Source organism: Schistocerca cancellata, unplaced genomic scaffold (genome assembly GCF_023864275.1).
Source record: "Schistocerca cancellata isolate TAMUIC-IGC-003103 unplaced genomic scaffold, iqSchCanc2.1 HiC_scaffold_1101, whole genome shotgun sequence".
NCBI classification, from domain to species: Eukaryota; Metazoa; Arthropoda; class Insecta; order Orthoptera; family Acrididae; genus Schistocerca; species Schistocerca cancellata.
The window spans coordinates 2,260,075-2,332,163 of record NW_026047100.1 but is presented as its reverse complement, the minus strand read 5'-3'; the positions used below and the strand labels follow the sequence as shown (position 1 = coordinate 2,332,163).

At 41.6% G+C, this 72,089-nt stretch overlaps 1 protein-coding gene across 1 annotated transcript; it reads left to right on the top strand.

Annotated features, from left to right (window-relative positions):
* Nucleotides 1–21,836: 21,836 nt before the first annotated feature.
* On the top strand, nucleotides 21,837–63,380 carry LOC126155890 (poly [ADP-ribose] polymerase tankyrase-1-like). Its single transcript, XM_049916261.1, has 3 exons — nucleotides 21,837–21,985; nucleotides 49,196–49,333; nucleotides 62,999–63,380. Exons 1-3 carry the CDS (start codon nucleotides 21,837–21,839, stop codon nucleotides 63,378–63,380), a joined length of 669 nt encoding a protein of 222 aa, XP_049772218.1.
* Nucleotides 63,381–72,089: the final 8,709 nt, after the last annotated feature.

Genomic DNA, 72,089 nt, shown 5'->3' with positions numbered 1-72,089 from the left:
CCTTTTGTCTGGACTGAGAGCAAGTGTTGTGGCGAGCTGACGTGCTGCAACAGAAAGTGAATACGTCAGTGATAAGTCGTCTGTAGTAACTGGACCACGATTCTCGTGTTTGCCTTGTGCCTGTTGCGAATGTGTGGATAGTCCTTCAGAAGTGCAGGCCTTAGTGAGCCGCACCCATGTATGCATGTTGGTTCACCAGCTAGCTCACAGTGGGCCTCTCTCTGTATCTGCAGCGCACCAGCCGCTACACACTTGAGGCCCACCACCACTGCCACCACCACCACCACCACCACCACTGCAACCACCACCATCACCGTCGCCGCCTCCACCTCTGCTGGCCCACACAGCCAGAGACCTGCAGCAGCTGTAGCGCCCAAGACTCCTCCACCTAGCAGGCGGTGAGTCCGCTAACTACATACACACATACACACACACACGTATTATCATTAAGTTGTAGAGAAGGTAGAAAAACTGAGAAAGGAAATGTAAAGACTCAGTCTACATTCAATGACAGTCATCGGGGTCAAATGGAAAGAAAAGTCAGATGTACAATGGAGCGGTATTCACATGATGAGTAAGATGTACCATGAGAAGAAAATAAAGTGAAAATTGTTTTGTAGGGAAAACAGAAATCTATTGTGAACATTTTAGTGATTTATTCCCGTCAGAATCAGTAAACCTATCGAACGATAATTCAGGCGCGTAACCTTATGGCACACACAGAAAATGTAGTCACAGAGAGGGGGAGCACTGCATGTGTAACACTGTATTTAAAAGATATAAACAGCTAAAGATAATGACTTATTGGAATTCTGTAGCAGGGGGCGAGTAACCACATGTTTACGAGAGAATTAGGGTTCAAATCCCAGTGAAGTAACAAAATCCTTTGCCTCAGCATTTCAGTTTTTCATCTAGCTACTGATGAAATATTTGGATTCTAATGTATTATGGTGCGTAGTTAACAATTTTATTAAGTGCCCGTTTCACCATTTAAACAAGCGCACACTTGTTTACCTGAGGCTGAAACGATATATAAGATCTTTCGAATTTAGTTAACAGAGACAATAGTTCCTCGGTTGGATTCCAGGATAACTTTTCGTCACGTAATTTTAATTTGGAGCTCCTTTTTGGAAATGTCATTTACTGCAATAAACTTTAGCTTGCAAACGCTGGAGACTGTCATATAATAATAAGGTTGCGTGATATTTAAATTTTGATGATCTTAGTTTGATTGTGGTCTGACAGTGTTATAGATCAGTTTCCTCATGTGGTCTCTTGTAGTTCCAATTTGTACAGTGAAACGCTCACAGCAGAGGATATGCAAGATAGTAACATTATGTTGGTGCATACACATCAGGAGTAGATGCGTTCAGCCCGTTCACATAGTTTTGAGGATAATGGTACGTGAGGTGACCTGTCTAGTAATTGTGTTGCTAAGGTTTATACAAGTGTTGGGCGTAGGATGTACCTCTTGCCTATACTTGGTTTGAACTACTTGCTCAATGATGTGGAGAGCAAGTGTAGTGGGGAACTCAGTTGCTGCTACTGAATGTGATTATGTCAGTGATAAGACATTTGCATTAACCACAGCACTATCCTCATGTTCAGCATGTATCATCTGCCGATTGCCAGAGTGTGGACAATCCCTCAGAAGTGCTGGCTGTAGCGAGCCGCACCCATGTTTGGAATTGGACGCACCAGTCAGCTATCAGTGTGCCTCTCTCTCTATGTGCAGTGCACCAGCCGCTACACACATGAGGCCCACGAACACCGCCAGCACCACCACAACCACTGCAACCACCGCAACCACCGCCATCGCCACCGCTGCGTCCACGTCTGCTGGCACACACCTCCAGTGTCCTGCCACAGCTGTACTGCCTAAGACACCTCCACCTACCAGGCGGTGAGTTCCGTCTCTACACACACTCATATACACGCACATATTGCCATTATCTTACAGAAAAGGTAGAGAAACTTGAAAAGGAAATGTAAAGGTTCAGTCTACGTTCACTGAGGGTCACCAGAAAAAATGGTAAGAAAATGACCACATATAGTGAAATAAATGATGGGAGGTATCGTCAGAATGAGAAGTTTTATCATGAGAGCAAAGTTAGTGGAAAATTGGTAGCTAGAGAAAACAGTGATCTATTGCGAACGTTTTAGTGATTTATTCCCATCAGATTCAGTAACTAATCGATCACTAATTCAGTCATGAACCTGACGTCACACACAGAAAATATAGTCACAGAAAGGGAATATGACAGCGCTGTATGTGTAACACTGCATTTAAAATACATAAACACCTAAAGATAATGTGTTATTGGAATTTTGTAGCAGGATGCGAGTAAACACATGTTTACGAGAGAATTTAGGGTCTTTGGTAGAAATTACAAAGAAGAAAGAATCCTAGAATTCTGGATTAAATTTGTGCTGGTAGCAAGAATTACGCTGTCCGTGAATCAAAACGAAGTCAATAGCCAGCGGTGAGGCTCGGATATGCCTACGCTTCTCGGCGTGTGGACCATCTTGTCGGCACCACTGTACTTTGACGTAACAGGCCGTCTCGTAACAGGTCGTCTCGATAACCACACATATGGAAAGCAGAAGCTCTGCATACTATAGATCATATTTCAGTCTGTCAACACATATAGTGCTGAGGTCCCCTCATCTGGTAGGAGGTGGTTGCAGGGTTGGCCTCTTTGTCACAAAACAACGTATGCATCCAGAGTCTTCAGTTATTTATTGGATGTATTCGAATCTTTGCCTTCTCCTATAGTTTTTTACTCTCTGCTGCTCCCTCCATTACCATGGCTGTTATTCCCTGAAGGCTTCAGATGTATCCTAATACTGTGTCCTCTCTTTTTGTCACAGTTTTCCGTATACTGGCATCCTCACGTATTCGACAGTGAACTTCTACATTTTAGTACGCATTAATTCACCACATTCTCATAATCCCTTTATTGCACCACATTTTGAATGCTCCAGTTCTTTACTCTTTCTGTATCTCTCATAATCATCGTCATATACTACTGCACTTCAAACGTACATTCTCAGATATTCGGGCACCAAATTGAGGCCTATCTTTGATAACAGTAGCCTTGTTTTTTCTGGAATGATATGTTTTCCTTTCAAACGTTACTCCTTATAACAACGTCCCTTTGTCCATCAGTGTAAATTTGCATCCTAGGTAACAGAATCACTGAAATTCCTTCTTCTTTGCTCCCTAGTTCTGATATTGAGTTTCTCACTGATGTTATTTCTGCTACTCCCCAATACTTCCTTCTTTCATACGGTTAAATCATAGTTCTATGCTCATCGACATTGTAACGGCTACGCTCGGGCGTACGTTAACTCTTTAAAGCCTGTACTATGGTAAGTTGATGGGCTTCACCTTCTAAGAAAGGATTTTAGTAAATATGTTGACCGCGTGTACCTGAATGGAGGCAAAATCAGACTTACACCCACTCAGTAACAACAATGATACGTCAAGCAAGTCTAAAGTGCAACTACACGTTAGGACGGACAAGAAACATACACAGCAGATGCTACCAATTGTTAATAATACGGTCGCCAGCCTAATTAGGCATTAACTGAGTTTCTTTCCTGTACAAGAGGAAGTACGTTCAAGTATAACAACACGTAGTAATACTGCATTATATGGTAAATTTTAGAACCAGAAAAATCTACTGAACTAATATTTTCACTTTCTGTACTAATTTGGACAAGCTATAAATACACAACATTACGCTATAATGATTACTACAAACAGCGTTTTGTCTATTGATCCGACTGAAATCGGGCATATGTTACCCTAGAAGTAGCACTTTTGGAACACACATACAATGTCAATTTTAAGAAGGGTAAAACACTGATAAATGTAGGTTTTATATTGACTTTAACTTTGCTGATCAAATCAGATCAGTACACTTCAGAATTCAAATGAATAGAAAAGAAAAATGGGGGGGGGGGGACCTGAAACTATTATGATCACTGTAGTGAAAGTTTGATTACTGAGAGCATTAAGCATTCAAGATTTCCAAAATGTGATTTGCCGCTCTTTTTGTCTAATTTCCTGCTCATTTAACTACCGTTATTTTTGTCTCAATTTGAATAAACTTCATTACTAAACCAATTTCAACATTATCTTCCAACTTGGTCAGACCTATATTATTCGTCCAGTATTTCATTAACAACAAAGTTCTTTAAACATCATTCTAACATAGATAGGTCTGCAGGTAATTATTATTAACATAAACTTTAAATCTTCATCTTGGGACACTCGGATTGCACAACATGTGGAAAGGACCCTGTCTAGGTTAGTTGTGAGAATAATTAATTGATAAGACAGTTCAGGTAAAATTTAAGTTGTTATTGAACAGTATGTAGGAAAAGTAACACTGGTCCACACGAATACAGTACTAAAAGTTTCAACCTGTTCGTATCGATGAGGCGGTCGGCAGGCGGCGAGATGGCGTGGCACAAAGTACACATGCAATTACAGCAATGGCTCTTGAAATATAGGCACTTCACTTCTTCATAGCGTCGGAATACTTTTCCATTTAGTGCCTATGGAATATTGCCATGCGGTATAGGCGTCGGAAACAACACATCCGAGGCTCAACGAAATCACGTTTTCCAGGAGAGCCTCCTCGGTCCAGGACGTGTTTCTTAGACCGATGCCCAACTCCAACTACTACTGCTGAGCCCGTTGTGCCGTACCGCGCCCGTGTGCATTTTCCCGAGCTCGCCTGCCTCCACCTTTTACCGCTTCCCCACAGACAGGGTATTCACCAAAGGTTTTGCATTCCACATATCCTAATACATTGCCTACCTATGGACCAGGCGTACAATTACAACTTTCACATCTTACAATAGTTTCAACATTAGGTACACTTCACTTCGATTACAACATTACTTGAAATTGAACATAAACATTAAAATTCACCTCGAAAATTGTTTACAGTTGCTTTAACATAATGGCATGAAACAAAAAAGAAATAAAATCAGAACATTGATTGGGCTAATTTATTGAAATTCAGGGGAAAAATTTATTATAAGTACAATAGTATAGTGTTATTGTTGTTACAACCTGTTTACTGCATTCAGCAGCTGTGGTTATTCTTCCTCACTGTTGGTGAATATGGTAACATCACCAGTGAATTATATCAATGAAATACCTTCACCTTCGATTTTGATTAAATTCCTGGAGTATTATTTAATGCACTATGTTTTACAACTCTACTTTCATTTCTCCTTCTATAATGTCATACGATAGTCCCTTGGAGGTGCTTAGTGAATTGTTTTCCGCTATCTCTTTCTCTCTCTCTCTCTCTCTCTCTCTCTGCGTTTAGCAGTCTAATTCTTTTCTTACACCCAAATTTCCGGATGTCAGGCAGATCGGCACCAAAAGTTGTATTTCGATTGAGTATCAACCAAAACACCGATTTCGTTTGTTCTGTATGCTGTCGTCTAGCAATACGGGAGTAAACGTTATTTTAAACTAACACCAGAACTACGGAGCACGTCAGCAACATGACTGTGAGTACATCACATAAGTTGCTTATTGGGGGAATTAGTAGAGTCTTAGTGTCCTGTACCAAGGATCACAAGTTTAAAACCCAACGACACTAAATTTTTTTGCGTGTGATGCGCGAAAGTGTTATATGAGACAGCGTGCTGATGACATGTAATATTGCTGTTTTGAGTTTACGCCAAAGTTTTCTTGGCATTCGGCTGCATTCCCATGCACTGAAAGTAGTAAACCTATAGGGTACATTTGCAATTTCACAGAATGTACAACCAGAACTGGAAATAAAAGAAACAATTCCTTCACTCATGCGGAAGTTTTAGTAATAGCAGTAATTCATAATAGACAATGTAATAAGATCAATAATAATAACAAGACGTTCATCTTACGAAGCGAAAGCAGACTGCCAAAAGGCCACTGCTACAAACGCAGAAAAGTCTTTTTACGTGTCAGGAAAATGATGTACCATATAACAGTTTCACGTGGACGCAGTTAAAAAATTGTCAACAGTGAAGTTTAAAAGCTCCACCTTCTCACCGAAACGTGTTCTATGATGCAGTTACTCACAAATAGGCTTTTACTGTGCTCAGTAGCTCTTGTGATGATTTTAATTATCGTTTCGCAAGTTCCATTTCATAGACATAGTACTTTTTGCACCGATCAGAGTGTTTGACATCTGGAGGTTGGGTGTTAGTGTTATCACATTGGTATTTATTTAATTTCACTGAAGGATGTTCAGAGCTCTCAGTGTGCTAAATTCCAGCGTCCTACGATCACTTTATATTTATTTATCCTGAACCTTTCTGCAGTCATTCTACTTTGTCCTCTCTCGCACTTAGTGTTACATTCTTTAGTGACCTGTAATACCGTATTCCTAACTTTCCGTGACTGTTGTTGTGCTTCCTCCTTTCACCACTCATTTTATATATATTTTTCCGTTCTCTAAGATTACAACAGAGTTTCTTTCCTTGCACCAACGTTCGTCTATTCAACTTTCGTGTTTTCGCTGTATCAGACATCAACTGTTCCTCGGTTGTAATTCCTCGGTAACATTCATTACCGCATTGTCTACAAGTTCCTAGAATTTCAAATAGCCATTTTATTGCTCGGTTCTTCAGTATCCCATCTATTTACACAGTGGTTCCTCCTAACAATACTCTTAGGCTTTAATTTATTCACCATCATTACTAACTAGTGTTTAACTCTATATCCACTCCTGCATACATCTTACAATTGAACGGTTTCTGTGTCTGGGAATGATATATTGCAGCTGGAATAATCTCGAGCTTACAGGTCCCTACCAGGTATACACCACCGCCGCCGTCCTCCTTAACCTTTTTAAACAACAGGAACTCTGAGACACTGAAAAATAGGTAAGTGGTGGGTTCAAATCCTAGTGAAGTAACAAAATTCTTTGTCTCAGCATTTCAGTTTTTCATCTAGCTACTGGTGAAATATCTGGATTCTAATGTATTACAGTGCTTAGTTAACAATTCTATTAAGTACCGGTTTCAACATTTAAACAAGAGCACTCCTGTTTTCCTGAGGCTGTAACGATATTTGAGATCTTTCGTGTTTAGTTAAGAGAGATAACACTTCCTCGGTTGGAGTCCAAGATGCCAGTCCAGTATAAAAGTTTGCGTCACGTAATTTCAATTTGGAGCTCATTTTTGTAATGTCATTTATTGCAATAAACTTCAGTTGACAAACGCTGAAGGATGTCACATAATAATAACTGTTTTCTGATATTTACATTTTTGTGATCTTAGTTTGACTGTCTTCCTCCATGAACCATGGACCTTGCCGTTGGTGGGGAGGCTTGCGTTCCTCAGCGATACAGATAGCTGTACAGTAGGTACAACCACAACGGAGCGGTATCTGTTGAGAGGCCAGACAAACGTGTGGTACCTGAAGACGGGCAGCAGCCTTTTCAGTAGTTGCAAGGGCAACAGTCTGGATGATTGCCTGATCTGACCTTGTAACAATAACCAAAACGGCCTTGCTGTGCTGGTACTGCGAACGGCTGAAAGCAAGGGGAAATTACGGCCGTGATTTTTACCGAGGGCATGCAGATTTACTGTATGGTTAAATGATGATGGCCTCCTCTTGGGTAAAATATTCCGGAAGTAAAATAGTCCCCCATACGGATCTCCTGGCGGGGACTACTCAAGAGGATGTCGTTATCAGGAGAAAGAAAACTGGCGTTCTACGGATCGGAGCGTGGAATGTCAGATCCTTTAATCAGACAGGTAGGTTAGAAAATTTAAAAAGGGAAATGGATAGTTTAAAGTTAGATATAATGGGAATTAGTGAAGTTCGGTGGCAGGACGAATAAGACTTCTGGTCAGGTGACTACAGGGTTATAAACACGAAGTCAAATAGGGGTAATACAGGAGTAGGTTTAATAATGAATAGGAAAATAGGAATGCGGGTAAGCTACTACAAACAGCATAGTGAACGCATTATTGTGGGCAAGATAGATACGAAGCCCACACCTACTTTAGTAGTACAAGTTTATATGCCAACTAGTTCTGCAGATGACGAAGAAATTGAAGAAATGTATGATGAAATAAAAGAAATTATTGAGATAGAGAAGGGAGACGAAAATTTAATAGTCATGGGTGATTGGAATTCGAATGTAGGAAAAGGGAGAGAAGGAAACGTAGTAGGTGAATATGGATTGGGGCTAAGAAATGAAAGAGGAAGCCACCTGGTAAAATTTTGCACAGAGCACAACTTAATCATAGCTAACACTTGGTTTAAGAATCGTGATAGAAGATTATATACATGGAAGAACCCTGGAGATACTAAAAGGTATCAGATAGATTATATAATGGTAAGACAGAGATTTAGGAACCAATTCTTAAATTGTAAGACATTTCCAGGGGCAGATGTGGACTCTGGCGACAATCTATTGGTAGCTTTGAGGGAGGAAGTAGTGAAGGCAGCAGAGGACCAAGTAGGTAAAAAGACGAGAGCTAGGAGAAATCCTTGGGTAACAGAAGAGATAATGAATTTAATTGATGAAAGGAGAAAATACAAAAATGCAGTAAATGAAGCAGGCAAAAAGGAATACAAACGTCTCAAAAATTAGATCGACAGGAAGTGCAAAATGGCTAAGCAGGGATGGCTAGAGGACAAATGTAAGGATGAAGAGGCTTATCTCACTAGTGGTAAGATAGATACTGCCTACAGAAAAATTAAAGAGACCTTTGGAGATAAGAGAACCACTTGTATGAACATCAAGAGCTCAGATGGAAACCCAGTTCTAAGCAAAGAAGGGAGAGCAGAAAGGTGGAAGGAGTATATAGAGGGTCTATACAAGGGCGATGTACTTGTGGACAATATTATGGAAATGGAAGAGGATGTAGATGAAGATGAAATGGGAGATACGATACTGCGTGAAGAGTTTGACAGAGCACTGAAAGACCTGAGTTGAATCAAGACCCCCAAAGTAGACAACATTCCATTGGAACTACTGACAGCCTTGGGAGAGCCAGTCCTGACAAAACTGTACCATCTGGTGAGCAAGATGTATGAAACAGGCGAAATACCCTCAGACTTCAAGAAGAATATAATAATTCCAATCTCAAAGAAAGCAGGAGTTGACAGATGTGAAAATTACCGAACAATCAGTTTAATAAGCCACAGCTGCAAAGTACTAACACGAATTCTTTACAGACGAATGGAAAAACTAGTAGAAGCTGACCTCGGGGAAGATCAGTTTGGATTCCGTAGAAATACTGGAACACATGAGGCAATACTGACCTTATGACTTACCTTAGAAGAAAGATTAAGGAAAGGCAAACTTACGTTTCTAGCATTTGTAGACTTAGAGAAAGCTTTTGACAATGCTGACTGGAATACTTTCTTTCAAATTCTGAAGGTGGCAGGGGTAAAATACAGAGAGCGAAAGACTATTTAAAATTTGTACAGAAACCAGATGGCAGTTATAAGAGTCGAGGGACATGAAAGGGATGCAGTGGTTGGGAAGGGAGTAAGACAGGGTTGTAGCCTCTCCCCGATGTTATTCAATCTGTATATTGAGCAAGCAGTAAAGGAAACAAAAGAAAAATTCGGAGTAGGTATTAAAATCCATGGAGAAGAAATAAAAACTTTGAGGTTCGCTAATGACAATGTAATTCTGTCAGAGACAGCAAAGAACTTGGAAGAGCAGTTCAACGGAATGGCTGGTGTCTTGAAGGGAGGATATAAGATGAACATCAACAAAAGCAAAATGAGGATAATGGAATGTAGTCGAATTAAGTCGGGTGATGTTGAGGGTATTAGATTAAGAAATGAGACACTTAGAGTAGTAAAGGAGTTTTGCAATTTGGGGAGCAAAATAAATGATGATGGTCGAAGTAGGGAGGATATAAAACGTACACTGGCAATGGCAAGGAAAGTGTTTCTGAAGAAGAGAAATTTGTTAACATCGAGTATAGATTTAAGTGTCAGGAAGTCATTTCTGAAAGTATTTGTATGGAATGTAGCCATGTATGGAAGTGAAACATGGACGATAAATAGTTTGGACAAGAAGAGAATAGAAGCTTTCGAAATGTGGTGCTACAGAAGAATGCTGAAGATTAGATGGGTAGATCACATAACTAATGAGGAAGTATTGAATAGGATTGGGGAGAAGAGAAGTTTGTGGCACAACTTGACCAGAAGAAGGGGTCGGTTGGTAGGACATGTTCTGAGGCATCAAGGGATCACCAACTTAGTATTGGAGGGCAGCGTGGAGGGTAAAAATCGTAGGGGGAGACCAAGAGATGAATACACTAAGCAGATTCAGAAGGATGTAGGTTGCAGTAGGTACTGGGAGATGAAGAAGCTTGCACAGGACAGAGTAGCATGGAGAGCTGCATCAAACCAGTCTCAGGACTGAAGACCACAACAACAACAGCTTGACTTTGGACTGACAGTGTTACAGATCAGTTTCCTCACATGGTCATTTGTAGTGCGAATTTACACAGTGTAACGCTCAGAGCAGAGGATATGCAAGATAGTAACATTATGTGTGTGCATACACACCAGATGGAGTGGCGTTCAGTCGTTCAGATAGTCTTGAGGATAATGGAACATGGGGTGACCTGTCTAGTAATCTTCTTGCTAAGCTTTAGACAAGTGTTGGGCATAGCATGCACCTCTTGCCTATGCTTGGTTTGAACTACTTGCTCAATGATGTTGAGAGCAAGTGTTGTGGGGAACTCAGTTGCTGCAACTGAGTGTGATTATGTCACTGATAAGATGTTTGCATTAGCCTCACCACTATCCTCATGTTCAGCATGTATCGTCCGCCGGTTGCCAGTGTGTGGACAATCCCTCAGAAGTGCTAGCTGTAGCGAGCCGCACCCACGTTCGCACTTGGACGCACCAGGCAGATCACAGTGTGCGTCTCTCTCTATGTGCAGTGCCCCAGCCGCTACACACATGAGGCCCACCAACACTGACAGCACCAGCAGAACCACTGCAACGTCCGCAACCACCACCTTCACCACCGCTGCGCCCACCTCTGCTGGCACACACCTCCAGAGTCCTGCCACAGCTGTACTGCCTAAGACACCTCCACCTACCAGGCGGTGAGTTCCTTCTCTACACACACTCATACACATGTACATATTGCCATTATCTTGCAGAGAAGGTAGAAAAACTGAAAACGTAGAGGCCCAGTCTAGGTTCAGTGAGGGTCACCGGGATGAAATGGTAAGAAAATGACAACACGTGCTGAAATGAAGAATGGGAGGTAGCGTTAGGACGAGGAAGTTTATCACGAGAGAAAAGTTAACGTAAAGTTGTTTGGTAGAGAAAACGGTGATCTATTGAAAATATTTTAGTTATTTATTCTCATCAAATTCAGTAAACCAGTCCATCACTAACTGAGTCATGAACCTGACGTCACAGACAGAAAACATAGTCACAGAGAGGGAATATGAGAGCGCTGTATGTGTAACCCAGTATTTAAAATATATAAGCACCTTAAGATAATGTGTTATTGGAATTTTGTAGCAGGGGGCGAGTAAACACATGTTTATGAGAGAATTAGCGTTCAAATCCCAGTGAAGTAACAAAATCCTTTGCCTCAGCATTTTAGTTTTTCATCTAGCTACTGGTGAAATATTTGGATTCTGATGTATTATGGTACGTAGTTAACAATTTTATTAAGTGCCCGTTTCACCATATAAACAAGCGCACACTTGTTTACCTGAGGCTGAAACGATATATAAGATCTTTCGAATTTAGTTAACAGAGACAATAGTTCCTCGATTGCAGTCCAGGATGCCAGTCTCGTATAAACGTTTTCGTCACGTAATTTTAATTTGGAGCTCCTTTTTGGAAATGTCATTTACTGCAATAAACTTTAGCTTGCAAACGCTGAAGACTGTCACATAATAATAAGGTAGCGTGATATTTAAATTTTGGTGATCTTAGTTTGATTGTGGTCTAACAGTGTTATAGATCAGTTTCCTCATGTGGTCTCTTGTAGTTCCAATTTGTACAGTGAAACGCTCACAGCAGAGGATATGCAAGATAGTAACATTATGTTGGTGCATACACATCAGGTGTAGATGCGTTCAGCCCGTTCACATAGTTTTGAGGATAATGTTACGTGAGGTGACCTGTCTAGTAATTGTGTTGTTAAGGTTTATACAAGTGTTGGGCGTAGGATCTACCTCTTGCCTATGCTTGGTTTGAACTACTTGCTCAATGATGTTGAGAGCAAGTGTAGTGGGGAACTCAGTTGCTGCAACTGAATGTGATTATGTCAGTGATAAGACGTTTGCATTAACCACAGCACTATCCTCATGTTCAGCATGTATCATCTGCCCATTGCCAGTGTGTGGACAATCCCTCAGAAGTGCTGGCTGTAGCGAGCCGCACCCATGTTTGGAATTGGACGCACCAGTCAGCTATCAGTGTGCCTCTCTCTCTCTATGTGCAGTGCACCAGCCGCTACACACATGAGGCCCACGAACACCGCCAGCACCACCACAACCACTGCAACCACCGCAACCACCGCCATCGCCACCGCTGCGTCCACGTCTGCTGGCACACACCTCCACACTCCTGCCACAGCTGTACTGCCTAAGACACCTCCACCTACCAGGCGGTGAGTTCCGTCTCTACAGACACTCATACACACGCACATATTGCCATTATGTTACAGAAAAGGTAGAGAAACTTGAAAAGGAAATGTAAAGGCTCAGTCTAGGTTCACTGAGGGTCACCAGAAAAAATGGTAAGAAAATGACCACATATGGTGAAATAAATGATGGGAGGTATCGTCAGAATGAGAAGTTTTATCATGAGAGCAAAGTTAGTGGAAAATTGGTAGGTAGAGAAGACAGTGATCTATTGCGAACATTTTAGTGATTTATTCCCATCAGATTCAGTAACTAATCGATCACTAATTCAGTCATGAACCTGACGTCACACACAGAAAATATAGTCACAGAAAGGTAATATGAAAGCACTGTATGTGTAACACTGTATTTAAAATACATAAACACCTAAAGATAATGTGTTATTGGAATTTTGTAGCAGGGTGCGAGTAAACACATGTTTACGAGAGAATTTAGGGTCTTTGGTAGAAATGACAAAGAAGAAAGAATCCTAGAATTCTGGATTAAATTTGTGCTAGTAGCAAGAATTACGCTGTCCGTGAATCAAAACGAAGTCAATAGCCAGCGGTGAGGCTCGGATATGCGTACGCTTCTCGGCGTGTGGACCATCTTGTTGGCACCACTGTACTTTGACGTAACAGGTCGTCTCGTAACAGGTCGTCTCGATAACCACACATATGGAAAGCAGAAGCTCTGGATACTATAGATCATATTTCAGTCTGTCAACACATTTAGTGCTGAGGTCCCCTCATTTACATCTGGTAGGAGGTGGTTGCAGGGTTGGCCTCTTTGTCACAAAACAACGTATGCATCCAGAGTCTTCAGTTATTTATTGGATGTATTCGAATCTTTGCCTTCCCCTATAGTTTTTTACTCTCTGCTGCTCCCTCCATTACCATAGCTGTTATTCCCTGAAGGCTTCAGATGTATCCTAATACTGGGTCCACTCTTTTTGTCACAGTTTTCCGTATACTGGCATCCTCACGTATTTGACAGTGAACTTCTACATTTTAGTACGCATTAATTCACCACATTCTCATAATCCCTTTATTGCACCACATTTTGAATGCTCCAGTTCTTTACTCTTTCTGTATCTCTCATAATCATCGTCATAGACTACTGCACTCGAAACGTACATTCTCAGATATTCGGGCACCAAATTGAGGCCTATCTTTGATAACAGTAGCCTAGTTTTTTCTGGAATGATCTGTTTTCCTTTCAAACGTTACTCCTTATAACAACGTCCCTTTGTCCATCAGTGTAAATTTGCATCCTAGGTAACAGAATCACTCAAATTCCTACTTCTTTTCACCCTAGTTCTGATGTTGAGTTTCTCACTGATGTTATTTCTGCTACTCCCCTATACTTCCTTCTTTCATATGGATAAACTTTAGTTCTATGCTCATCGACCTTGTAACGGCTACGCTCGGGCGTACGTTAACTCTTTAAAGCCTGTACTATGGTAAGTTGACGGGCTTCACCTTATAAGAAAGGATTTTAGTAATTATGTTGACCGTGTGTACCTGAATGGAGGCAAAATCAGACTTACACCCACTCAGTAACAACAATGATACGTCAAGCAAATCTAAAGTGCAACTACACGTTAGGACGGACAAGAAACATACACAGCAGATGCTACCAATTGTTAATAATACGGTCGCCAGCCTAATTATCCATTAACTGAGTTTCTTTCCTGTACAAGAGGAAGTACGTTCAAGTATAACAACACGTAGTAATACTGCATTATATGGTAAATTTTAGAACCAGAAAAATATACTGAACTAATATTTTCACTTTCTGTACTAATTTGGACAAGCTATAAATACACAACATTAGACTATAATGATTACTACAAACTGCGTTTTGTCTATTGATCCGACTGAAATCGGGCATATGTTACCGTAGAAATAGCACTTTTGGAACACACATTCAATGTCAATTTTAAGAAGGGTAAAACACTGATAGATTTAGGTTTTATATTGACTTTAACTTTGCTGGTCAAATCAGATCAGTACACTTCAGAATTCAAATGAATAGAAAAGAAAAAAAGGGGGGGGGACCTGAAACTATTATGATCACTGTAGTGAAAGTTTGATTATTGAGAGCATTAAGCATTCAAGATTTCCAAAATGTGATTTGCCGCTCTTTTTGTCTTATTTCCTGCTCATTTAACTACCGTTATTTTCGTCTCAATTTGAATAAACTTCATTACTAAACCAATTTCAACATTATCTTCCAACTTGGTCAGACCTATATTATTCGTCCAGTATTTCATTAACAACAAAGTTCTTTAAACATCATTCTAACATAGATAGGTCTGCAGGTAATTATTATTATCATAAACTTTAAATCTTCATCTTGGGACACTCGGATTGCACAACATGTGGAAAGGACCCTGTCTAGGTTAGTTGTGAGGATAATTAATTGATAGGACAGTTCAGGTAAAATTTAAGTTGTTATTGAACAGTATGTAGTAAAAGTAACACTGGTCCACACGAATACAGTACTAAAAGTTTCAACCTGTTCGTATCGATGAGGCGGTCGGCAGGCGGCGAGATGGCGAGGCACAAAGTACACATGCAATTACAGCAATGGCTCTTGAAATATAGGCACTTCACTTCTTCATAGCGTCGCAATACTTTTCCATTTAGTGCCTATGGAGTATTGCCATGCGGTACAGGCGTCGGAAACAACACATCCGAGGCTCAACGAAATCACTTTTTCCAGGAGAGCCTCCTCGGTCCAGGACGTGTTTCTTAGACCGATGCCCAACTCCGACTACTACTGCTGAGCCCGTTGTGCCGTACCGCGCCCGTGTGCATTTTCCCGCGCTCGCCTGCCTCCACTTTTACCGCTCCCCTACAGACAGGGTATTCACCAAAGGTTTTGCATTCCACATATCCTAATACATTGCCTACGTATGGACCAGGCGTACAATTACAACTTTCACATCTTACAATAGTTTCAACATTAGGTACACTTCACTTCGATTACAACATTACTGGAAATTGAACATAAACATTAAAATTCACCTCGAAAATTGTTTACAGTTGCTTTAACATAATGGCATGAAACAAAAAAGAAATGAAATCAGAACATTTATTAGGCTAATTTATTGAAATTCAGGGGAAAAATTTATTATAAGTACAATAGTATAGTGTTATTGTTGTTACAACCTGTTTACTGCATTCAGCAGCTGTGGTTATTCTTCCTCACTGTTGGTGAATATGGTAACATCACCAGTGAATTATATCAATGAAATACCTTCACCTTCGATTTTGATTAAATTCCTGGAGCGTTATTTAATGCACTATGCTTTACAACTCTACTTTCATTTCTCCTTCTAGAATGTCATACGATAGTCCCTTGGAGGTGCTTAGTGAATTGTTTGTTTTCCGCTATCTCTCTCTCTCTCTCTCTCTCTCTCTCTCTGCGTTTAGCAGTCTAATTCTTTTCTTACACCCAAATTTCCGGATGTCAGGCAGATCGGCACCAAAAGTTGTATGTCGATTGAGTATCAACCAAAACACCGATTTCGTTTGTTCTGTATGCTGTCGGCTAGCAATACGGGAGTAAACGTTATTTTAAACTAACACCAGAACTACGGAGCACTTCAGCAACATGACTGTGAGTACATCACATATGTTGCTTATTGGGGGAATTAGTAGAGCCTTAGGGTCCTGTACCAAGGATCACACGTTGAAAACCCAACGACACCAAATTTTTTAGCGTATGATGTTACATGAGTGTTATATGAGACAGCGTGCTGATGACATGTAATATAGCTGTTTTGAGTTTACGCCAAAGTTTTCTTGGCATTCGGCTGCATTCCCATGCATTGAAAGTAGTAAACCTATAGGGTACATTTGCAATTTCACAGAATGTACAATCAGAACTGAAAAGAAAAGAAAAGAAACAATTCCTTCACTCATGCAGAAGTTTTAGTAACAGCAGTAATTCATAATAGACAATGTAATAAGATCAATAATAAGAACAAGACGTTCATCTTACGAAGCGAAAGCAGACTGCCAAAAGGCCACTGCTACAAACGCCGAAAAGTCTTTTTACATGTCAGGAAAATGTTGTACCAAATAACAGTTTCACGTGCACGCAGTTAAAAAAATTGTCAACAGTGGAGTTTAAAAGCTCCACCTTCTCACCGAAACGTGTCCTATGATGCAGTTACTCACAAATACGCTTTTCCTCTGCTCAGTGGCTCTTGTGATGATTTTAATTATCGTTTCGCAAGTTCCGTTTCATAGACATAGTACGTTTTGCACCGATCAGAGTGTTTGACATCTGGAGGTTGGGTGTGAGTGTTATCACATTGGTATTTATTTAATTTCACTGAAGGATGTTCAGAGCTCTCAGTGTGCTAAATGCCTGCGTCCTACGATCACTTTATATTTATTTATCCTTAACCTTTCTGCAGTCATTCTACTTTGTCCTCTCTCGCACTTAGTGTTACATTCTTTAGTGATCTGTAATACCGTATTCCTAACTTTCCGTGACTGTTGTTGTGCTTCCTCTTTTCACCACTCATTTCATATATATTTTTCCTTTCGCTAATATTACAACAGAGTTTCTTTCCTTGCACCAACGTTAGTCTAATCTACTACCGTGTTTTCGCTGTATCAGGCATCAACTACACCTCGGTTGTAATTCCTCAGTAACATTAATTACCGCATTGTCTACAAGCTCCTAGAATTTCAAATAGCCATTTTATTGCTCGGTTCTTCAGGTATCCCATCTATTTACACAGTGGTTCCTCCTAACAATACTCTTAGGCTTTAATTTATTCACCATCATTACTAACTCGTGTGTAACTCTACATCCACTCCTGCATACATCTTACAATTGAACGGTTTCTGTGTCTGAGAATGATATATTGCAGCTGGAATAATCTCGAGCTTACAGGTCCTTACCAGGTATACACCACCGCCGTCCTCCTTAACCATTTTAAACAACAGAAACTCTGAGACACTGAAAAATAGGTAAGTGGTGGGTTCAAATCCTAGTGAAGTAACAAAATTCTTTGTCTCAGCATTTCAGTTTTTCATCTAGCTACTGGTGAAATATTTGGATTCTAATGTATTACAGTGCTTAGTTAACAATTCTATTATGTACCGGTTTCAACATTTAAACAGGTGCACTCTTGTTTTCCTGAGGCTGTAACGATATTTGAGATATTTCGTGTTTAGTTAAGAGAGATAACACTTCCTCGATTGGAGTCCAAGATGCCAGTCCAGTATAAAAGTTTGCGTCACGTAATTTTAATTTGGAGCTCATTTTTGAAATGTCATTTATTGCAATAAACTTCAGTTGACAAACGCTGAAAAATGTCATATGATAATAAATGTTTTCTGAAATTTACATTTTTGTGATCTTAGTTTGACTGTCTTCCCCCGTGAACCATGGACCTTGCCGTTGGTGGGGAGGCTTGCGTGCCTCAGCGATACAGATAGCCGTACCGTAGGTACAACGACATCGGAGGGGTATCTGTTGAGAGGCCAGACAAACGTGTGGTTCTTGAAGAGAGGCAGCAGCCTTTTCAGTAGTTGCAAGGGCAACAGTCTGGATGATTGACTGATCTGGACTTGTAACAATAACCAAAACGGCCTTGCTGTGCTGGTACTGCGAACGGCTGAAAGCAAGGGGAAACTACGGCACTAATTTTTCCCGAGGGCATGCAGCTTTACTACATGATTAAATGATGATGGCGTCCTCTTGGGTAAAATATTCCGGAGGTAAAATAGTCCCCCATTCGGATCTCCAGGCGGCGACTACTCAAGATAATGTCGTTATCAGGAGAAAGAAATCTGGCGTTCTACGGATCAGAGTGTGGAATGTCAGATCCCTTAATCAGGCAGGTAGGTTAGAAAATTTAAAAAGGGAAATGGATAGGTTAAAGTTAGATATAGTGGGAATTAGTGAAGTTGGGTGGCAGGAGAAACAAGGCTTCTGGTCAGGTGAATACAGGATTATCAATACAAAATCAAATAGGGGTAATGCAGGAGTAGGTTTAATAATGAATAGGAAAATAGGAATGCGGGTAAGCTACTACAAACAGCATAGTGAACGCATTATTGTGGCCAAGATAGATACGAAGCCCATGCCTACTACAGTAGTACAAGTTTATATGCCAACTAGCTCTGCAGATGACGAAGAAATTGAAGAAATGTATGATGACGAAATTATTCATATAGTGAAGGGAGACGAAAATTTAATAGTCATGGGTGACTGGAATTCGAGTGTAGGAAAAGGGAGAAAAGGAAACGTAGTAGGTGAATATGGATTGGGGCTAAGAAATGAAAGAGGATGCCGCCTTGTAGAATTTTGCACAGAGCACAACTTAATCATAGCTAACACTTGGTTTAAGAATAGAAGGTTGTATACATGGAAGAATCCAGGAGATAATAAAAGGTATCAGATAGATTATATAATGGTAAGACAGAGATTTAGGAACCAGGTTTTAAATTGTAAGACATTTCCAGGGGCAGATGTGGCCTCTGACCACAATCTATTGGTTATTACCTGTAGATTAAAACTGAAGGACCTGCAGAAAGGTGGGAATTTAAGGAGATGGGACCTGGATAAACTGAAAGGACCAAAGGTTGTACAGAGTTTCAGGGAGAGCATAAGGGAACAATTGACAGGAATGAGGGAAAGAAATACAGTAGAAGAAGAATGGGTAACTTTGAGGGATGAAGTAGTGAAGGCAGCAGAGGATCAAGTAGGAAAAAAGACGAGGGCTAGTAGAAATCCTTGGGCAACAGAAGAAATATTGAATTTTACTGATGAAAGGAGAAAATAGAAAAATGCGGTAAATGAAGCAGGCAAAAAGGAATACAAACATCTCAAAAATGAGATCGACAGGAAGTGCAAAATGGCTAAGCAGGGATGGCTAGAGGACAAATGTAAGGATGTAGAGGCTTATCTCACTAGGGGTAAGATAGATACTGCCTACAGGAAAATTAAAGAGACCTTTGGAGATAAGAGAACCACTTGTATGAACATCAAGAGCTCAGATGGAAACCCAGTTCTAAGCAAAGAAGGGAAAGCAGAAAGGTGGAAGGAGTATATAGAGGGTCTATACAAGGGCGATGTACTTGTGGATAATACTATGGAAATGGAAGAGGATGTGGATGAAGATGAAATGGGAGATACGATACTGCGTGAAGAGTTTGACAGAGCACTGAAAGGCCTGAGTTGAAACAAGACTCCCGGAGTAGACAACATTCCATTGGAACTACTGACGGCCTTGGGAGAGCCAGTCCTGACAAAACTCTACCATCTGATGAGCAAGATGTATGAAACAGGCGAAATATCCTCAGACTTCAAGAAGAATATAATAATTCCAATCCCAAAGAAAGCAGGTGTTGACAGATGTGAAAATCACCGAACAATCGGTTTAATAGGCCACAGCTGCAAAACACTAACACGAATTCTTTACAGACGAATGGAAAAACTAGTAGAAGGCTACCTCGCGGAAGATCAGTTTGGATTCCGTAGAAATACTGGAACACGTGAGGCAATACTGACCTTACGACTTATCTTAGAAGAAAGGTTAAGGAAAGGCAAACCTACGTTCCTAGCATTTGTAGACTTATAGAAAGCTTTTGACAATGTTGACTGGAATACTGTCTTTAAATTCTAAAGGTGGCAGGGGCAAAATACAGGGAGCGAAAGGCTGTTTACAACTTTTACAGAAACCAGATGGCAGTTATAATAGTCGAGGGACATGAAAGGGAAGCAGTGGTTGGGAAGGGAGTAAGACAGGTTTGTAGCCCCTCCCTGATGTTGTTCAATCTGTATATTGAGCAAGCAGTAAAGGAAACAAAAGAAAAATTTGGGGTAGGTATTAAAATCCATGGAGAAGTAATAAAAACTTTGAGGTTCACTGATGACATTGTAATTCTGTCAGAGACAGCAAAGGACTTGGAAGAGCAGTTGAACGGAATGGATGGTGTCTTGAAGGGAGGATATAAGTTGAACATCAATAAAAGCAAAACAAGGATAATGGAATGTAGTCGAATTAAGTCGGGTGATGTTGAGGGTATTAGATTAGGAAATGAGACACTTAAAGTAGTATAGGAGTTTTGCTATTTGGGGAGCAAAGTAAAGAGGATATAAAATGTAGACTGACAATGGCAAGAAAAGTGTTTCTGAAGGAGAGAAATTTGTTAACATCGAGTATAGATTTAAGTGTCAGGAAGTCATTTCTGAAAGTGTATGGAGTGTAGCCATGTATGGAAGTGAAACATGGACGATAAATAGTTTGGACAAGAAGAGAATAGAAGTTTTCGAAATGTGGTGCTACAGAATAATGCTGAAGATTAGACAGGTAGATCACATAACTAATGAGGAAGTATTGAATAGGATTGGGGAGAAGAGAAGTTTGTGGCACAACTTGACCAGAAGAAGGGATCGGTTGGTAGGACATGTTCTGAGGCATCAAGGGATCACCTATTTAGTACTGGAGGGCAGCGTGGAAGGTAAAAACCGTAGGGGGAGACCAAGAGATGAATATACTAAGCAGATTCCGAAGGATGTAGGTTGCAGTAGGTACTGGGAGATGAAGAAGCTTGCAGAGGGTAGAGTAGCATAGAGAGCTGCATCAAACCAGTCTCAGGACTGAAGACCACAACAACAACAGTTTGACTTTGGACTGACAGTGTTACAGATCAGTTTCCTCATATGGTCTCTTGTAGTTCGAATTTACACAGTGTAACGCTCAGAGCAGAGTATATGCAAGATAGTAACATTATGTGTGTGCATACGCATCAGATGGAGTGGCGTCCAGTCGTTCAGATAGTTTTGAGGATAATGTTACGTGAGGTGACCTGTCTAGTAATTGTGTTGCTAAGGTTTATACAAGTGTTGGGCGTAGGATGTACCTCTTGCCTGTGCTTGGTTTGAACTACTTGCTCAATGATGTTGAGAGCAAGTGTAGTGGGGAACTCAGTTGCTGCAACTGAATGTGATTATGTCAGTGATAAGACGTTTGCATTAACCACAGCACAATCCTCATGTTCAGCATGTATCATCTGGCGATTGCCAGTGTGTGGACAATCCCTCAGAAGTGCTGGCTGTAGCGAGCCGCACCCATGTTTGGAATTGGACGCACCAGTCAGCTATCAGTGTGCCTCTCTCTCTCTATGTGCAGTGCACCAGCCGCTACACACATGAGGCCCACGAACACCGCCAGCACCACCACAAGCACTGCAACCACCGCAACCACCGCCATCAGCACCGCTGCGCCCACGTCTGCTGGCACACACCTCCACACTCCTGCCACAGCTGTACTGCCTAAGACACCTCCACCTACCAGGCGGTGAGTTGCGTCTCTACACACACTCATACACACGCACATATTGCCATTATGTTACAGAAAAGGTAGAGAAACTTGAAAAGGAAATGTAAAGGCTCAGTCTAGGTTCACTGAGGGTCACCAGACAAAATGGTGAGAAAATGACCACATATGGTGAAATAAATGATGGGAGGTATCGTCAGAATGAGAAGTTTTATCATGAGAGCAAAGTTAGTGGAAAATTGGTAGGTAGAGAAGACAGTGATCTATTGCGAACATTTTAGTGATTTATTCCCATCAGATTCAGTAACTAATCGATCACTAATTCAGTCATGAACCTGACGTCACACACAGAAAATATAGTCACAGAAAGGTAATATGAAAGCGCTGTATGTGTAACACTGTATTTAAAATACATAAACACCTAAAGATAATGTGTTATTGGAATTTTGTAGCAGGGTGCGAGTAAACACATGTTTACGAGAGAATTTAGGGTCTTTGGTAGAAATGACAAAGAAGAAAGAATCCTAGAATTCTGGATTAAATTTGTGCTAGTAGCAAGAATTACGCTGTCCGTGAATCAAAACGAAGTCAATAGCCAGCGGTGAGGCTCGGATATGCGTACGCTTCTCGGCGTGTGGACCATCTTGTTGGCACCACTGTACTTTGACGTAACAGGTCGTCTCGTAACAGGTCGTCTCGATAACCACACATATGGAAAGCAGAAGCTCTGGATACTATAGATCATATTTCAGTCTGTCAACACATTTAGTGCTGAGGTCCCCTCATTTACATCTGGTAGGAGGTGGTTGCAGGGTTGGCCTCTTTGTCACAAAACAACGTATGCATCCAGAGTCTTCAGTTATTTATTGGATGTGTTCGAATCTTTGCCTTCCCCTATAGTTTTTTACTCTCTGCTGCTCCCTCCATTACCATGGCTGTTATTCCCTGAAGGCTTCAGATGTATCCTAATACTGTGTCCACTCTTTTTGTCACAGTTTTCCGTATACTGGCATCCTCACGTATTTGACAGTGAACTTCTACATTTTAGTACGCATTAATTCACCACATTCTCATAATCCCTTTATTGCACCACATTTTGAATGCTCCAGTTCTTTACTCTTTCTGTATCTCTCATAATCATCGTCATAGACTACTGCACTCGAAACGTACATTCTCAGATATTCGGGCACCACATTGAGGCCTATCTTTGATAACAGTAGCCTTGTTTTTTCTGGAATGATCTGTTTTCCTTTCAAACGTTACTCCTTATAACAACGTCCCTTTGTCCATCAGTGTAAATTTGCATCCTAGGTAACAGAATCACTCAAATTCCTACTTCTTTGCACCCTAGTTCTGATGTTGAGTTTCTCACTGATGTTGTTTCTGCTACTCCCCTATACTTCCTTCTTTCATATGGTTAAACCTTAGTTCTATGCTCATCGACCTTGTAACGGCTACGCTCGGGCGTACGTTAACTCTTTAAAGCCTGTACTATGGTAAGTTGACGGGCTTCACCTTATAAGAAAGGATTTTAGTAATTATGTTGACCGTGTGTACCTGAATGGAGGCAAAATCAGACTTACACCCACTCAGTAACAACAATGATACGTCAAGCAAGTCTAAAGTGCAACTACACGTTAGGATGGACAAGAAACATACACAGCAGATGCTACCAATTGTTAATAATACGGTCGCCAGCCTATTTATGCATTAACTGAGTTTCTTTCCTGTACAAGAGGAAGTACGTTCAAGTATAACAACACGTAGTAATACTGCATTATATGGTAAATTTTAGAACCAGAAAAATCTACTGAACTAATATTTTCACTGTCTGTACTAATTTGGACAAGCTATAAATACACAACATTACACTATAATGATTACCACAAACTGCGTTTTGTCTATTGATCCGACTGAAATCGGGCATATGTTACCGTAGAAATAGCACTTTTGGAACACACATTCAATGTCAATTATAAGAAGGGTAAAACACTGATAAATTTAGGTTTTATATTGACTTTAACTTTGCTGGTCAAATCAGATCAGTACACTTCAGAATTCAAATGAATAGAAAAGAAAAAAGGGGGGGGGGACCTGAAACTATTATGATCACTGTAGTGAAAGTTTGATTATTGAGAGCATTAAGCATTCAAGATTTCCAAAATGTGATTTGCCGCTCTTTTTGTCTTATTTCCTGCTCATTTAACTCCGGTATTTTCGTCTCAATTTGAATAAACTTAATTACTAAACCAATTTCAACATTATCTTCCAACTTGGTCAGACCTATATTATTCGTCCAGTATTTCATTAAAAACAAAGTTCTTTAAACATCATTCTAACATAGATAGGTCTGCAGGTAATTATTATTAACATAAACTTTAAATCTTCATCTTGGGACACTCGGATTGTACAACATGTGGAAAGGACCCTGTCTAGGTTAGTTGTGAGGATAATTAATTGATAGGACAGTTCAGGTAAAATTTAAGTTGTTATTGAACAGTATGTAGCAAAAGTAACACTGATCCACACGAATACAGTACTAAAAGTTTCAACCTGTTCGTATCGATGAGGCGGTCGGCAGGCGGCGAGATGGCGAGGCACAAAGTACACATGCAATTACAGCAATGGCTCTTGAAATATAGGCACTTCACTTCTTCATAGCGTCGCAATACTTTTCCATTTAGTGCCTATGGAGTATTGCCATGCGGTACAGGCGTCGGAAGCAACACATCCGAGGCTCAACGAAATCACTTTTTCCAGGAGAGCCTCCTCGGTCCAGGACGTGTTTCTTAGACCGATGCCCAACTCCGACTACTACTGCTGAGCCCGTTGTGCCGTACCGCGCCCGTGTGCATTTTCCCGCGCTCGCCTGCCTCCACTTTTACCGCTCCCCTACAGACAGGGTATTCACCAAAGGTTTTGCATTCCACATATCCTAATACATTGCCTACGTATGGACCAGGCGTACAATTACAACTTTCACATCTTACAATAGTTTCAACATTAGGTACACTTCACTTCGATTACAACATTACTTGAAATTGAACATAAACATTAAAATTCACCTCGAAAATTGTTTACAGTTGCTTTAACATAATGGCATGAAACAAAAAAGAAATGAAATCAGAACATTTATTAGGCTAATTTATTGAAATTCAGGGGAAAAATTTATTATAAGTACAATAGTATAGTGTTATTGTTGTTACAACCTGTTTACTGCATTCAGCTGCTGTGGTTATTCTTCCTCACTGTTGGTGAATATGGTAACATCACCAGTGAATTATATCAATGAAATACCTTCACCTTCGATTTTGATTAAATTCCTGGAGCGTTATTTAATGCACTATGCTTTACAACTCTACTTTCATTTCTCCTTCTAGAATGTCATACGATAGTCCCTTGGAGGTGCTTAGTGAATTGTTTTCCGCTATCTCTCTCTCTCTCTCTCTCTCTCTCTCTCTCTCTCTGCGTTTAGCAGTCTAATTCTTTTCTTACACCCAAATTTCCGGATGTCAGGCAGATCGGCACCAAAAGTTGTATGTCGATTGAGTATCAACCGAAACACCGATTTCGTTTGTTCTGTATGCTGTCGGCTAGCAATACGGGAGTAAACGTTATTTTAAACTAACACCAGAACTACGGAGCACTTCAGCAACATGACTGTGAGTACATCACATATGTTGCTTATTGGGGGAATTAGTAGAGCCTTAGGGTCCTGTACCAAGGATCACACGTTGAAAACCCAACGACACCAAATTTTTTAGCGTATGATGTTACATGAGTGTTATATGAGACAGCGTGCTGATGACATGTAATATAGCTGTTTTGAGTTTACGCCAAAGTTTTCTTGGCATTCGGCTGCATTCCCATGCATTGAAAGTAGTAAACCTATAGGGTACATTTGCAATTTCACAGAATGTACAATCAGAACTGAAAAGAAAAGAAAAGAAACAATTCCTTCACTCATGCGGAAGTTTTAGTAACAGCAGTAATTCATAATAGACAATGTAATAAGATCAATAATAAGAACAAGACGTTCATCTTACGAAGCGAAAGCAGACTGCCAAAAGGCCACTGCTACAAACGCCGAAAAGTCTTTTTACATGTCAGGAAAATGTTGTACCAAATAACAGTTTCACGTGCACGCAGTTAAAAAAATTGTCAACAGTGGAGTTTAAAAGCTCCACCTTCTCACCGAAACGTGTCCTATGATGCAGTTACTCACAAATACGCTTTTCCTCTGCTCAGTGGCTCTTGTGATGATTTTAATTATCGTTTCGCAAGTTCCGTTTCATAGACATAGTACGTTTTGCACCGATCAGAGTGTTTGACATCTGGAGGTTGGGTGTGAGTGTTATCACATTGGTATTTATTTAATTTCACTGAAGGATGTTCAGAGCTCTCAGTGTGCTAAATGCCTGCGTCCTACGATCACTTTATATTTATTTATCCTTAACCTTTCTGCAGTCATTCTACTTTGTCCTCTCTCGCACTTAGTGTTACATTCTTTACTGACCTGTAATACCGTATTCCTAACTTTCCGTGACTGTTGTTGTGCTTCCTCCTTTCACCACTCATTTTATATAAATTTTTCCTTTCGCTAAGATTACAACAGAGTTTCTTTCCTTGCACCAACGTTAGTCTAATCAACTTCCGTGTTTTCGCCGTATCAGACATCAACTACTCCTCGGTTGTAATTCCTCGGTAACATTCATTACCGCATTGTCTACAAGTTCCTAGAATTTCAAATAGCCATTTTATTGCTCGGTTCTTCAGTATCCCATCTGTTTACACAGTGGTTTCTCCTAACAATACTCTTAGGCTTTAATTTATTCACCTTACTAACTCGTGTGTAACTCTACATCCACTCCTGCATACATCTTACAATTGAACGGTTTCTGTGTCTGGGAATGATATATTGCAGCTGGAATAATCTCGAGCTTACAAGTCCTTACCAGGTATACACCACCGCCGTCCTCCTTAACCTTCTTAATCAACAGAAACTCTGAGACATTGAAAAATAGGTGAGTGGTGGGTTCAAATCCTAGTGAAGTAACAAAATTCTTTGTCTCAGCATTTCAGTTTTTCATCTAGCTACTGGTGAAATATTTGGATTCTAATGTATTACAGTGCTTAGTTAACAATTCTATTAAGTACCGGTTTCAACATTTAAACAAGTGCACTCTTGTTTTCCTGAGACTGTAACGATATTTGAGATCTTTCGTGTTTAGTTAAGAGAGATAACACTTCCTCGATTGGAGTCCAAGATGCCAGCCCAGTATAAAAGTTTGCGTCACATAATTTTAATTTGGAGCTCATTTTTGAAATGTCATTTATTGCAATAAACTACAGTTGACAAATGCTGAAGAATGTCATATAATAATAACTATTTTCTGATATTTTCATTTTTGTGATCTTAGTTTGATTGTCTTCCCCCATGAACCATGGACCCTGCCGTTGGTGGGGAGGCATGCGTGCCTCAGCGATACAGATAGCCGTACCGTAGGTACAACCACAACGGAGGGGTATCTGTTGAGGGGCCAGACAAACGTGTGGTTCCTGAAGAGGGGCAGCAGCCTTTTCAGTAGTTGCAGGGGCAACAGTCTGGATAATTGACTGATCTGGCCTTGTAACAATAACCAAAATTGCCTTGCTGTTGTGGTACTGCGAACGGCTGAAAGCAAGGGGAAACTACAGCCGTAATTTTTCCCGAGGGCATGCAGCTTTACTGTTTGATTAAATGATGATGGCGTCCTCTTGGGTAAAATATTCCGGGGGTAAAATAGTCCCCCATTCGGATCTCCAGGCTGGGACTACTCAAGAGGACGTCCTTATCAGGAGAAAGAAAACTGGCGTTCTACGGATTGGAGCGTGGAATGTCAGATCCCTTAATCAGGCAGGTAGGTTAGAAAATTTAAACAGGGAAATGGATACGTTAAAGTTAGATATAGTGGGAATTAGTGAAGTTCGGTGGCAGGAGGAACAAGACTTCTGGTCGGGTGACTACAGCGTTATAAACACAAAGTCAAATAGGGGTAATGCAGGAGTAGGTTTAATAATGAATAGGAAAATAGGAATGCGGGTAAGCAACTACAAACAGCATAGTCAACGCATTATTGTGGCCAAGATGGATACGAAGCCCACACCTACTACAGTAGTACAAGTTTATATGCCAACTAGCTCTGCAGATGACGAAGAAATATAAGAAATGTATGATGAAATAAAAGAAATTATTCAGATGGTGAAGGGAGACGAAAATTTAATAGTCATGGGTGACTGGAATTGGAGTGTAGGAAAATGGAGAGAAGGAAACGTAGTAGGTGAATATGGATTGGGGCTAAGAAATGAAAGAGGAAGCCTCCTGGTAGAATTTTGCACAGAGCACAACTTAATCATAGCTAACACTTGGTTTAAGAATCATGATAGAAGGCCGTATACATGGAAGAAACCTGGAGATACTAAAAGGTATCAGATAGATTATATAATGGTAAGACAGAGATTTAGGAACCAGGTTTTAAACTGTAAGACATTTCCAGGGGCAGATGTGGACTCTGACCACAATCTATTGGTTATGACCTGTAGATTAAAACTGAAGAAACTGCAAAAAGGTGGGAATTTAAGGAGATGGGACCTGGATAAACTGAAAGAACCAGAGGTTGAACAGAGTTTCAGGGAGAGCATAAGGGAACAATTGACAGGAGTGAGGGAAAGAAATACAGTAGAAGAAGAATGGGTAGCTTTTAGGGATGAAGTAGTGAAGGCAGCAGAGGATCAAGTAGGTAAAAAGACGAGGGCTAGTAGAAATCCTTGGGTAAGAAAATAAATATTGAATTTAAATGATGAAAAGAGAAAATATAAAAATGCAGTAAATGAAGCAGGCAAAAAGGAATACAAACATCTCAAAAATGAGATCGACAGGAAGAGCAAAATGGCTAAGCAGGGATGGCTAGAGGACAAATGTAAGGATGTAGAGACTTTACTCACTAGGAGTAAGATAGATACTGCCTACAGGAAAATTAAAGAGACCTTTGGAGATAAGAGAACCACTTGTATGAACATCAATAGCTCAGATGGAAATCCAGTTCTAAGCAAAGAAGGGAAAGCAGAAAGGTGGAAGGAGTATATAGAGGGTCTATACAAGGGCGATGTACTTGAGGACAATATTATGGAAATGGATGAGGAAGCAGATGAAGTTGAAATGGGAGATACGATACTGCGTGAAGAGTTTGACAGAGCACTGAAAGACCTGAGTCGAAACAAGACCCCCGGAGTAGACAACATTCCATTGGAACTACTGACGGCCTTGGGAGAGCCAGTCCTGACAAAACTCTACCATCTGGTGAGCAAGATGTATGAAACAGGCAAAATTCCCTCAGACTTCAAGAAGAATATAATAATTCCAATCCCATAGAAAGCAGGAGTTGACAGATGTGAAAATTACCGAACAATCAGTTTAATAAGTAACAGCTGCAAAATACTAACACGAATTCTTTACAGACGAATGGAAAAACTAGTAGAAGCCGACCTCGGGGAAGATCAGTTTGGATTCCGTAGAAATACTGGAACACGTGATGCAATACTGACCTTACGACTTATCTTAGAAGAAAGATTAAGGAAAGGCAAACCTACGTTTCTAGCATTTGTAGACTTAGAGAAAGCTTTTGACAATGTTGACTGGAATACTCTCTTTCAAATTCTAAAGGTGGAAGGGGTAAAATACAGGGAGCAAAAGGCTTTTTACAATTTGTACAGAAACCAGATGGCAGTTATAAGAGTCGAGGGACATGAAAGGGAAGCAGTGGTTGGGAAGGGAGTAAGACAGGGTTGTAGCCTCTGCCCGATGTTATTTAATCTGTATATTGAGCAAGCAGTAAAGGAAACAAAAGAAAAATTCGGAGTAGGTATTAAAATCCATGGAGAAGAAATAAAAACTTTGAGATTCGCTGATGACATTGTAATTCTGTCAGAGACAGCAAAGAACTTGGAAGAGCAGTTGAACGAAATCGATGGTGTCTTGAAGGGAGGATATAAAATGAACATCAACCAAAGCAAAACAAGGATAATGGAATGTACTTGAATTAAGTCGGGTGATGTTGAGGGTATTAGATTAGGAAATGAGACACTTAAAGTAGCAAAGGAGTTTTGCTATTTGGGGAGCAAAATAACTGATGATGGTCGAAGTAGAGAGGATATAAAACGTGCACTGGCAATGGCAAGGAAAATGTTTCTGAATAAGAGAAATTTGTTAACATCGAGTATAGATTTAAGTGTCAGGAAGTCATTTCTGAAAGTATTTGTATGGAGTGTAGCCATGTATGGAAGTGAAACATGGACGATAAATAGTTTGGACAAGAAGAGAATAGAAGCTTTCGAAATGTGGTGCTACAGAAGTATGCTGAAGATTAGATGGGTAGATCACATAACTAATGAGGAAGTATTGAATAGGATTGTGGAGAAGAGAAGTTTGTGGCACAACTTGACCAGAAGAAGGGGTCGGTTGGTAGGACATGTTCTGAGGCATCAAGGGATTGCCAATTTAATATTGGAGGGCAGCGTGAAGGGTAAAAATCGAAGGGGGAGACCAAGAGATGAATACACTAAGCAGATTCAGAAGGATGTAGGTTGCAGTAGGTACTGGGAGATAAAGAAGCTTGCACAGGATAGAGTAGCATGGAGAGCTGCATCAAACCAGTCTCAGGACTGAAGACCACAACAACAACAGTTTGGCTGTGGACTGAGAGTATTACAGATCAGTTTCCTCACATGGTCACCTGTAGTTCGAATTTACACAGTGTAACGCTCAGAGCAGAGTATATGCAAGATAGTAACATTATGTGTGTGCATACGCATCAGATGCAGTGGCGTTCAGTCGTTCAGATAGTCTTGAGGATAATGGTACGTGAGGTGACCTGTCTAGTAATTGTGTTGCTAAGGTTTAGACAAGTGTTGGGCGTAGCATGCACCTCTTGCCTATGCTTGGTTTGAACTACTTGCTCAATGATGTTGAGAGCAAGTGTTGTGGGGAACTCAGTTGCTGCAACTGAATGTGATTATGTCACTGATAAGATGTTTGCATTAACCACAGCACTATCCTCATGTTCAGCATGTATCGTCCGCCGGTTGCCAGTGTGTGAACAATCCCTCAGAAGTGCTGGCTGTAGCGAGCCGCACCCATGTTTGGAATTGGACGCACCAGGCTGCTCACAGTGTGGGTCTCTCTCTATGTGCAGTGCACCAGCCGCTACACACATGAGGCCCACCAACACTGACAGCACCAGCAGAACCACTGCAACCACCGCAACCACCGCCATCACCACCGCTGCGCCCACCTCTGCTGGCACACACCTCCAGAGTTCTGCCACAGCTGTACTGCCTAAGACACCTCCACCTACCAGGCGGTGAGTTCCTTCTCTACACACACTCATACACACGTACATATTGCGATTATCTTGCAGAGAAGGTAGAAAAACTGAAAATGTAGAGGCCCAGTCTAGGTTCAGTGAGGGTCACCGGGATGAAATGGTAAGAAAATGACAACATGCGCTGAAATGAAGAATGGGAGGTAGCGTTAGGACGAGGAAGTTTATCACGAGAGAAAAGTTAATGTAAAGTTGTTTGGTAGAGAAAACGGTGATCTATTGCAAATATTTTAGTTATTTATTCTCATCAAATTCAGTAAACCAGTCCATCACTAATTGAGTCATGAACCTGACGTCACAGACAGAAAACATAGTCACAGAGAGGGAATATGAGAGCGCTGTATGTGTAATCCAGTATTTAAAAAGATATAAACACCTAAAAAACATAGGGTACTGGAATTCTGTAGCAGTGGGCGAGTAGAGTGTGGTTTGTTCTGTATTACATTTGTGCGAGTAACAATAATTACACTCGTCAAGAAATAAAACAAAGGTAATAGTCGGCGGAGACGGTCTGGTCTGCCTAAACGTCTCAGGGTGTGAGCCACCCTATTTTTACCAATGTATTTACACATAACAAGTATTCCTGATAAACACAGATATTCAAAGACGAAACCCTGTCTACTATAGATGATATTTCAGTCTGTCAGCACATTTATTGCTGAAATCCCCGCATTTATTTCTGGGAGGAGGGGTTTGATTGTTTACTCTTTATCGCAGAGTAGCATTTTCATCCACAGTCTTCAGTTATTTCTTTGACGTACTCGAATATTTACCTTCCTCTATAGTTTTTACTCTCTGCTTCTGCCTCCAGAACCATTGTAGTTAGTCCCTGATATCTTCACATACACTATGTGATAAAAACATCCGGTCACCTAGCTGAAAATGACTTTCAAGTTCGTGGCGCCGTCCATCGGTAATGCTGGAATTCAATATGATGTTGGCCAAACCTTAGCCTTACTGACAGCTGCCACTCTCCCAGACATACGTTCAGTCAGGTGCAGGAACATTTCTGGGGAATGGCAGCCCATTCTTCACGGAGTGTTGTCTTGAGAAGTATCGATGTTGGTCGATGAGGCCTGGAACGACGTCCCAGAACATCCCAAAGGTTGTCTGTGGGATTCGAGTCAGGACTCTGTGCGGACCAGTCCATTACAGGGGTGTTATTGTCGTGTAACAACTCCGCCACAGCAGGTGCATTATGAAGAGTTTCTCGATCGTGTTGAAACATGCAGTCGCCATCCCCGAATTGCCGTTCAACCGTGGGAAGCAATAAGGTGCTTAAAACATAATTCTAGGCCTGTGCTGTGATAGTGCCACGCAAAACAACAAGGGGTGCAAACCCCGCCCATGAGAAACTCGACCACACCAAAATACCACCGCCTCCGAGTTTTACTGTTGGCACTACATACGCTGGCAGATAACTTTCATCGGATATTCGCCATACCCAACCCTGCCGTCGGCGCGCCACATTGTGTACCGTGATTCGTACTCCACACAACGTTTTTCCACTGTCCAATCTTCCAATGTTTGCGCTCCTTACACCTAGCAAGGTGTCGTTTGGCACTAACCTGCATGACGTGTGGCTTATGTTTTCTCACCTCCCGTCTAACTGTCAAAGTACTTGCAGTGGATCCCGGTGCATTTGGGATTTCCTGTGTGATGGCCTGGATAGATGTCTGCATATTACACATAACGAGCCTCTTCAACTGCCAGTGGTCTCTGTCAGTCAACAGACGAGGTGGGCTTGTACCTTTTTGTGCTGTACGTGTCCATTTATGTTTCCACTTTACTATCACATCGTAAACAGTGGACCTAGGGACGTTTAGGAGTGTGAAAATGTCGCGTACACACGTGACGCCCTATGACCTAACCACGTTCCAAGTCCGTGAGTTCCGCGGAGCGCCCCATTCTGCTCTCTCACGATGGCTAATGACTACTAAGGTCGCTGATATGGAGCACCCGGCTAGGTGGCAGCCCAATGTGCCTAATATAAAAACGTCTCTTTTGGTGGGCGTCCGGATACTTTTGATCACATAGTGTATATCCTACTTCGGTCTCCATTTTTCTTGTCACAGTTTTCCATATACTGCCGTCTTCACATATCCGGCAGAGATCGTCCACGCTCTATCCTCACACCCCAAAGGAGATGCAGTTACTCACAAATACGCTGCTCCCGTTACCAGCAACTCGCGTGATATCTTTAATTAGCGTTTCGCATGTTCTGTTTTAATAAACACTTCATCGACATAGAACGTCTGGTAACGATCTCAGTGTCTGACATCTGGAGGTGGGGTATTAGTGTCGTCACCCTTACATTTCATTTCACTGAAGCATTTTTAGAGTTTGCAGTGTGCAAAACGTGTGCGATCTACCCTCACTTTTTATTTATTTATACTAAACCTTTCTGCAGTCATTCTACTTTATCATCCCTCGAAATTAGAGTTACATTCTTTAGTGAGCTGTAATACTGTATTCCCAAATGTCCCTGACTGTTGTGCTTCTTTCCTTCGTCAATCATTTTTGTACCTTTTTTCGTTCACAAACATCTCTTCCGAGTTGCTTTCGTTGCACAAACATTAGTCTGTTCAACTTTCATGTTTCGTCTTTTCTGACATCTACTACTGTTCCCGTGAAATTCCCACTCTGACTTTAATTATTGAATTATCTAAATTCTCATAGAAGAATCTGTAATACTGTATTCCAAATATCGCCTGACTGTTATTGTGCTTCTTTCCTTCGTCAATCATTTTTGTACCTTTTTCCCTTCGCTAAGATTTTTCCCGAGTTGCTTTCGTTGCACCAACATTACTCTGTTCAACTTAAGTGTTTCGTCTTTTCTGACATCTACTACTGTTCGCGTGCAATTCCAACTCTGAAAATCATTATCGCATTATCAAAATTCTCATAGAAGTTCCAATAGCCATTTTATTCCTCAGCACTTCAGTGTCCCAATTATTTTTATATTGATTGCACCTAACAATTCGTGTAATCCCCTATTTAATCACCGTCATAACTAACTCGTTTTTAACTCTACATTCGCTCCTGCATACGTCTTACAATTCAAGGAATTCTCTGTCTAGTAATTATATAGTATAAGTGGAATCTTCCATCTGTTCCCGGTCGAAGTATACACCACCGCCTTCCTCCTTAAGCTTCTTACAGAACAGAAACCGTGGGACATTGAAAAGAATGATAGGTGGTGGCTTCAAATCCCAGTGAGTAACAAAATTCTTTGCCTCATAATTTCACTTTTACATCTAGCTACGGGAGAAATGTTTGGGTATCTAACGTATTATTGTGCTCAGTTAACAAACCTATTAGGCACTGGGCACAAATCCCCATGCAACACAAAACTTCATTGTACATCATTTGAATACTTCAAAATTTAAACAGGCACACACTTGCTTACCTGTGGCTGAAACGGTACTTGAGATCTTTCGCATTTAGTATTCACAGAAGTTCGTTGCTCGATTGGAGTCCTGGATGCCAGTCTAGTTCAAAAGTTTTCGTCACGTAATTTCAAGTTGAAACTCAGGTTTTGAAATGTAATTTCTTGCAATAAACTTCAGTTTACATGCGCTGAAGACAGCCATCTAATAATAACAGTTTTCCTGATATTTACATTTTTGTGACCTTAGTTTGATTGTGGACTGACATTGGTACAGATCAGTTTTCTCAAGTGGCCACTTGCAGTAACCATTTTGTACAGAGAAAAGCCTCTAACAAAAAAATGGTTCAAATGGCTCTGAGCACTATGGGACTCAACATCTTAGGTCATAAGTCCCCTAGAACTTAGAACTACTTAAACCTAACTAGCCTAAGGACATCACACACACCCATGCCCGAGGCAGGATTCGAACCTGCGACCGTAGCAGTCCCGCGGTTCCGGACTGCAGCACCAGAACCGCTCGGCTACCCCGGCCGGCAAAGCCTCTAACAGAAACAGAGCAGTGGAACTACAGGACAGTACCATTGCATTGGTGCATACGTATCAGGTGAAGTGGAGTTCAGTGCATTTGGATAATTTTGAGGATGATAGTACCTGAGCTCACCTGTCTAGTAATTCTGTCGCTATGGTTTATACAAGTGCTGCACGTTGGATGTACCTTTTTAATACTTTTCGTTTTGAACTCCCTACTGTGCGGTATACAGAGAAAGAGTAGTTTGCAGGTCAGGAGCTTCAACTAAATGTGATTATGTCAGTGATAAGTCGTTTGCATTGTGTCCACACCTGTCACCTGCCAGTTGCCAGCGTGAGGTCAACCCCTCAGCAGCGCTGGCGGTAGCGAACCGCACCCACATCCGCGCTTGGACGCACCAGCCAGCTCACAGAGTGCCTCTCTCTCTATATGTGCAGCGCACCAGCCAATACACACATGAGGCCCAGGAGCGCAATAATAACCACCACCACCACCAGCAGCAGTGCAACCACCGACGTCACCACCGCCGCCTGCACCTCTGCTGGCACACACAGACAGAGACCTGCTGCAGCTGTAGTGCCTAAGACGCCTCCACCTATCAGGCGGTGAGTGAACACACACACACACACACACAAACACACACTCATATTACAATTATGTTGCAGAGAAGGTAGAAAGCCTGAAAAAGGAAATGTAAAGGCTCAGTCTAGATTCAATGAGGGTGAGCAAGACCAAAAGGTAAGAAATGACAACATTTGGTCAGATGAATAATGGGTGGTTTCCTCACTTGAAGACAGCTGTGTATCACGAGAGAAAGGTTAATTGATAATGGGTTGGTAGAGTAAGATATTGTGAACATTTTAGTGATTTATTCCCATCAGAATCAGTAAACCAATCCATAACTAATTTAGCCATGAACTCGAAATCACACACTGGATATCTAGTCACAAAGAGGGAATATGAGAGCGCTGTATTTGTAATACAGTATCTAAAAAAATGTGAACACCTGAAAATCATAGGAAATTGGGAATCAGTTACAGGGTTGAGGAAAGACAAGTTTGTGAGAAATTTCAGATTAGTTGATAGAAGTGACAAAGGAGAATATACTGGGTTGTCCATTGATAGTGACTGGGCCAACTATCTCACGAAATAAGCATCAAACGAAAAAACTACAAAGAACGAAACTTGTCTAACTTGAAGGGGGAAACCAGATGGCGCTATGATTGGCCCGCTAGATGGCGCTGCCATGGGTCAAACGGATATCAACTGCGTTTTTTTAAATTTTTTATTACATATTAGTGTAGTATGTAAAGAAATATGAATGTTTTAGTTGGATCACTTTTTTCGTTTTGTTTTTTCGCTTTAAATGCATTGAAGACTATCATCTAATAGTTACAGGTATATTGATATTCACGTTTTTGTGACTTTATTTTGATTGCGGATTGACAGTGTTACGTATGAGTTTCCTCAAGTGGTCTCTTGTTGTAACAAATTTATACAGTGTAATGGTTGTACCAAAAAGAGAGCGGAGTAACTGCAAGGAAGTAATATTATGTGGGTACATACGAATCAGGTGGAATGGAGTTCAGTCCGTTCGGATAATTATGAGGATGATAGTACCTGAGGAGACCTGTCCAGAGCTCATGTTGCTATAGTTTATACAAGTGTTCGGCATAGCATGTACATATTGCTATGCTTGGTTTGAACTACTTGCTATATGACGTTGAGAGCAAGTGCTGTGGGGAACTCAGTTGCTTCATATGAATATCATATTGTCAGTGATAAGTCGTTTGCCTCAACTGCACCCCTATCCTCACATTCAGTGCGTGTCATCTGCCAGTTGCCAGTGTTTGGACAATCCCTCTGCAGTATTGGCTGTAGCAAGCTGCACCCACATCCGAACTTGGATACACACCAGCCAGCTGCCAGTGTGCCTCTCTCTCTCTATGTGCAGTGCACCAGCCACTACACACATGAGGCCCACCACCACCGCTACCACCACCACCACGACAACCACCGCAACCGCTGCCATCACCACTGTCGCCGCCTCCAACTCTAATGGCACACACCTTCCTGCCGCATCTGTAGTGCCCAAGACTCCTCCACCTAGCAGGCGGTGAGTTTCCTCACTACACACACATATTACCATTATGTTGTAGAGAAGGTAGAAAAACTGGAAAAGGAAATGTAAAGGCTCAATCTAGATTCAATGAGGGTCACCTGGATGAAATGGTAAGAAAATGACAACATATGGTCAAATGAATAATGGGCGGTATCCCAGGATGAGGAAGTTGTATCATGAGAGGAAGGTTAATTGGAAAAGTGTGTTTTTAGAAGAAAGATCGATGTATTGTAAACATTTTAGTGATTTTTTTCCATCAGAATCAATAAACCAATCCAATAATATTTTGGTCATGTAGCTTGACATTACTAAAGTACAGAAAATCTACTCACAGAGAGGAAGTGTGAGAGAACTGTATGTATAACTCAGTATGTAAAAAAATATAGCACATAAAAATGATGGGGTATTGGAATTCTGTAACAGGGGGCAAGTTAAGACAGTATTGTAATAGAATTTAAAGTCGTTGGAAGGAATGGCAAAGGAGAACCAATCCTAGAAATCTTGACTACATTTGTGCTAATAACAATAATTACATTCTTCAAAAACTGAAACAACGGCAGTAGTCGGTGCAGAAGGTCTGATCTACCTAAGCTTCTCAGGGTATGAACCACCTTGTTTGCACCATTGTATTGTGGCGTAAAAGGGAATTCCTGATAACCACACAAGCAGAAACACATCCTACTGTAGATCGTATGACAGTCAGTCACCACCCTTAGAGGGCTGAGAGCCCCTAATTTCTTTCTGGGAGGAGAGGTTGAAGGGTTGGCCAGTTTATCAGAGAGCAGTTTTTGCATCCGCAGTCTGTAGCTATTTGTTGAATGTATTCTAATCTTTGCCTCTCCCTATAGTTTTTACTCTCTGCTTCTCCCTCCAGTACCATGACAGTTATTCCCTGATGTCTTCAGATATATCCTACTACGGTGGCGATTCTTCTTACGACATTCTGTATACTGCCATCTTCACGTATCCGGCTGAGAAATTCCACAGTTCCTTATGTATTCCTACACCTACTTCTCAACATGCCTCTGTTGCACCACAGGTATTTGTTGAATGTATTCTAATCTTTATCTTTCTCTATAGTTTTTACTCTCTGCTTCTCCCTCCAGTACCATGGCAGTTATTCGCTGATATTTTCCGATATATCCTACTACGGCGGCAATTCTTATTGCCACATTCTATATACTGCCATCTTCACATATCCGGCTGAGAAATTCCACAATTCCTTATGTATTCCTACACCTGCTTCTCAACATCCCTCTGTTGCACCACATTTTGAATGCTCTAATTCTCTTCTCTTCCTGTATCTCCCATAATCCATGATTCACAGTCATATACTACTAGTGTGCTCCATACGTACATTCTCAGATGTTCCGTCACAAAACTGAGGCCTCCCTTTGGTAGCAGTAGCCTTGTTTTTTTCTGGAATGATCTGTTTTCCTTCGCAATATTACTTCTTCTCACAACCTCGTTTTGTACCACAGTGCAAATTTGCTTTCCATCTAACAGAATCGCTGAAATTCCTTGTTCTTTGGTCTCTAATGTTGATGTTAATTTTGTCGCTGATTTTATTTCAGCTGCTCCCCAATACTTCCGTCATTCATTTGGTTAAATCTTAATTCGTTACTCATTGAACTGTTAATTGCAGTCAGCAACTCTGGTAATTCTTCCTCTCTTTCGGTAAATATGGCAACGTCACCAGACAATTTTATCAAAGAAATAATTAAATTCCTTGTATGTTATTCATATACATGAAAGATTGCCTCATCTTCAGGTTGAATAACTGCAGACACTTACTAAATCCTTGTTTTGCACGTGTTTAATCATAGTACTTCTTTCCTTAATTAATACTGTTCCTTGTTGATTATTGTACGTATTGTAATTTATATAATCAGCCTGTTACCTATATCGCACAGGTATGTTTTGAGAATTGCACATGTGAAGCATTGCTTTACATTGTCAATCTTTTTAAAGGACGGCTAATCCAATGATGGTTCCTTGACTTCCCCTACACCTTGTTTCCCTTATCAAGTGTAAAAACATATTTGCCACTCAGGAGCCTTAACCTTTGATAAATCCCTACTTATGGTCCCCTAAGGGATCTCAGTTTCTTCTTCCATTGTCCTAGATATTAATCTAGTCAGTAATTGGGATTCACATACTGTTTCGCCTACTGTGCGAAAACTTTCGCATTTATCGTTCAGCAGCTTTCGCATTTCTCGGTCCTCGCTCACATGTGAAGTACGAAGATGATATTTTTTTTGGAAGGTTGTTGGCATGGCTCTAGTCACATAGATTCTACAGATGAAGTTGAATAGTCGTTTAATCGCAATATTCCGCAAGCATAACATAAATTGCAAAGGACTGTTATCTAACAATTCTGCTTTGTTTTTGCGGAAGTCTTCCAGAGCGTTATAACACTGTGAGTCTAACGGCCAATCCACTATATTTTCGAACGCAGCTTTCATTTCTGCTTGTCTAATGTCATCCGATAGTCTTTCCCCTCATGTAGGTTCTCAGTAAACTGTTTTCAGCAATCTCCAATCTCTCTCGCTGTCTTTCTCTCCCTCCCTCTCTCTGTCTCTCTCCCACTTCTCCCTCCGTTTACCAGTGGAATTCTTTCCTAACTCCTACATCCAAATCTCCTGATGTCAGACAGATTGGTACCAAAATTTGTATATCTATAGAGTACCAACCAACGCTCCGATTTAGTTAGTTCTGCGTGCTGTCATCTAGCAGAACTGGCGTAAACGTTAATTAAAAGTGACACCAGAACTACAGAGCACATCATACGTGTCACCGTGAGTAAGTAACGTATGTTGCTTGCTGGGTGACATTGGTAGAGTCCTGCAACAAGGATCACGGTTTTGATCCCAAACGACACCAAACGTTTTACTTTACTATGCGTGAAAGTTTTATATGGGACAATGTGATTATTTCATGTAAATATTGCTGTTCGGAGTTTACGACAAAGTTCTCTACAGCAACGTTTTCTTGGCAGTCTGCCTGCTTTTCGTTGCACTGATAGTTGTAAACCAATAGGGTACGCTTGTAGTTTCACAGAATGTACCACAAGAACAGAAAACTAAAGAAACAGTTGCATCACACGTGCGGAAGTATTAGAAATAACATTAATTAATAGTAAAGGAAATAATAAGAGAAATAATAAGTATATGACGTTCGTCTAACGAAGCGAAACCAGACTGCCGTAATAACATTGCTACAAAGTCCAAAAAGTCCTTTCACATGGCAGGATAATGTTGTACCACATAACAGTTTCACGCATATGCACTTAAATAAAATTGTCATCAGTGGGGTTTAAACGCTCTACCCTCACACCCCAACGAGATGAAGTTGCACACAAATACGCTGCTCCTGTTACCAGCAACTCGCGTGATATCTTTAATTAGCGTTTCGCATGTTCTGTTTTAATAAACACTTCATCGACATAGAACGTCTGGTAATGATCTCAGTGTCTGACATCTGACATCTGGAGGTGGGGTATTGGTGTCGTCACCCTTACATTTCATTTCACTGAAGCATTTTTAGAGTTTGCAGTGTACAAAATGTGTGCGATCTACGATCACCTTTTATTTATTTATACTAAATCTTTTTGCAGTCATTCTACTTTATCGTCCCTCGAAATTAGAATTACATTCTTTAGTGAGCTGTAATACTGTATTCCGAAATTTCCCTGACTGTTGTGCTTCTTTCCTTCGTCAATCATTTTTGTACCTTTTTTCGTTAGCAAACATCTCTTCCGAGTTGCTTTCGTTGCACAAACATTAGTCTGTTCAACTTTCATGTTTCGTCTTTTCTGACATCTAGTACTGTTCCCGTGAAATTCCCACTCTGACTTTAATTATTGAATTATCTAAATTCTCATAGAAGTGCCAATAGCCATTTTATTCCTCAGTAATTTAGTATCCCAATTATTTTCACAGTGTTTGCTCCTAAGAATTGCTTTAAGCCTCCATTTACTCACCATCATAACTAACTCGTTTTTAACTCTACATCCGCTCCTGCATACGTCTTATAATTCATCGCATCCTCTGTCTGGGAATGCTATAATGTAGCTGGAATCCTCCAGTGCTACGTTACCAGGTATGCACCACCACCTGCCTCCTTAACCTTCTTAAAGAACAGAAACCCTGAGACACTGAAAAGAATGGTAGGTGGTGGCTTAAAATCCAGGTGAGTAACAAAATTCTTTGTCTCATCATTTCCCTTTTACGTCTAGCTACGGTTGAAATGTTTGAATATCTTACCTATTATTGTGCTCAGTTAACAAACCTATTAGGCTCTGGGTTCAAATCTCCATCCAACACAAAACTTCATTGTACATTTGAAGACTTCAAAATTTAAACAGGCACACACTTGCTTACCTGCGGCTGAAACGGTACTTGAGATCTTTCGCATTTTGCATTCACAGAAGTTGGATGCTCGATTGGAGTCCTGGATGCCAGGCTAGTTCAAAAGTTTCCGTCACGTAATTTCAAGTTGAAACTCAGGTTTTGAAATGTCATTTCTTGCAATAAACTTCAGTTTATATGCGTTGAAGACAGTTATCTAGTAATAACAGGTTTCCTGATATTTACATTTTTGTGACCTTAGTTTGATTGTGGACTGACATTGTTACAGATCAGTTTTCTCAAGTGGCCACTTGCAGTAACCATTTTGTACAGAGAAAAGCCTCTAACAGAAACAGAGCAGTGGAACTACAGGACAGTAACATTACATTGGTCCATACCTATCAGGTGGAGTGGAGTTCAGTGCATTTGGATAATTTTGAGGATGATAGTACCTGAGCTCACGTGTCTAATAATTCTGTCGCTATGGTTTATACGAGTGCTGCACGTTGGATGTACCTTTTTAACACTTTTCGTTTTGAACTCCCTACTGTGCGGTATTCAGAGAAAGAGTAGTGTGCAGGTCAGGGGCTTCAACTAAATGTGATTATGTCAGTAATAAGTCGTTTGCATTGTGTCCACACCTGTCACCCGCCAGTTGCCAGTGTGAAGTCAACCCCTCAGCAGCGCTGGCGGTAGCGAACCGCACCCACATCCGCGCTTGGACGCACCAGCCAGCTCACAGAGTGCCTCTCTCTCTATATGTGCAGCGCACCAGCCAATACACACATGAGGCCCAGGAGCGCAATAATAACCACCACCACCACCAGCAGCAGTGCAACCACCGACGTCACCACCGCCGCCTCCACCTCTGCTGACACACACAGACAGAGGACTGCTGCAGCTGTGGTGCCCAACACGCCTCCACCTGTCAGGCGGTGAGTGAACACACACGCACATGTTACCAGTATGTTGTAGAGATGGTAGAAAACCTGAAAACGGAAATGTAAAGGCTCAGTCTAGATTCAATGAGGATCAGCAAGACCAAAAGTTAAGTAATGACAACATTTGGTCAGATGAATAATGGGCTGTTTCCTCAGGGTGAGGCATCAGTGTACCACGAGAGGAAGGTTAATTGAAAATGGGTTGGTAGAGAAAATAGTAAGCTATTATTCCGATCAGAATCAGTAAATCAATCCATCACAAATTCAGGCATGAACCCGACATCACACACTGGAAATGTAGTCACAGATAGGGAATATGAGAGCGCTGTATGTGTAACACAGTATTTAAAAAGATATGAACACCTGAAAATCATAGGAAATTGGAATTCCGTTGCAGGGGTGAGTAAAGACAAGTTTGTGAGAAAATTCATATTCGTTGTTAGAAATAACAAAGGAGAATATATACCAGAATTCCGGATTACGTATGTGCTAGTAACAAGAATTACACTCTTCAAGAAATAAAACAAATGCAATAGTCGGATCAGAAGGTCGGATCTGCCCAAGCTTCTTAGGGTATGGACCAATTTGTCTGGCTGTGCGGTTCTAGGCGCTGCAGTCTGGAGCCGAGCGACCGCTACGGTCGCAGGTTCGAATCCTGCCTCGGGCATGGATGTGTGTGATGTCCTTAGGTTAGTTAGGTTTAATCAGTTCTAAGTTATAGGCGACTGATGACCTCAGAAGTTAAGTCGCATAGTGCTCAGAGCCATTTGAACCATATGAACCAACTTGTTTGCACCAATATACAGATATTTAGGCATAACAGGTATTCGTGATAAACACACACATTCAAAGCCATGCACGCCTACTATATATGATATTACAGTCTGACAACACATTTAGAGTGCTGAGAACCTCATATTTAATCTGGGAGGAGATGGTTCGGGTTTGGTGTCTTTGTCACAAATGACGTTTGCATCCTCAGTCTTCAGTTATTTGTTTGATGTATTGGAATCTTTGCCTTTCTCTATAGTTTTGCCGCTCTGCTGATTCCTCCCCATGGCAGTTATTTCATGTCTTCTGGTATATCACACTACGGTGTCCATTCTACTTGTCACAGTATTCTATATACTGCCGTCTACACTTACCCGTCTGAGTAATTCCATAATGCTTTATGTATTCCTTCACCTACTTCATAACATCCCCCTGTTGCACCACATTTTTATTGTGCCAATTCTCTTCTTTTTTCGTGTCTCCCATAATCCAAGATACATTGTCATAAACTGCTGAGCTCCAATATACGTTCTCAGATATTCCATCACCAAATTGTAGCATATCTTTGTTAGGAGTAGCCTTTATTTTTCTGGAATGATGTGGTTTCTTTTGCTATATTACTTCTTATAACAGCTTCGCTTTGTCCATCAGTGTGAATTTGGTTCCGAGGTAACAGAATCACAGAAATTCCTTTTTCTTTGATCTCTAATTTCGATGTTAAGTTTGTCACTGGTGTTATTTATGCTGCTTCCCAATACTCCTGTCTTTCTTTTGGTTACATCATAATTCTGTGCTAATCGAATTGTTTGTTGCATTCAGCAGATATAATAATTCTTCCTCATTTTCGGTGACTATGGTAATATCATCAGTGAATTTTATCAATGGAATACCCTCACCCTCGATTTTAATTATATTCATGGAAGGTTATTCAATTTCATTAGAGATTGCCTGATGTTCAGTTTGAATAACTGCGGTGACTAAATGAATCCCTGTTTTACACCTCTTTAGTAGTAGAACTTGTTTCTTCACTTTCTTCTGTTCCTTATTGTTTATTGTAGATACAGTAATTTATACAGGGTGTTACAAAAAGGTGCGGCCAAACTTTCAGGAAACATTCCTCACACACAAAGAAAGAAAATATGTTACGTGGACATGTGTCTGGAAATGCTTACTTTCCATGTTAGAGCTCATTTTATTACTTCTCTTCAAATCACATTAATTATGGAATGTAAACACACAGCAACAGAACGTACCAGCGTGACTTCAAACACTTTGTTACAGGAAATGTTCAAAATGTCCTCCGTTAGCGAGGATACATGCATCCACCCTAAGTCGCATGGAATCCCTGATGCACTGATGTAGCCCTGGAGAATGGGATTTGTATCACAGCCGTCCACAATACGAGCACGAAGAGTCTCTACATTTGGTACCAGGGTTGCTTAGACAAGAGCTTTCAAATGCCGCCATAAATGAAAGTCAAGAGGGCTGAGGTCAGGAGAGCGTGGAGGCCATGGAATTTGTCCACCTCTACCAATCCATCAGTCACCGAATCTGTTGTTGAGAAGCGTACGAACACTTCGACTGAAATGTGCAGGAGCTCCATCGTGCATGAACCACATGTTGTGTCGTACTTATAAAGGCACATGTTCTAGTAGCACAGGTAGAGTATCCCGTATGAAATCATGATAACGTGCTCCATTGAGCGTAGGTGGAGGTACATGGGGCCCAATCAAGACTTCACCAATTCCTGCCCAAACGTTCACAGAAAATCTGTGTTGATGACGTGATTGCACAATTGCGTGCGGATTCTCGTCAGCCCACACATGTTGATTGTGAAAATTTGCAATTTGATCACGTTGGAATGAAGCCTCATCCATAAAGACAACATTTGCACTGAAATGAGGATTGACACATTGTTGGATGAACCATTCGCAGAAGTGTACCCGTGGAGGCCAATCAGCTGCTGATAGTGCCTGCACACGCTGTACATGGTACGGAAACAACTGGTTCTCCCGTAGCACTCTCCATACAGTGACGTGGTCAACGTTACCTTGTACAGCAGCAACTTCTCTGACGCTGACATTAGGGTAATCGTCAACTTCACGAAGAATTGCCTCGTCCATTGCAGGTGTCCTCGTCTTTCTAGGTCTTCCCCAGTCGCAAGTCATAGGCTGGAATGTTCCGTGCTCCCTAAGACGCCGATTAATTGCTTCGAACGTTTTCCTGTCGGGACACCTTCGTTCTGGAAATCTGTCTCGATGCAAACGTACTGCGGCACGGCTATTGCCCCATGCCAATCCATACATCAAATGGGCATCTGCCAACTCCGCATTTGTAAACATTGCACAGACTGCAAAACCACGTTCGTGATGGACACTAACCTGTTGATGCTACGTACAGATGTGCTTGATGCTAATACTGTAGCGCAATGGGTCGCATGTCAACAGAAGCACCGAAGTCAACATTACCTTCCTTAAACTGTGCCAACTGGCCGTGAATCGAGGAAGTACAGTACATACTGACGAAACTAAAATGAGCTCTAACATGGAAATTAAGCGTTTCCGGACACATGTCCACATAACATCTTTTCTTTATTTGTGTGTGAGGAATGTTTCCTGAAAGCTTGGCCGTACCTTTTTGTAACACCCTGTATAACCTACTTGAGCTCTATATCTTAGACGTCTCTTTTCAGTATTGCACATGCGTTGCATTACTTTACATTGTCAATACCTTTACAGGGTGTCTACTCCGATGTTGGTTCTGTGACTCCTCTTACTCCTTGCTTCCCTTATCAAGTGCAAGAGTAGATGTTTCTCTCTGGAGTTTTTACCTTTGTTAAATCCAAACGTATGCTTCTCTAACAGATCTCGGTTGATTCTACCATTCTTCTACTTGTAAATCTAGTTACCAATTTGGGTTCGTGAGCTATTTAGCTGATTGTGCGAAAACATTCGGATTTATCGGTCCTCGGCATTCGCATTTATCGGTCCTCGCTCGCATGTAAAGTATTGAGATTATATTGTTTTGCAAGGTTGTTGGTATCTCTCTAGGCCCATAAATGCTATAGATGAAATTGAATAGCCATTTCTTTGCAACATTTGGCAAGCATGATATAAATCCCTAAGCAATGCTATCTAACAATTCTGCTTTGCTTTTGCGCAAGTCTTCCAGATCTTTGCTAGACTGTGAGTCTAACGGCCAGTCCAGTGGTTTCCAATCCTTCTTTCAAATCTCCTCTTATAATGTCATCCAATATTCCCCCCTCTAATAGAGGTGGTAAGTGAACTGTTTTCAACAATCTCTCTCTTTGTCTCTCTCCCGTCTCTCTGCGTTTAGCAGTGAAATTCTTTTCTAACTCTTACACCTAAACCTGCGGATGACAGACAGATTGGTACCAAAGTTTGTATGTCAATATAGTATCAACCAAAACTCTGATATGGTTATTTCTGTGTGTTGTCAACCAGCAGAACGGGCGTAAATGTCAATTAAAAGTAACAACAAAACTGCAGAGCACTTCAGAGGTACAACTGTAGATACATAACACATGGTGATTAGTGGGGGAAACTGTTAGAACCATAGAGTCCTGCATCAAGGATTACGGGATTAAACTCCAAGGAAGCCAAACTTTTTACCTTATTGTGCAAGAAAGGGTTATATTGCACAACGTGCTTATGACATGTAATACTGCTACTCGGAGTTTACAGCAATGTGCTCTTGCAATCTGGCTGCACTTCACCTTTCTGGAAGCAGAAAACGTATAGGATACATTTACAGTTTCACGGAATATACAATCGTAACAGAAAACTAAAGAAACAAAAGCATCACACTTGGAGAACTATTAGTGATAACAGTAATTAACAAAAAAGAAAATAATATGGTAAATAGTAAGTACATGACGTCCATCTAACGATGGATAGCACACTGCCAAAAGAACAGTGCTACAAACTCCGAAAACCCTTTTTACACGTTAGGAAAATTTTGTAACATATGACAGTTTCACGCGTACGCAGTTAAAAAAAATTGTCAACAGTGGAGTTTAAAAGCTCTACCTTCTCACCCAAACGAGATCTATGGTGCAGTTACTCATAAACACGCTTTTCCTGTGCTCAGCAGCTCTAGTGATGCTTTTAGTTACCTTTTCGCAAGTCTCGTTTCGATAAATACTTCATCGACATAGTACGTTTGACCCCGATCAGAGTGTTTGGCATCTGGAGGTTGTGTTATCACACTGGTATTTAATTTCACTGAAGGATGTTCAGAGCTCTCAGTGTGCTAAATATTTGGGTCCTACGATCTCTTTATACTTATTTATCCTGAACCTTTCTGCAGTCATTGTACATTGTCCTCCCTAGAATGTAGAATTACGTTTCTTAGTGACCTGTAATAATGTGTTCCTAACTTTCCCTGACGTCTTTCTTCCATCAATCATTTCATGTACATTTTACCGTTCGCGAAGTTTTCTTCAGAGTTGCTTCACTTGAACCACATCATTAATCTGTTCAACTTTCGTATTTCGCCTTTTCTGGCATCAACTGCTGTACAGCTGAAATTCCAGTTGAGTCATTCACTAACGCTTTATCGACAGCCTCAAAGAAATTCAGATAGCCGTCTCATTGTTCAGCACCTCAGTATTCCACTTATTTACACGTTGATTCCTCCTAACAATTCTCTTAAGCTTCCGTTTGCTTACCATCATAACTAACATGCGGCTGACTCTAAGTCCGCTACTGCATACATCATACAATTAATAGGATTGTATGTCTGGGAATGATAAAATACAGTTGCAATCTTCAACTGCTTCCAGACCTCTTCCAATTATACAGCACCGCCCTCCTGATTAACATTCTTAAAGAACAGAAACCCTGAGTCACCAAAATCAATTATAGGTGATGGGTTCAAGTCCCAGTGAAGTAACAAAATTTTTTATATATTCATTTCAGCTACTGGTGTATACTGGATATCTAACGTATTATTGTGCTTAGTAACAATCCTAATAATTGCTGGGTTCAATTACCCATCCAGTACCAAACTTTGTGTTACGACATTTCAAGATTTCAACATGTAAACAAGCACACATTTGCTTTTCTGTGGTGAAACGATATTTAAGACCTTTCGTATGTAGTTAACGGTAGTAGTGTGGAACCACCTGCTAACTGATGAGCAAGTCCCCTTCGATAATGATAGTACATGTTAAGCTATATGTCTTGAAGTGTCAATCATTATACTTCTCAATGTTTTGAAATGTAATTTGTCCTCAGCATTTGACTGTCTGTTAGCATAATAACAGCTAGCACATAGTTCGATCTGTACTGTTTTTAGAAGCTACACATCAGGGATTGGTACCCACCCAGTTTTAGAACGTTCATTAGGTGGAGTAAAGGGATAATATCAAAAAGGGAGCATACGAATTGCAAAACAGTTCAGATACGTGGGTTGCATGCAAACAGGCAGAATCCATTTGAGGTCGTTCAGATACGTCTGTATGATATTGTGATAACTCCTGTGCGGATCTCTCAGGTGCTGCAACTGAACATGATTATGTCAGTGGCAAGTCATTTGCACTACCTGGACCGCTACTCCTATTGTTGGTGTGTGTTCTTCATTCGTGTGTGTGTGGATAGTCCCTCAGCAGTAATGGCTGCAGCGAGACGCCCCCAGATCCTCGTGTGGACATTCCTGCTCACACTGTGCCTCTGTCTGTGTGTGCAGCGCACCAGCCGCTATACAGATGAGGCCCACCACCAGTGCCACAGCGACCACCTCTGCCGGCACACCCCGTCAGACTCCTGCCGCTGCTGTGCTGCAAAAGACTCCTGCACCTGATGAAGCCACTGTCTCTCGCATGCGGTGAGTTCTTCCAGCCCCCCCCCCCCCCCACACACACACCACCTTTATGTGGTAGATAAGATATAAACACCGAAAAACAGAGTGTAAATGCTCAGTCTAGACTTAATGAGGGTCAGCAAAGTCATCAGGAAATAAAATCAGAACACACAGTCAGATGAACAATGATGCGGCATCCACAGGATTAGCAAGTTGTATCAGGTGAGAGCGATTAATTACGAATTGGTATGTAGGGAAAACAGTGAGTTAATGTCGACATTTCTGTGATTTATTCTCATCAGAATCAGTAAACAATGCCAACAATAATTCAGGCATGTTAGCCAATGTCATACGAAGAAACTCTAGCGATAGGGAGAGAGTATGACTACACTGAATCTACGTAAAAAGAGATGAACGTCTAATACTCTTGTCGTATTGCAATGTTCTAGCAGAGGTCGGATAAGCACATGTTTATGAGATCATTTGGTGTGGTTAGTAGGAATGAGAATCCTATAATTTGACATAAAATGTCTGCTAGTAACAATAAATACACTCATCAAGCAACAAACAGAAGCGAATGTCGGCAAAACCTAGCTTGTCAGGGTGTGGATCACCTTGGTCGCTCCACCATAGTATGATGTAACAGCCATTCCAGGTAACCACAGATATGCAAAGCAGAAACTCTGCCTTTTGTGGATGATGTTTCTGTCTGTTGGAATAACAGATTTAGAGTGCCATGGGCACAAGAAGTCCTCAATAATTTGTGCTATGCATTCCCATCTTTGTCTTCCCCTACTGTTTCTACACTCTACAGCTTCCTCTGGTACCATGGCAGTTGTTTCTTGATGCCTTCACATATTACGCTGCCTCTTCTTCTTATCACCGTTTTCCATTTATCGCTAACCTTACCTATTCTGCAGAGACCTTCAGTAGTTCCTCTCTTATGACATCGCCTAATTTCAATATCCTTCCATAGCAACTAATTTAGAATGCTCCAATTCTCTCCCCGCTTTTCTCACAATCTACGATTCATTTTTACACAGTACTGTGCTCTAAATATATATTCAGATGTCTCTTCCCCAGTTAAGGCTTATCTTTGGTACCAGTAGCTTTGTTTTGTGAGGAATGTCCTGTTTCCAGTACTACATTACTTTTTACAACAACCTCGCTTTGTCCCTCAGCATAAATTGCCTTCACAGGTAGCAGAATCCCTACAGTTCGTCTACTTCGTTGTCCTTAATCCTGATCTGCCACCAATGTTATTTCTGCTGCTCCCCAATGCTTTCCTCTTTCTGCTGTTCATAATCCCTAATTATGTGCTTATTCGACAGTTCATTACATTTAGAAACTCCGACGATTCTTTCACACTGTCAGGGAACACAGAAATATTACCAGTGAATTTTATCAATGAAACCTTTTCACCCTGAATTTTAATTAAATTGTTGGAATTTTCTTCACTTCCACCAACGATTCTTCAGTGGACATTTATGGACGCTACGTGCATCCCTGTCTTGCATCATCTTTAATCAGAGTACCAATCCTTGTTGTTTATTGTACATATTATACGTTATCTGCTGTTCCCTATCTCTAATACCTATTTTTTTAGATTTAGTAAATTTTCACTGTGTCATAAAGTTCGACTAATTCAATGAAGACCTCTTGATTTTTCTTACGCAGTCCTTCCACTATCAAGTCGAAGGTCAGATCGGCCTGTTGTTATTCTTATCAGTAATTTGGATTCATGACCTGTTCAGCTCATTGTGCGAAAGCTATCACACTTATCGGCTCTTGCTGTCTTCCGTAGTGTCTGGATGGTTCTTTTATGTTGTTATAACTTAGGGATTCTATGCACAACCTTGAATAGACTTTCTATTATCACCTTCCCCAACGATCATGTAAATTCTGAATGAACGTTAACTAACCATTAGGCCTTGTCTGTGTGCAAGTTTCCCAAAGCTCTGTTAAATTCTAATGGCCAGTCCCCCACGTTTTCCAGTTCGGCTTCCATTTCTTCTTCTGTCACGTCATCTGATAGTTCCTCCCACTCACAGAAGTCTTCAACGTACTGTTTTCTGCCGTCTACTCTCTCCTGCACATTTAACAGTGAAATTTCTTTCTAACTCTTAAAGTTGCAATTCTTGCATTTAACTTCACTGTAGGTTTTTCCGACTTTTCTATGTGCTGAATGTATCCTTCCTACGACAATTCCTTTTCGATTCCTTCTGATTCTTCCTGCAGCCATTCTATTTTTACTTTCCCGAAACTTCCGATTGATTTCATCCTTAGTGGCCCATAATGCTATCTGTATTCCTGTCTTTCCCTGAATATTGTTGTGCTTTTTCTTTTCATCAAACAGTTTAAGTATTTTCTCTGTTTGACAAGGTTTCTTCAGAGTTCCTTCCTTGTAGGTACATATGGCTGCCAAACTTTGATTATTGGCTTCTTCAGAGACGTCAGTCATTGTTCGTCTGAACTTCCAACAATGGCATTCATTATCGCGCTGTCTACAGCCTGATAGAAGTTTAAATTCCCATTCCATTTCCCGTTACTGCAGTATCCCATTTATTTACATATTGATTCCTCATGACAATTCTCTTAAGCGTCACTTCACTCATCATCATAACTAAATTGTGATATGACTCTACATCTGATGCTGGGCACACCTTACAAATCAATATCTAGCCGGCTGCTGGGACCGAGCGTTTCTAGGCGCTTCTGTCCAGAACCGCACTGCTGCTGCGGTCGCAGGTTCGAGTCTTGCCTCGGGCATGGGTGTGTGATGTCCTTAGGTAAATTAGGGTTAAGTAGTTCTAAGTCTAGAGGACTGATGACCTCAGATGTTATGTCCCATAGTGCTCAGAGCCATTTGAACCATTTTTTGAACCAATATCTAATTTCGGGATGACTGTCTGGTCATGATTTACTCTGGCTGGAATCGTCTATGCCAACTGTACCTCTGCCACCCTTCTTAAAAGCCGAAAACACTGAGACACAGAATCAGTCATACGAATGTAACAGAATACATGGAGCAGACTTGCAACTAGTCCGCCATCTAGAACATGTGGTGGAATGGTGCAGGAGAGCTCTTCTGCAGGGAGCGATGTGGAAAAGAAAAGGTTCTGTCCAACAGTGCATAAATATTGGAAAAATGATTGTTCAAGTAGGAATTGGATTAGCAGCTTGAGGCGTTAATTATGACTTTTACAGTATCGATATGTCATTGATCCTTACTTCTTGACTGTCTTCTACTGTTATCACAGCTATGAAGTTACTACATTCATTTACCAAGCATAATGCGGCAACTGTAAAGTGTGTAGGGTCTTGGTTGTCGATGCATTTAACATATAGTCAGCAAATTTTTCTCTATCAGAGATTAAGTATGGTTTGTAATGACACAACAAACATCAGCTCTAGAATTGTGTCCTGAAAGCAAAGACAGAAAAAAAGATACAAGAGCCTCTGAAGAGCTGCACCACTCAAATAATTCCCATCGGTCATAATTGAAGGTGTTTGGCTGCCATCAGTGAATCGAAAAACTACTGATATCGAGAATTTAGCTTCAAACTCTAGTTAACAGAAATGCAAATAAAATTCGTTCCCATTCTGTGTCTCTGAATAGGAAGTAAGAGACGCTCAAGATACAGCTAAGGAAGGAAACATTTTTCCTGCCACAAGCTACAGACGTGACAACTTCCCATAATACGTTTGGCAGCAATGTGACCTTCGACTTAGTTTCTGGAATGGTAGAGAATCATCCTGACACATTCACTTTATGTTTTCCAGTCATTTGGATTAAATATTCTGAATGGGTAATGCGTAAGGGGCGCTATACGTCAGAAGATTTATGTTTTCGAGACCAGAAAGCTCGTTCCTATCTGATATTACAGCAACCTTCACCTTTTACGTTGAAAATTATCCAACTTGGCCATCACAGAGGTAATGAGAGAGCTACACGTGGCACTTGTCTTGCTAGAGGGTTAAGTTTTGACCCTTCAGAGGGGAGACTGTGGTAGATGGAGGCTGAAATCTCGCTGGAAACAATTCTTTTATTTCTTTTGTGACAAAGTTATTCTCAGGAAGATCCACAAGCAGTAAAGAAATCTTAGAAAACTTCTCCCGCCTAAGTTTTCTTCCTACCTTGATTCAATACACTGCAGATCTAAAAGTGAAAAAATTACGGATTTGCAAACGTGTTAATGCTGTTTTTTCTGCTTCTCCATAGATAATATTTAGTTTTCTCCGCAGAGACAACAGTAGTGACTTAACTGGGGCACTCAATAGTTTGTTAACTTGATGTTTGTGTGTCTGCCTGCACCGCTGCTTGCCCATAGTTTCGTTGTCGTCCTGGAACACAACTTCATTGCGACTGTGGACTCCACATAGTCGAAGACTGTTTTTGTACAAAAAGCGCACAATATCTGGCCATTTCATGACGATTTAAGGGCGTTTGTATTATGGGAACTTAGTTTTATTGTAAAAGACTTTTGTTTTAAAGTTAGCATGGTAAGTTGTAATCATTTGTCTTGGTACAGCGAACACTTCATTGCGTTCTATTCACTGGTTGATTGGACACGAAAGCTAAACATAAGAATTACAGTATCGTCAGCGATATGGTTTCCCACATATGGTTTGCAATGTACTCATTGATGATTGATAAGATTTCCTTGTAGTGTTTCCTTTTCAGATATGAAACTGTGTCATTCGCAGTTTATGAAACATCTTTGTGGATGTTCAGTTGTGGATGTCTTTTAGAATCGGTATTAACCGGATTTTAGCTTATCATGTGTAAGAGGTAATTTCTGTATCCACAAGGAAAAGTGCATTAATTGAATAATATTAAAAATAGTGTTTCTAAGTCATAATGTTAATAGTGTCAGGTGGTGCTAAAAAAGCGAATCACTCCTGGTGAATGAGCTGCATGTCTGTAGTGCACGTGAGACAAAAAAAGATAAATAAAAAATAGAAATAGATACAACAGCAACTGAAGAGTAGGACCATCCAAATAATTCCCTCTGCTCCTTATTTATGATGACCGATTCACAGTCGTTGAGTTCGTAACTACGCTTTCGATCCCAATCATACCTACAGAAATGGAAATGAAACTTTGGATTATGCTACAAATATCTTGGGTGCCAGTCAGTGCTGTAGGAAACAGCTTTTCCACATCTTCACAATACGAGATTGCCGAGTGCTACAAAACTCAGCACTTCAGCTGAGCAGATGTATTTCCCCTGTCGCTGATCTAAATGGAGAGCTGGAAATATTGCAGAATACATTTTGTTAAATCCTGCCTAATATTGAATATGGCGTTTCAGGGGAACCTGCTTTTTCGGATCCCTAGACAGCACTCAAACAAATCGTATTAATGAGTTTTATTAATAAAGGATAAGATTGCAATACTTAACTTTGTGAATTACACTAATGTGCTACAAGGAAAGGACGACATGGAAAGCAACCGATGTTCTTCAGTATATAGAATTCCCAAGTCCGTATTACATAGATTGTAGAAGCCAATATATTGGAAATATTGCAGAATACATTTTGTTAAATCCTGCCTAATCTTGAATATGGCGTTTCAGGGGAACCTGCTTTCTCGGATCCCTAGACAGCACTCAAACAAATCGTATTAATGAGTTTTATTACAAAAGGATAAGATTGCAATACTTAACTTTGTGAATTACACTAATGTGCTGCAAGGAAAGGGCGACATGGAAAGCAACCGATGTTCTTCAGTATAAAGAATTCCCAAGTCCGTATTACATAGATTGTAGAAGCCAAGTAACTTGTGTCGATGCTGCTATACAACTCGCTAATCTTGAAGCTACTCTTCAACTGTGCCGCGACCAATCGGGCGCGTCGCTTATGCTCTCTTCACAGAGAACATACAGTTAGTCTCGACGTTAACGTTACTTAGTCTCTCTGTTAATGGAGAAGAGCGCGCTAGCAGCGGTAGCGGCTCGCTAGTTGAGTGGTAAATGGTTCAAATGGCTCTGAGCACTATGCGACTTAACTTCTGACGTCATCAGTCGCCAAGAACCTACAACCTTGCCCCCATCTAACAGCCGTGTACCGCAAGTCTCTAGAGGAACGGAAGGTTCCAAATGATTGGAAAAGAGCACAGATAGTCCCAGTTTTCAAGAAGGGTCGTCGAGCAGATGCGCAAAACTATAGACCTATATCTCTGACGTCGATCTGTTGTAGAATTTAAGAACATGTTTTTTGCTCGAGTATCATGTCGTTTTTGGAAACTCAGAATCTACTATGTAGGAATCAACATGGATTCCGGAGACAGCGATCGTGTGAGACCCAACTCGCTTTATTTGTTCATGAGACCCAGAAAATATTAGATACAGGCTCCCAGGTAGATGCTATTTTTCTTGACTTCCGGAAGGCGTTCGATACAGTTCCGCACTGTCGCCTGATAAACGAAGTAAGAGCCTACGGAATATCAGACCAGCTGTGTGGCTGGATTGAAGAGTTTTTAGCAAACAGAACACAGAATGTTGTTATCAACGGAGAGACGTCTACAGACGTTAAAGTAACCTCTGGCGTGCCACAGGGGAGTGTTATGGGACCATTGCTTTTCACAATATATATAAATGACCTAGTAGATAGTGTCGGAAGTTCCATGCGGCTTTTCGCGGATGATGCTGTAGTATACAGAGAACTTGCAGCATTAGAAAATTGCAGCGAAATGCAGGAAGATCTGCAGCGTATAGGCACTTGGTGTAGGGAGTGGCAACTGACCCTTAACATAGACAAATGTAATATATTGCGATTACATAGAAAGAAGGAACCTTTATTGTATGATTATATGATAGTGGAACAAACACTGGTAGCAGTTACGTCTGTAAAATATCTGGGAGTATGCGTGCGGAATGATTTGAAGTGGAATGATCATATAAAATTAATTGTTGGTAAGGCGGGTACCAGGTTGAGATTCATTGGGAGAGTCCTTAGAAAATGTAGTCCATCAACAAAGGAGGTGGCTTACAAAGCAGTCGTTCGACCTATACTTGAGTATTGCTCATTAGTGTGGGATCCGTACCAGATCGGGTTGACGGAGGAGATAGAGAAGATCCAAAGAAGAGCGGCGCGTTTCGTCACAGGGTTATTTGGTAACCGTGATAGCGTTACGGAGATGTTTAACAAACTAAAGTGGCAGACTCTGCAAGAGAGGCGCTCTGCATCGCGGTGTAGCTTGCTCGCCAGGTTTTGAGAGGGTGCGTTTCTGGATGAGGTATCGAATATATTGCTTCCCCCTACTTATACCTCCAGAGGAGATCACGAATGTAAAATTAGAGAGATTAGAGCGCGCACAGAGGCTTTCAGACAGTCGTTCTTCCCGCGAACCATACGCAACTGGAACAGGAAAGGGAGGTAATGACAGTGGCACGTAAAGTGCCCTCCGCCACACACCGTTGGGTGGCTTGCGGAGTATAAATGTAGATGTAGATGTAGAACTAATTAAACCTAACTAACCTAAGGACATCCCACACAACCATGCCCGAGGCAGGATTCGAACCTGCGACCGTGGCAGTCGCTCGGCTCCAGACTGTAGCGCCTCGAACCGCACGGCCACTCCAGCTGGCAGTTGAGTGGTAACGTGGCTAGTTTGTGCCGGGAACGATGCATTAGCCATACGTTCTAATTACGCTAGAAGCCTTGTCATTTTGTCTGCTTTTTACATCTTCTCTTACAGAGTTATAGGCTTTCAGATCGAAAAGCACTAAGCAAGTCGCAATCTTAAGTCTCATCACAATTTGAGTTTAGTACCTTGTTGATCTAAAGGTGAAAAATTGTCAAATTGTGATTCTGTACCCTTGTTAAAAATTATATTTTCCTGCTTATACCGACACACATCTCAATTTTTTAAACAGAAAATTCAGTTGATGAAGTGTGGCATTGAATAATTTGTCAACTGCATTTCTTTTTCCGTTTGCTCACACTGAAAGGCTTATAAAGTTCTTTGGTAATTGCGAAATACTTCCTGGGTAGGACACAGGACTTCACCTAGACACAGACCATATGGGGGTCAAAAGCGCATAATATAATCCTAATGAATGTTGTTTTGTGTAGGCTCATGTTACAGATACCATTTGTTTTATTAAAGTACACTTTATTCATAAGTGTATCCTGATAAACCGTAATTAATTTGTATTAGAGCAGAACATAATTTTATAGCCTCTCTCGTGTATATAAAAAAAATGTAATGTAGAAACTAATCATCAACAGTATATTATATGCTTACGCTGGCTGCTTGTGATGAAAGAGTTGAATTTATGAAATGCAGTACATTATGAACCCGTCTCAAGCCTACAGGACTGAAGCTCTCTAAAATTAAGGAGCTTGAAATAGTTTCTATATGCGGTGGACATTGATATTATTCTACTTCAAGGAGTAACGGACACTGGACTACACGATATCTTGGGTTATACCGCCGTAATTAATGCTGCAGCTGGAAAGAGGGTGTAATAGTCAATCACGTTCGACGACTCACACGTAATAGAGGTATCGCTTGTACTGTTTATAAAATCCTGATAAATAATATATATGCTCCAACTGGTAGTGGCAACCGATGAAACCGAACAGACATTTTTTTCTTTTTAATACAAAATTGTCCCCGTTTTCGCAGTTCATTATGATAAAATCATTTTAGCTGGAGATTTCAAATGTGTCCTACGGTCCTGGTCCACAGGTCAATTCCATAATTTTATCTCGTTTTCTGAATTAGAATACATAATTAAAGAATTCCATTTAACTGACACATGGGAGCGCAAAAACCGTGACACGACTGGCCCTACGCCAAATGCCAATTGCTCGGCAAGTCGTCTGGATAGGCTATATGTGTCTAACGACTTAGAGACTAATGTGCTGCACATAGAGGTGTGGCCCACCAACTGTAACGAGCGCATTGCACTTGTGTGCACTTCTAGCATGGACAGACAGGGTTCCCACAGCGTCAGAAATTGCAACGGAAGCTAAACGCTGCTCAGCTGCCATATGCCGAATGCCGCGATCGTTTCGGAAAAACTTGACAGGAATGCTGAACCAAGTTCACATCCTACAATTCTTCCCTGACCTGGTGGCTAAAATGCGCAAAAGCGCGACTAAGGAAAATGATGAACGATTGTTAGCGGGGAAACAGTTTCGGTTGCAGGGAAACAGCTGGGACCTGCACAAACTGGACACCTCTGGCTTTGGAAATTAGTTTACGATCAAACGAATCAAATCCAAAGTTTCTACTCTGAGGTGAAAAGAGTTAGGATTCTAAATATGTGCGAGAACGCAGCGTGCCGTTTTCGCTGAACAAACTTCAATATTTCGTGTCATACGCGGACAGAAGACAGGGGGCAGAATAATTATGACAGATCTTAAAATAACTGACAGGACTATTTTCAAATCAGAGAACGGCATTAAGAAGGAAATCTGTGGCTATCTTGCTGACTTAATGTCGGGCAGTGCTGTTAATTTCGAAGGCCAAAAAGACCTGTTACAAAACCTTAAAGGCGGATTTAGCACGGCAGCATCTCGGCGTCTGGTAATGACAGTTGCGTCGAGTTCCAAAAACAAAGTGCCAGGGCCTGATGGTCTCCCGGCAGAGTTTTACCACGATTTCCCGGCGCAGACGAAATCTAAACTGCCCCTAGTACGCAATGAACTAATGAATTCCGACAAGGAAGCCTCAAAGGAATTTTTGGAAGCAATCGTGGTGCCAGTTCCGAAACACCCTCACAGTGTGTCCATAAAAACATACGATTCATTACTCTCCTAAATAGTTTTTACAAAATTATTGCGAGCATTCTTGCCCACAGGCTAAATATAACACATGAGGTAACTGGCCCACATCAGTCTAGTGCAGGTAAAGACAGATCAGTTATCCAAACTGTTTGTGAATGTAGAGACATAATACACTGAAGCGCCAAGGAAACTGGTATAGGAGTTAAGAGAAGACTAACTTGTCAAACAAACCTCGGGAAACTGACACGCTGGGTGACTTTCACGACATTGCGAAATAGATCAGAAAACACATGATCGTGTACACGAACTTCGAAGCCGTCACTCAACTGAGATAGTTTCTGTGCGTACATGGTCTTCGGAATGAAGAATTAAAAAAGATCATACACGAAAATAACAGAGCGACTCGATGACAGGTATGGCGAATGCATCGTGATCAGGCCCAGAACCCTCGACCGCTGGCCTCCTTGCCCAGCCTGCCTGGGGCTGACCAGCGTTTCCCGCAAAAAGAAAGGCAGTAGATTACAAAAAGAGCAGATAGGTGTAGGGGGCTCCTGGTGGACAGGCCACTGAATTCTTGACCCCAGCCCTCTTCGTCGCCACCTGCCTGGAACTGACGCCCTAAAAAGAAAATAAAAAAAAAGAGCTTTGGCCCAGAGGATATTGTGTAGAAAAAAGAATGGTGTAGTGGTTAAAAAATAAAACGAAAAAAGGGTTTAAGGCCGCAGTATCTAGTCTGCATGTAGTGGGTTCGAATCCCGTCACTTCCATTAATTTTAATTGGTAGTAAGAGTTATTAGTTAAGGAAAACAACGTTTAAATGGAACATCCTGGCAGATTAAAACTATCTGCCGGACCGAGACTCGAACTCGGGACCTTTGCCTTCGAGGGCAAGTGCTCTACCAACTGAACTACCCAAGCACGATTCACGCCCCGTCCAAACAGCTCTACTTCTGCCAGTATCTCGTCTCCTACCTTCCAAACTTTACAGAAGCTCTCCTGCGAACCTTGCAGAACTAGCACTCCTGAAAGAAACGATATTGCGGAGACATGGCTGAGCCACAGCATGGGGGATGATTCCAGAATGAGATTTTCAGTCTGCAGCGGAGTGTGCGCTGATATGAAACTTCCTGGCAGATTAAAACTGTGTGCCGGACCGAGACCGGAACTCGAGACCTTTGCCTTTCGCAGACAGGTGCTCTACCAACTGAGCTACCCAAGTACAACTCACACCCCGTCCCCTGCAGGGTTCGCAGGAGAGCTTTTGTAAAGTTTGGAAGGTAGGAGACGAGATACTGGCAGAAGTAGAGCTGTTTGGACGGGGCGTGAATCGTGCTTGGGTAGTTCAGTTGGTAGAGCACTTGCCCGCAAAAGGCAAAGGTCCCGAGTTCGAGTCTCAGTCCGGCACACAGTTTTAATCTGCCAGGAAGTTTCATAGCAGCGCACACTCAGCTGCAGAGTGAAAATCTCATTCTGGAAACGCTGAAATGATTCTTGCTACCTATGCTGAACGTCTGGTTTCGTTTCTCACATCAGGCAATCATTTTTAACAGGCACAAACAGCATCTCTCCACTTCTAATAATGTAGAGGAGAGGCGGTAATAGGTTGGGCCCTGACATAGGTTGAAATCATGCCAGGTTGAAAGTCAGTCACTAGCGACCATTCTTACGCGACTTTTTTTAAATCAATGAACCAATCGCCGTGGAAGGTCACAGGGCACTTGATTGTTATTGTAATAGAGCTTGAGATGTGGGAAATATTCAAGTCTCGCTTTTAGTCACCTTTTATCCCACTGATGAGATAGGTTTCTACCGTTTCATTGTTTCCCCATGAATACATTGCCATCAAAATCTTCACAAAAGAGACATGTCTGAGTTCGAATCTTGGTCTGTCATTTCAAGTTGTAACACGCGCACATTAAACTACGTGTGACAAATTTTTATGATTTTTACACCTCTCCGGGCTTTGTCAACAATAATGATGGATACTGGTTTCGACTTCCAGATAAGACACAGAACTTTACGACGTATAGTGTCAGATTGAAACATGCAACTTCTAGCTACTGGTAAAAAATAATTCGATAGTCAACGTCTCTTTGTAGTCAACAACGATGTGTGTACGGTTCGATTCCTAGTCAGCACAGTAATTTCCATCGGGTTATTTACAATTCAGACATGTGCACATTTTGCTGTTGTTAAAATAAAGCAATACATAACGTCTATTCGTGTCTACAAGTCAACGACAATAGGAGCAGGGTTCGACTTCCAGTAAGGCAAAACACACTCGTTTCGTCATTTCAGTTTGTTATCTCGCTACTGGTTAAAAATGACGATTTCTGACGTTTAATTGTGCTTCGATAACCATCCGAGTGAGTGCTGAGTTCGAATCTCCGGTCAACACGAAAACTGACATGTCATTTCAAGTTCAAACGTATGCACTCTTTGTTACTTGTGACAGAAACCGTATATCAGATACTTCGTGTTTATGGTTAACAGGAATAATATTTGCTGGAATGTTTTCAGAGAGCCTAGTGCAGTAAAAAATTTTTGTGTCATAGTTTCAAGGTGAAAGTTGCTTTTTGTAACGTCGGTTATCGTAATAAATCGCCTGCTTAGCTGGGTGGTATGCTGGCTCGGTATCTCAGCTTGTTCGGTAATAATAATAATAATAAAAAGGGTTAGCTGCCCTGGTAATAAACAAAAAAAGACGGATAGCTGCCCTCTGTAATAAAAAAAATATTGGGTTAATGTATCAATGAAGAACCTCAACAAGTGTCATAGGACGCCTGCCCCGAAAAAATACAACTACCAGTTACGAACAAAATGAGATTTTTTCTTTAAGTGGTACTGTGCTCGCCTCCCATGCTAGCGGGCCCGGGTTCAATTCCCGGCTGGGTTGGAGATCTTGTCTGCTCGTGGACTGGGTGTTGCTTTGTCCTTATCATCCTCATAACTGGCACACGAGCCGCCCATGTGGCGCCGACTGAAGTAAGACTTGCAATCGGCGGCAGAACTTCACCTGATGGGGCCTCGAGTCCAACAATGCCATAAGATCATTCCATTTTGGGTTTGGAACGTAATGACTGTGTAACCTGTAGAAAGTGTTTTCTGGTATCTGTATTATCGTAGTATTAATTTGCATCTAGACTGTTAGTCACACAGAGCAGTTACCTGTTGTGGCCTTTTCCAGTAACCATTTTGTATAGTGAAACGACTGTACCGAAAACAGACCAGAGGTCACGTTATGTAGATTACTTACAATACACTGTTCAGGTCGTTCGGATAGCTTCGAACATGATAGAACATGATAACACATGTGCATATGCCATAAGGCACAGAAAATCTGACACACACATACGCACACACACACACACACACACACTTTTTTATGGGAGAGGAGTTGCCAATTCGCTCTTTGTTATGTCTGAAAAGTTTTGAACAAATCGTTGTCTGTGTGTCAGAAGCTTTCAGTATTTGGTGAGGCTGTGTCAAGAAATCTGCTGATAGTGCCTGTTTGAAAACCTGGAGATGGGATTTTTCTTGTATGTGGCCTCTGGAACAGAACTAGTATTAATTGCAAGAAGCTTGTGCTGTAGTGGAGGTGAGCGATTGCTTAGCTATAGCGTCCTGAGATCAAAGGACGTGACTTCCAGGAATCAGTGTGACAAAATGTGACAACATAATTTTTACAGAAATTGTATAATGATATTTTTAATGGACGATGAATGACGATTTTTTGCAAGGGGGATAGAACAGATCTGCTGTAGCTTCATGGACGCAGAGTTGCACACTTTTTTGTGTTGCAGGAGGGGGAATATAGCAGGCTGATTTCAGGACAGATTTGTATTCAGAAAAGTTATGTTTCCTTGTGTGGCAGTTTTCCTCATTGTGTGTGAGAGGAGATCGTCGTGTGTTTGTAGCAGAAGGTGGGAGTTTCTGTGTTCTGTGCAGGAGCCTCTCTGCAGAAGAGAGAGACAGGCGGCTGATAGACGCAGTTAAGCGCGGGGCAGTGGGGGAGCTGATTGTGCTGCTCGCCGCGGGGGCGGACGTGGCGGCCAGGGACAATGGGCAGAGGACGCCGCTGCACTGGGCTGCCGTGTGGGGCCACGCGTCCGTGGCGCGGCTGCTTCTCGCTGCGTCCGCCGACCCCAACGCCAGGAGCAGCGGTGGGTGGACGCCGCTGCACTTTGCGGCGTGCAGTGACCACGCGGGAGTGGCGGCTGCGCTCCTCCAGGCGGGGGCCGACAGGGGGGCCACAACAAACGACGGGCGCACAGCACTGGACCTCGCCAGGGACTTCAACAACAGGAGGCTCATGGAGATGCTGTCATGATGAGGCAGCCAGTCCAGCAAACTTGTCTTCCAAAAAAAAAAAAAAAAAATTAACTGACATAGCTCCCCCACATCCGATTTTCATGTTTCGTAAACAAAGTATGCAAAAATTCTATCGTACTGTCAGTCGCTAGTTTTACCCCTCCTTAATCAGCATACTGTACACAAATAGTCTACTCAACACTGCGGCAAAACTGAGACAACGCTAGATGACGTGAACAGCGCGTAGCGTTGCGCAGTTGGAGGTGAGACGCCAGCAGTGGTGGATGTGGGGAGAGACATGGCGGAGTTTTGAAAGTTTGTAAAAATGGTTGGCATGAACTGCTATATATATTATGATCATTAAGGTAAATACATTGTTTGTTCTCTATTAAAATCTTTCATTTGCTAACTATGCCTATCAGTAGTTAGTGCCTTCAGTAGTTTGAATCTTTTATTTAGCTGGCAGTAGTGGCGCTCTCTGTATTGCAGTAGTTCGAGTAACGAAGATTTTTGGTGAGGTAAGTGATTTGTGAAAGGTATAGGTTAATGTTAGTCTGGGCCATTCTTTTGTAGGGATTTCTGAAAGTCAGATTGCGTTGCGCTAAAAGTATTGTGTGTCAGTTTAAGCACAGTCATGTATAAATGTTCAAAGGGGACGTTTCAAGTTAGGTTTAAGTAGTTCTAATTCTAGGGGACTGATGACCTCAGATGTTAAGTCCCATAGTGCTCAGAGCCAGCCAGTACTGTGCTTCCTGTGTTTAATTATAGTGTCTTATTAGTAGCAATATTCTCACCACATAACGAGCTTATCATCTGCAACTACACAGACTGTCCACATTTAACTAAACGCAGTCAAAGCACAACCTCATATCTTACAATTCCCACACAGGTGTTAATCTGCTCTTGCAAAACGCGCCACCACCTACCGGGCGATGTGGACCTTTACTCTGATGTTACAGAATAACAGAGTAAATTTGCCAACGTTCTTCCCGTTTCCCCTCCCGTCCGTCTGCAGTGCACTTCCCTCAGCCAGGCACCGCTGTCGGCAGCTTCCTCACTGCCCCGGCGGCGCTACGGTCTGCGGGACTACATCCCTCACTAGCTCTGCTACCGACATAGGGAAGTTACGCCTATGACACTACCAAAGAACTAAAACCAATGGCGCTGGTAATATTCTTTGAAATGACTATGCACACGGAAAAAACTTTGCAGTTTGCAAAAATAAGTAAGACGACAATGCAGTCAGCAGTCCCAGTGGTTAAATACTGAATTACAGCTCAGAACCAAATGGCGCCTACAGTGTATCTTCGAAGTCCTCGTACAGCGTCAATGTAATATAAACCTGGCATTTATTTGGGGAACTTAGCTGTCAAATTCAGGGATGGTTCATTGTAGACCATTTGGTTTATGACGACACAAAAAAATCAAATGGCTTTGAGCACTATGGGACTTAACATCTGCGGTCATCAGTCCCCTAGAACTTAGAACTACTTAAACCTAACTAACCTAAGCACAACACACACATCCATGCCCGAGGCAGCATTCGAACCTGCGACAGTAGTAGTCGCGCGGTTCCAGACTGAAGTGCCTAGAACCGCTCGGCCACAGCGGCCGGCTATGACTACACAGAAGATCCGTTTTGATTATAATGAAAAGCAGTCATCAGACGCAGTAAAATAGTTGGAAATTAACGATACCACACACAAAATGTAAAGGAAATCCTGTCCTTATAGTATTGTTGTCTGTACCTGACGTAAAAGATTGCAACAACAAAAGTAATTCTACTTCCATTTGAGACAGAACGCTGTGGGCCAAATTTCAACACAAGAAAGAAAAACAAATTTCACAATGACGCACACGAATCTCTACATTCATCAGTCAGAATGACAAAGTTGAGATAGTAATGCAAGTCATGAAGTACAGCTAATAACATTACATTAACATTGACTCGTAACTCGTGTAAATAAGCATAATAAACAGCATATGTCAAACAAGTGAATTACAATAATGTTACTTAATTCCCTTATTTCTGATTGCACAGTTTCTCTGACTTTAAACAGATCTTAAGTCGGAATAATTCGTCTGAAACAGCAGCTATTCCATATTGGTACAGGTACCTACAGCCAGGGTTGGCACTAGACTTTCTGGGGCCCCAGGAAAGTGTTTTTAGGTCCCTGATTCAAATATTTTATTTTAAAATTTGTTAACTCTGATGTCAGAAAGTGTTAATGTAAAAAGGTCAATCAATAGCTTTTTTTTAGAAACTTTAATTTTCATATTTCGCATAAATTCGCTACTTTACCAAACTGTAATTTCTCTCTCGTTTTTAATCTCTTATGATCCCAATGTAATGTAATGAGTAGGCGAACTCTGACCCTATTGCGATCGTAGCTAATCCAACAAGCCCGTCTTACCACATTGTCGTTGTGTAACAGTTTGCAACTCTTGCAAGAACACTCATTGACCATTCTGCTTCCGCAACGGTAACAGGCAAAGTGCAGAACAATCTCTAAGGCCGTCATTGTATTTTGAAGTACGTTATTAAAATTCCGCAAATGAAGAGCATTGAGAAGGCGCAGAAGAAGTGGCTCACATCGAAAATTAGCTTCATGAATCTTTTTAACAGCAAAATTTCTTCTCTCAGAGATTGCTTATTAACATCTACACTGTGGAAAGATTCGACGTTTTGTACACGTTCTGCTACAGGAGAATTGTGTTCACTTACGTATTTACACAAGAAACGGAATGCGTCCGTGTTGTCTATGGCAGCACACCTCACAGTTAAGTTTTTTACAGCTGTGTAATAACATCGATAACATTTGGTTTAAAACAGTCCTTCGGGATCTGGTTTAAATCTTCGTCTGGTGCTTCATCAACAGAGCATTTTCTTCTGCCTTTCCGTCATGAATCATTACATTCAGTCCAGGTGGTATTCCAATATTTTCTGCCACTTCCCAGCTTCCTGCATAAATAGTAACCCAACAATACTCAGTTGATTCAATTCTTCTTAATAATGCTACTTCAATCATCTGTTGTGGTATCTCTGGTTCTTGCAGATAATAATTTGTACGACACTGAAGACATCAAGACACACTGAAATGATTTCAAACACTTCTGAATGCTCTTTAGCTCAGTATGTTGCTCCTGCAGTCGAACTTATTAGCAAGTTCAACCGCCCTTTGCAATCCCGGCAAATGCCCAGCAAATGGACACATGGCACCTACCCGCACAGACCATCTAGTTTTCGGTAGTTTCTCTTAAAACTTTTCATCTTTGGGACTAAAAAAGAATGAAAAAAGAATAGAATGAAGAAACAATTTTTGAAGTGGATGGACGCCACAGAGATTTATTTAATAGTGAGCACCACACGGAGAAATGTTGCCAGTGGGTTTTCTTTCAGCACACGTGCCTCAACTTTTTTCCAAAAAATAACGATAATATCAGCGATTATTTTTTCACCGGTATACCGATATCGAAATGGCAATATCAGGTGCCGGTATTTTTACTTTAGATTATATTTTTTTCGGAAGTTTCGGTAAATGTTTGAAATGGTTGCAGAACATAATTTTACTTTGACTGTGTGCAGGACTCTTACTACATTTTGAGCTTTCACCACATCCAGTCTTTCTATGACTGTGTGAAACAAGTGTAGGTGACACAAAGAAGAAGTCAGATTGCGCTAGAGGGGGAGGGGTTGGAGGGAGGGAGGAGAGGGGGCCGTCTGAATGGAATAGCGAGATATCTTCTGTGAAAAAACAGCACACCAGTTTCGTTAGAAAACGATTTTTTAAGCAACTAGTGTGCTATTTCTTCAAAAACAGTTGATGAAACTGATTAACAAAAATCTAAATGACAGGACTGGTCTTCGCTGTGGGGCGGAGACTTGCGAGGGGATATGCTGACGTAATTGCCGCTCGGCGCTACCAACGCAAAGTGCAACGCTGGCGTTTGCAGAAATGAAAAAAAAAAGAAAACAAAGAAGTTAACTGGAAATGTTCCAGACAAATCCGATATGTGACGAAATGGAACGACGGACCCATCGGACTCCATTTATTCACCTTTTACAAGCAGTTACCATTATTAGTGATGTGATTATCGCCAGCCTTCATGTTTATCAGATTTATATTCTCGTCACTGTATTCGGTAATAGATTCATTATAATATTCTTTTCTTCCTCATACATCTGAGTACAAGTTCATAACCTGTTAATCTGCGGCAATATTTCCCGTGCATTTCTCGTGTTCGTAACATTAGCAATGTCACACGTTTACCCTTGTTCCTAATGCTCAATTCACCGCACAACAGGTCGATTTTTGCGTCCCTCTGGCGTAAAAATTCTATTACCAGAACGAAAGCGACCATCAATCCTATAACAACGAGGAACGAACTTCTTATTGCTTCGTTTCCTATAACAAATTCATCTTGCTCCTGGTGCCTTATGATTTATGATTTTGCACCAATTGCAATTACTTACGGGCGATACAGATATGTGATTGTTTTGATTTATGTACTTCTAAACTCAGGACGTTAGTTGACTCACCTGTGTCTACTATTATTTGAATCGATGCACCGTATATTTCGGTTTCTAATACCGCTTGCACAACATCTTTATCTGTTTGTTTACATTTTTGCGGTACATTTACTAATTCCTCCTCTATCCTCTATTTTCACCCCATCATTATGCCTCAGCATAGATAGATTGTTATTGTCATTATAGAATGTGCCCTCACTACACCATCTCACAGCCAACAATGGAGAGCGGATTGCGGCTGTCTTTAGTATGGCGGGTGACAGACATTGGGTTGACATCTGCCACCTCCACTATCCTCACACTATGATTATGGTTGTTGCTACTATGGTTGGGTTGGCTGTTCTGCATCCCCGATGGTGCAGTTCGATATATCTCATAGTTCTGATTATGTGGCGAGCGGTTATAGCCTCCAGCCATGATTTGTTGTAGACCTGAATTTGAATTCCACTGTGGCGCTGCATATTGTTGCCACTGTGCTGGTGGTTCGTTGTATCCACGCCACTGGTTCCCGTTATTCCGCCATTGCGAATTACCGTTACCATTGTAACCATTACTCATGCGCCCATTATGACGCCTTTTTTTTGTTTTGATCAGTTTAACCGTTACTATTGTTTGGCCCCCGATTCGGTTGTCTATATACTTGACTGTTCCCATTACCGTTTGGTATTGGGTTATTATTATTGCAGTTGTTATCAGCTTTTGATGGTTACAACCTGCATAATTCCGCTTAGTTTCACTTTTCATATCCTCGATTAACAGATCCACGGAGTCAACTATGTCCATGAATTGTTCAATGTCGTACTCGGGCACGTTGATAAAATATTTCTTAATACCAGCTGGTAATTCCATCTTTATCAGTCTGATCACATAGTGATCAGACATGGGTTCGTCCCAATATCTAGTCTTTTTTATGTATTTTTCTAAGTACTTGCGCAAAGTTCCTAATTAAGGATTGTACATTTCAGGGCTGTATAGTTCTTTACACAGTCTTTCTTGCACACTGTCTGACCAAACTTTTTGCAAAAATGTACACTCGAATTGATGCATAGTGTGACATTTTTCAGATACATCTCTTGCCCACAGTACCGCGTCACCCTGTATAAAAGAGACTACGAACTGTATGCTTTGCCTTTCTGTCCAACCCCTGGGAAAAACATGACGAAAGCACTTTACAAAAACCACTGGGTGGACATTACGCTTCTCACTATCGAAACACTGAAATATTCGATCATATTATCCTCGTTCCGGTACAGTGGATTGCTACTGTGCGTTTCGTTTCTTAATTCGTGTTGTGAACTACATGGTACTGCATGTTGTTCATATCTGTTACTGACAGCTGGTTGAGTCTGCGCGTAAGCGCTTTGCAGACTGTTTATGTTGTCGTAAGGATCTGTAGGCGGAATCTGACTGTCAGTCCCACAATGTTTACCTGGTTCTCTAGCTCAGATAGCCTACGTGCGACATCTCGTTGCCAAACTGGCAACTCTGCCGGCACACGTTACTTTACCTGCGCTAGTTCGTCTTGTACTGCGGCAGTGTTGGCGTCAGTGTTTACGCTGATAACCGCTATCGCTTGTTCAACAGCTGACTTTACATCGCTCTCTACCTTTGATGACATTTCGCGATTTTTATGTTCTAGCCGTTCGTCAAGTTACCTCTCAACTTTGTGTGCCTGAGCTTCTAAATGCTCATCAATGTTATGACGCGTCTCAAGATCCACATTGTCTACACGATTAGTTAAGTTCTGAACACAGTCTTTGAGACTAATATGAGATATTGGCAATTTATGCCTCTCACTATACAGACTTTGTACAAGATCGGGTATCTCCTTACACACATACCGCATCTCGGCAAGTTAATTTTGTATACCACTTAGTTTGCTCTCGCTCATTGAGCATTTGAGCTAACTTTTGGCCTCGCTGCATTTGAGGTAATTTTTGCTCCTTTTCTCGCTCTTTCTCTTTTAAAATTCGCTCTTTTCTTTGTGATCTAAAAGTCTTTCGCTTTCTCAATCTCTTTCTTCAAGCCTGCGAAAGGGCCTGCGATAGGCAGCACACAGGTACCCCACCTTGCCTAACACTTGGTTGGCCCCCCCCTGCACATCTGCTGTGGAGCATCATTTGACGTCCACATATCCTCGGACCCCGTTTCGGAAGGTATGTTTTCCGAGGCGGTGGTATGGGATTCGTTTACATTCTATGATTTTCGCTGTAGTGTCCGCCCCCGGTAGCTGAGTGGCGGTGCTACGGCACGGACGTCTGTTTTTTTTTTTTTTTTTTTTTTTTTCATACTCCGCAAGCCACCTGACGGTGTGTGGCGGAGGGTACCTTGAGTACCTCTATCGGTTCTCCCTTCTATTCCAGTCTCGTATTGTTCGTGGAAAGAAGGATTGTCGGTATGCCTCTGTGTGGGCTCTAATCTCTCTGATTTTATCCTCATGGTCTCTTCGCGAGATATACGTAGGGGGGAGCAATATACTGCTTGACTCTTCGGTGAAGGTATGTTCTCGAAACTTTGACAAAAGCCCGTACCGAGCTTAGCAGTGGTTTACCTCCGGCGTACTCGCGCGTTCAGACGACTCGATATAGAATGGCACATGCATACCGAAAGTCGACTCTCAAGATTAGTTACTCGAATGAATATGCGAGACCGAAGGCGTACGAAATCGAAAGGTTCCTACGAGACGAAGTTAAACTTGACTACAACGAACTTATCGGAATACATTCCTCCATAGTGAGCAGTGTCGTTTACGTCAAGCTGATTAACGATGCACTATGTGACAGAATCATCCGAGATACTAAACATGAACTCAAATTTCGTCACTCTGATGGACATGTTGGAGAAGTCACTATTGATCACGCAGGACTGGGCTTGCGAAACATACGTATTTTCAAACTTCCCTTCGAGGTTCCGTCTGACTTGGTCATTGACGCCTTACGCCCACATGGAAGAGTGCTTAGCCACGTTGAGGAAAAATGGTCCAACTTCACCACTTACCCCGTTCTGAATGGGGTGCGTCAAATCAGAATAGAATTGACACAACATGTACCCTCGTACTTGTTCATTGACGGATGTAGAGCTATAGTCAACTACTATGGACAACCCAAAACATGCTTAGGCTGCGGGAAAGAGGGCCACGTCCGTTCCGAATGTATGCAGTGGAGGATATTGCAAGTTCCAAACGGCGAACCCGTGCCTCCATCCACGTTGACGCCGCTGACACTAACGTATGCGGACGCGTTTCGAACGGATCCCATCCCGAAGGATGACCAGCTACAGAATCCTGACAGTTTACGGCAACCGACTGCAGCAGAGACCGCCTCCAGTGACGAAACGACGCACACTTCTACCGCTCCGGCGCCGACGACGCCCTTAACAGAGCGGAAAGGTTCGGTAGGAGGTATGGAAATTGATCCTGCTGTTGTGTCGACAGCTGATTTCGTCCCTAAGCACCGGAAGTCACTTCCGCACTCGAATACGGAGGCGCACACGCGCAAACAACGATCGCCGAAGCGCCACAAGAAACGACGGCTAGCGCCGTCGGATACCTGCCTACTGCAGTCCACGTCAGACGGACTTGGGTGTAATGTCGATACAGTGAAGCCGGATGCACAACGGGAGGTTCTACCTCCCACACAGCAGTACGACGCGAACCATTCTAGACAGTGGTTGAATACAGACACACCGGACGGAAAGCCGACGGAAGGAGTCGCTCCACCCACCGCAGCAACGACACCGCCTTCGGTCAGCCAGGCCGGAGAAACACGACGGGAGCTGGACCTCCAGCACAGTAACTGGGCCGACGAATCCGCTACTGACCGACAGACCGGCGACGCACCCGCAATGGCGAGTGCTGCGTCCACCGGATGTTAACCACGCAGAAGATGCAGACTGCCGCACAGACAGCATGTCGCCGAGCAGCAGCACACAAATTAACATAAGCGTTCATGTGCGCTTTACGCACTGAGGAACAGCGGCAGGCATATCGAACAGCCTCTATTAATATCAATACGATCAAAACGCCTGTCAAATTGCAATTATTACGAGACATGTTGCATGCGTCAGACGTCGACATCGTTCTTCTGCACGAAGTATGTGTTGAGAGCTTCCCCAACCTCTATGAGTACGATACATACATTACACCTACTCCCGACGGCGGCAGCGGAACAGCGATACTTCTACGTAGCCGCATAGTAG

What these genes read in the sequence shown, in the direction of transcription:
- LOC126155890 (XM_049916261.1), top strand. Translation starts at nt 21,837, where the DNA reads ATGAGGCCCACGAACACCGCCAGCACCACCACAAGCACTGCAACCACC. An exon ending in ACACCTCCACCTACCAGGCG is followed by an intron (nt 21,986 to 49,195) that starts GTGAGTTGCGTC and finishes CTGTGTGTGCAG; the next exon opens with CGCACCAGCCGCTATACAGA. An exon ending in GCCACTGTCTCTCGCATGCG is followed by an intron (nt 49,334 to 62,998) that starts GTGAGTTCTTCC and finishes TGTTCTGTGCAG; the next exon opens with GAGCCTCTCTGCAGAAGAGA.